The sequence below is a fragment of the Rutidosis leptorrhynchoides genome, chromosome 3 (assembly GCF_046630445.1).
Source record: "Rutidosis leptorrhynchoides isolate AG116_Rl617_1_P2 chromosome 3, CSIRO_AGI_Rlap_v1, whole genome shotgun sequence".
Lineage (NCBI taxonomy): Eukaryota > Viridiplantae > Streptophyta > Magnoliopsida > Asterales > Asteraceae > Rutidosis > Rutidosis leptorrhynchoides.
This window is the reverse complement of record NC_092335.1, coordinates 143,212,211-143,284,299: the sequence shown is the minus strand read 5'-3', so window position 1 is coordinate 143,284,299 and position 72,089 is coordinate 143,212,211. Positions and strand designations below refer to the sequence as shown.

The 72,089-nt window shown below is 35.5% G+C and overlaps 4 protein-coding genes across 4 annotated transcripts; all 4 read left to right on the top strand.

Annotated features, from left to right (window-relative positions):
• Positions 1 to 51,790: 51,790 nt before the first annotated feature.
• Positions 51,791 to 56,134, top strand: LOC139900449 (IQ domain-containing protein IQM6-like). Its single transcript, XM_071883220.1, has 8 exons — positions 51,791 to 51,846; positions 52,663 to 52,851; positions 53,561 to 53,672; positions 53,745 to 53,810; positions 53,907 to 53,995; positions 54,088 to 54,175; positions 54,672 to 54,902; positions 56,024 to 56,134. Exons 1-8 carry the CDS (start codon positions 51,791 to 51,793, stop codon positions 56,132 to 56,134), a joined length of 942 nt encoding a protein of 313 aa, XP_071739321.1.
• Positions 56,135 to 57,056: 922 nt separating this feature from the next.
• Positions 57,057 to 58,045, top strand: LOC139900447 (putative receptor-like protein kinase At5g39000). Its single transcript, XM_071883219.1, has 2 exons — positions 57,057 to 57,140; positions 57,251 to 58,045. Exons 1-2 carry the CDS (start codon positions 57,057 to 57,059, stop codon positions 58,043 to 58,045), a joined length of 879 nt encoding a protein of 292 aa, XP_071739320.1.
• Positions 58,046 to 58,075: 30 nt separating this feature from the next.
• Positions 58,076 to 59,015, top strand: LOC139900446 (uncharacterized). The gene is made up of 2 exons (XM_071883218.1): positions 58,076 to 58,213; positions 58,722 to 59,015. The coding sequence occupies exons 1-2, from the start codon at positions 58,094 to 58,096 to the stop codon at positions 59,013 to 59,015; spliced, it is 414 nt and encodes a 137-aa protein (XP_071739319.1). The 5' UTR covers positions 58,076 to 58,093.
• LOC139896877 (uncharacterized) lies at positions 58,976 to 63,696 on the top strand. Its single transcript, XM_071879524.1, has 8 exons — positions 58,976 to 59,263; positions 59,349 to 60,338; positions 60,648 to 61,571; positions 61,646 to 61,792; positions 61,934 to 62,046; positions 62,262 to 62,628; positions 62,757 to 62,914; positions 63,109 to 63,696. The coding sequence occupies exons 1-8, from the start codon at positions 59,027 to 59,029 to the stop codon at positions 63,521 to 63,523; spliced, it is 3,351 nt and encodes a 1,116-aa protein (XP_071735625.1). The 5' UTR covers positions 58,976 to 59,026; the 3' UTR covers positions 63,524 to 63,696.
• The last annotated feature ends 8,393 nt before the right edge of the window (positions 63,697 to 72,089 follow it).

Genomic DNA, 72,089 nt, shown 5'->3' with positions numbered 1-72,089 from the left:
AATCTGCAGATGAACACAGTCGGCCGAGTGTCTCCTGACACTCGACCGACCGAATCGACCCACGGCCGAGTGTGTGAGACCCACGGCCGAGTGTGTCTGTGAGAGACCATCGACCGAGTGAATAGACACTCGGCCGAGTAAGTGTGGACAGTCGGCCGACTATCTATGACAGTCAACCGAGTGTCTTTGGCAGTGAAATATTTTACCAAGAGTTGATTTTTAGCCGTTATGCTGCCCGTTTGTATTTTAATGATCTGATGTAAATTTTGAAAGTGCACAAGTGTTAAGCAAAATTTTTAGCGGACAATTTTTCTGACAAAAATTTCTGTATTGTGTTATTTGATGCTATCGGACAGTAACTAACTTGATTTGCCTTATGTTTAGGTGAAAAAGATAAGGAAGTCGCTCAGTAGTAGATTATCTGAGCTGGTTGCTGGTATTTGGTAAGTGGGACTAACAGGAGAATATAGTATATAGAAGCATGTTATATTATGATTGTCATGCTTGTTAGATATACTTATTGTTGTGGTTAGTTAGTACTTTGTGATGACTGCATGTTAGTTGATGCTTGTCTGCTGGAGCCCAGTGCGTCCCTATTGTGTGGTAGCCTCGGTAGGAGAGATCAACCTGCGGGTTGGGTTACTCTGTGGTAGCCTAGACAACCGTGGTGTATATATATGTGAATGACGCATCCGTCGCGTGTGGATTATGTATATACATACGGTGGTGGAGGAACTTCTGGTAAGCCCCAGTCCGATCAGCTGGTGGTTAATAGTTTGGCCGAGCCGCCAGAGTCTCTGTAGACGGCACTTGGGTGATGTTTGTGTGTTAGACTATTGTGACATGATTAGTATAACACTTATGTATGCTATGGCCTGTAGTTAGTTGTACTCACTTAGCTTCGTGCTAACTACCCTCCATCTCCTCCCTGCATGTTATTAGCTTTTGTAGATTGTGCTTTTTGGGAGAAGACGGGCATGGTGATGTTATGTTTGACAGGAGTCAACTCTGATGTTGTCTTGTTTTGTTTAAAAAGTGATACTTAGTAAATGTATTGTAAATACGTCTACTCCATATAAACAAGTATTTTGTAATGACACGTGACACTGGTTGTATTAACAATAGTTAATGTTTATTATGTAATTAATAAATAAATACTTTCGCCACGTATATATATAAAAAAAATTAGCGGTGTCACACGTCCACTAGCTAGAATTCTCTTACGTTCGATGTTAAACATCCATTGTCCAACAAAAGAACCACCTGACATTCTAATACCAACTACAAGCACTAGCATTAGATAAGCATAACAGAAATAACCAGAGACCTAAAATACATTCAATTCAAACATAAAACTGCACCATCGTTTCAATTAAGTGACCATCGGTCCGATGGTATATACCTACGTCAGTTGGTCTAAACAAACCACAAAAAATTTATCATCTGTTCAACTTAGGGACCTACGACTGAGGGTGAAGATCTACGGCCGAGTGTAAGACACCATCGGTCGAGGGTCAGAGACCTTCGGCTGAGGGTAGTTCATCAGATTTGTCCCCAATTCATATACCCTTTTTCATCAAATCGACATTATTTTGATTAAAAACTAGCGAATAGAGATCAGACAAAGCTGATTAACATGAATATATTAATCAATTCGAATAAAACAAGTTAAACATCAACAAATTAAGCAAAAACCCTATTCACCTTTTCAAACCTAAAATCAATCAAAACTAACAAATGAGATCGAGTTAAGATACCTTGTTTACGGCGCTGAGATCAAGATGGAAAGATGAGTAAAACAATCGATCGAAAACTCCTATCGCTTATACTTGGAAATCGAATGTAAAAATCTCACCAAATACACAAAGTGATTGACCCGATTGAGTCTGGGTCCTTTTATACCCTCTCAGTGACCATCGACTGATGGTCTTTTCCTACGGCCCGATGGTCTCGACAATCGGTCGAGAGTCAGAGACCTTCGGCCGAGGGTATGGACTGTCGACCGGTAGTATTAGCTTTGAAAATTACAAAACCTAAGGCTTTTCACTTTCAAACTTTACATTCTTTTTCACATCCACTCCCCCTGGGACTGATCTCTACAGTATAAAATCAAGCACACTTTGTTCCTTTAAGTTCCAAACAACTTATATTCAAATTTAAAGTAAAACACAGGATTCCTTTCACAGTGAACCTTTCCAAGAACTGAGTTGCCGAACTTAATAATTAAAACAAGAATGCACATGCATCTAACTTATGAATGCGAATATTTTTTAAATTTTCATATATGTATGCACATGCAAATTTACAAAGCGAACAATATTATAACAAGATCCAGCGTGTCATGATCAACAATATTATAACAGACATATTCAGTAATTTTTTTTGATCTTACCGGTCTGTAATAATTCAACCTCTAACATCAGATTCATTAGACAATAGCATAATCAGATATATGATGTTATCAACATAAGAACAAGTGACATTGTTATCATGAAGCACACTAAAAAGAACATAACACATGTTTTTGTGAGTTGACATATCAGATTGATTCTATCTTTTAATTCGGGGATAAGAACTGAACTATGTTGACATGTTATTCCACAATTCATTCCTTAACTTATTTAGTAAAGCATATACAGAATAACTTTCAAATAAATATCAATAAACATTTACCAACTTTCACCCTAGACTTCGATGATCACATTAAATTAATTACTTTAACATTTTGCAATGTTAGATTTTGATCACAAAGTCAGTCCTCATTTGAGATCGCACGATGTTTCAGGTAGAACAATTGAGCACAACATGTTGACGTTGTCCTCTTATCACATCAATGTACTTTTAATTTGATTGAACAGAACTATCTCACGATGTTTCTAGCAACCCTGTCAGCCATGAGCTTCTACCTTAAACTTACACTTTTCGTTTAAGATACCAATGTTAATCTCAAATTTATTGCATACTTTGAAAAGACGCATACCGATCGCTATAAACCCCATACTTAAACGGAAATCGTATGATGTATGATGTTGGATGGATGGAAGTGATATATATATTTGAGTGATGGAACGCTAAGATATCTTCCAGAAGATATTCCCTGCTATTCAGGCCAATAGGTACAATCCCATACCGCAGACAAAAGATGTAAAGTTCACTAAATTAGTGATGTGAACTGAATGATTTAAGTTCTCTATATCTGATGATCTGATAAATTTCTCCCCCTCGGATGTAGATAACTAAATCTTCCAAACAATTCTCTGATTGTAATATCTGTTGTCTTAAACTTAGATAATGTAAGAATCTCTGAAGCTTTGTTCAATTCTTGATCCATGATTCTCTTGCAGTAATGTGGTGCACCATGTTATTTACAACTTTAAATAAATAAACATAAACATAACTTGAAATTGAAATAAACATATTCTTTTTTTCTTTTTTTTGGATTTTCTGATGTTGCCTTTTCTCTATGCTATTTAACAGCACATAAATAAAACAAAAAAAATTAAATAAATAAATACAGCTTATACATGATGATGCACCACTGTCTTTGACTTTTGTTGTAACTGCACGGAAAACCAATCTTCTGATGTTGAAATCTATAACCCGATGACGTTGCATTGTACAAATCATTCTGTGTCTGCGATACAAGATTGCACTTCTCAACCCTTCAAGAGAAAACACCTCCTTTTGGGTACCCGACATGTATGTTGTTGATTTTCGGTCCAAGTAATAAAGGTAAATAGAAACAAGTATGCATTCTAGACAAAGTATGCTCACCTTGGAGACTCACAAAATTATCCTTTGCTACCGAGTATAAATCATAGTAGGGGAGACCTCAACCGTCTGTTGAGTTTCTGAACAATCATTTCTCAGTACATATTCAGTGATAAGTAGGTGACTACCTTCAACCGCTGTAAATCTTTCCATGATTTCCTCATCATGATATTTACTTGTTGTTAGTATGATCATCTCAATCTAGAATTAGGCCAATAAAGTTTACCATTACATTATCAATCATTCTGTATTACTTGTGTTTCACAACTTACATGTCAGTTCAGTATTGCAATCACTTCCCCACAAATATAATACGTAACTCATTTTCAGGTTTTTCTATTTTTATGTAGTTTCCGTTTTTCAATTTTTATTTGTTTTTCTGGTTTTTCTAATTTTTCTGTTTGTTTTTTTTTTTTTTTTTTGATTTTCTCTGTACAAAAGCATAAAACTATCTAAGAACATAAACGAGCATGCAAAAATATCAGAAAACACTAATCTACCATGCACACGACAAGAAATCATGCAAATGAACTACAAACTACCATGCAAAACTACACATACTATACACGCAGTTTCAAGGAATTCACAACTCAGTCTCTTGGTTAGGTTCCTCTGTGTTAGGAACCTCAGTTTCAGGAACTACGTCATTCAACAATTTAATACCTATCTCTTTAACAAGAAATCAAAGCGTGGTTTATCAAAAGCTTTAGTGAAGAGATCAGCCCTTCGGGTTGTAGTGTCTATCTGCACTACATCTATCAACTTTTTCTCATAGCAATCTCTAATGAAATGGTATTTAATCCCTATATGTTTCGTTTTAGAATGATTTAGGGGATTTTTAGTGACAACTATAGCAGCAGTATTATCAACATAAATAGGAGTGTTAGAAATTTGTAAACCGTAGTCACGTAGTTGCTGTTGAATCCAGATAACATGTGATGTAAAGCTGGTCGCGGCAATATTTTCTACTTCACAAGTGGACTGAGCCACTGCTGTCTGCTTCTTACACTGCCAGGTGACTAGCTTGCTACCAAGAAATTGGCAACCCCCTGATGTTGACTTAAAATCTTTCTTGCAACCGCCATAGTCAGAATCACTATAAGCTGCAAGATCAATACCATCCTCACACGGATACCATAACCCTAAGCTCGGTGTATCTTTCAAATACCTCAGAATCTTCTTAACCACGAACATATGATGAACATTAGGATTCGCCTGATAATGAGTACACAGGCAAACCGCAAACATAATATCTGGTCGAGAAGCAGTAAGATACATCAGAGAACCTATGATTGCCCTGTATAATGTAGGATCCACTTTAGCACCCTCACACTTAGGTGAGATCCCATGATTAACTGACAACGGAGTCTTTGCTGGTCTTTCTGTCTCCACTTGAAAGCGCTTCAGGATATAGCAACATATTTACTCTGATGCAAGAATATGCCTTTATCCGTCTGAGCTACCTGTAAACCTAAGAAAAACTTTATAGTTTCCATGGAACTCATTTTTAACTTCCGCTGCATAACCTTTTCAAATTCATCAACCATTCCCTGATCCGTTGACCCAAAGATGATGTCATCAACATAAACCTGCACTAACATGAGATGTTGTCCTTTCTTCTTGATGAAAAGTTTCTGATCAATGACACCTCTCCTAAAACCATTTTCAAGCATATAGTTGGACAACGTTGCATACCACGCTCTAGGAGCTTGGTGAAGACCATAAAGTGCCTTTTCAAGTCGATAAACCTTTTCTGGGAAATGAGGATCTTCGAAACCAGGTGGTTGTTCAACAAATACTCTTTCATTGATCTCTCCATACAAAAACGCGCTTTTCACATCCATCTGATATACTTTAAAACCAATGAAAGATGCAAAAGCCAAGAAAATCCTGATTGCCTCCAGTCTTGCTACCGGAGCAAATACCTCATCATAGTCAATTTCAGGGATCTGTTGATATCCCTTCACCACCAACCTAGCTTTATTTCTGATAACAATACCTTGTTCATCCTTCTTATTCTTCAAAACCTAACGAAGACCATAGGGCTCACAACCATGTAGTGGATTGATTAGTCTCCAAACCTTTAAATGTTTAAACTGTAACAGCTCTTCCTGCATTGCACTAACCCACTCATCATACTTCAGTGCCTCATAGGAATCTTTACGTTCAATTTGACACATGTAGCATGAGTGAGCATGCACAAATACTCTTCCTTTTTTATTCAATGATGAGTAGAAAGCTGTCACCACATTCGCACTCTCTGTCTGAACATCTTTTGCTGCTGTTGAACTTTCACTTACCACAGGAATCTCTGATGTTGTCAGAACTTCAGATGTAGATGCCTCATTCATCGTAGCTTGAGGAATACTAATATGTGGAATGCCCCTTGTATCCACGTAATAATCATCTAGGTGTTTAGGTGGCAGAATAACACGATTGGATCTCCGTACACCTTGTAACATCCCGCCTTTTTCCGTTTAATTATTTTAAAGTCCGTTATATAATTATAACATCCTCCGTTAATACGCGTTTTTAAAATATTTCGTGTAGGTAATTCACGCACCCGCTTTTAAACTCGAGGGACTAAACTTGCCAAGTGACCAAAGTTTTGACTAGGTCAAAGTGGTCAACATCTTCCTCATCCATTCATTCACCTCCTCCAATCTAATACTTTCACTTTTTACTCTCAAACACCCAATACAAAAGATTCATCATCAATTTCTGATCTAGCAAGTGTTTTACAAAACAAATTACATATTTGGAATCCTTGCAACTTCCTCTTTAATTCCATACCGATTTCATCTATTTTGGGTAACTTTCTAAAAACACTAGATTCTTTTTTTTGATGTTTTTAACTTATAAAAGTGTTAATTATTGTCTATGGCTCAAGTCTAACATGAATATATGATTTGTATGCTCGTTCTTGTCATTTTGATGTAACTAGCTTAAACTTGAAATGGGTGTGTTTGATCTTGAGATTTGGTTGCTTAAATGTTGTTAGATATTAAAAGTGCATGTATTAAATGTGTTACTAGCATCATTAGCTTCATTTTGATGTGTAGGTTGATTTAGAAAAGTTTCATTTACAAAATGGTTGAATTCATGATTTTGGGTTAGAGTTTGATGGAAGTAAAATGGAATTTTGATGACTTGAATGCTTAGAAATGTTAATTGTAAGTGTTTAATAGTATTGTATGCATAATTACCTACGAAATGGCGTATTATATGTGTGTATTAAGTTCCCGAATCATCTTATGCAATTTATGAACTTGGAGTAATTAATGTTGAGAATTAATGGTGGATTTTGATGTAAAATGTTTGGATTTGATTGATGATATGTGTTTAGTTGTATTCCACGTCAAAATACATTTCCAACGATGTATGATATGTGTTTTTAATGTTTGCAGATCATAAGTTGTGATATGGTGAAGTTTGGGTCGTGCATTTAGTGTTTGGTTCAGCAACTGCACCTGGAAACAAGGGCTTCACGATCGCGGAGCCCTGTGTGATAAAACCACGTGATCACGGAGTTACTCGAGATGCGCCCCATCAGGCCGCAACGCGGCTTAAGGCGTTAAAACAGGCTGTTCAACTTGGCACTTTTACGAAAAATGTTTGCTAAGCTACGCACCTTCGATTCACATGTAACTTGTTCTAACATGCTTATATATGATTAAAAACCTCAGAAAAATAGTTCGAGGCCCGACCCGAACGTGTTGACTTTTTCGTTGACTTTGACCCGACCAAAGTTGACTTTTAATCAAACTTAACCAATTACTTGTGCAATCATTCTAGCTTGCTCTTATACTTGTATCTTGCATGAAACTTGACAAATGTGATTCACATGTTTATTAATCGAGTCGTAATGAGCAATAGGACTAATTGAACATCTTTGACCAATCGTGTTTACCGTTATTGATACGACCTACTTGTTTAGGTCAAGACTAGCATTCGTTCTTGCACAAGTTATCTTGTGAAGTACCTTATTTTACTCGTGCACTCATGGTGAGATCATAGTCCCACTTTTACTCTTTTATATAAACTTTTGGGATGAGAAAACATAAACGTTTCGTTTTACAAAGTGAACACAAGCACAAAAACAACCATTCTACGTACGAGTTAGAACGAAAAGCCTCAATTCAATTATCATTAGTTACACTTGCAGGGTGTAAGCGAGAACTTATGTTATATGGCCATACGGGTTTGACAAACCCTCATTCGGACGGTTCGCTACCGTTAATCGGATGAAATGTATTTTCGAGGATAAGTGTATGTTCTGACACTATATTAATGGGGTAACGTGATAGTTAAGCCTTGATAATTGGGTGCTCTTGATATCAACTTTTAGAATGGATTACTATTATTTCAACGTTATAGAACTTGTGGTTCAACGTATTTACTTACTCACTTACTTACTTAAACCTATGATTTCACCAACGTTTTCGTTGACAGATTCTCTATGTTTTTCTCGGGTCCTTGAACGTTATGTGATACATGCTTCCTCTCACTATTTTTGATACTTGCTTGGATGTCGAGTATACTTGCATACATGGAGTGTCTTTTGGCTTTAAATTAAATTGTGTCGCATGGGTTTCATTTGTACTTTAAATGTTGTAATGTAACTAGTCGTTGAACTACTTTTGTAAACTTGAAACATCTTTACATTTGAAATGAATGCGACATATTTTTGGTCAAACGTCATTTTAAAGACTTATGACCACGTAATGGGACCTAAGTAGATGACGCCGTCAATGATGATTTTGTTGGGTTGCTACAGATGGTATCAGAGTGTTGGTTGTAGGGATTTAGAGTTCATTGGTGTCAACCCCTAGTTATAGGGTACATTAGTGAGTCTTGACTACAACTGGCATATATACTTGAAGTAGGAATTACTTGACTACTTGTGCATTTATACTCGAACTCTTCTATTCATATCTGACTCTTATTCCATCTTAATCTCACGTTGTCTAATTTGATTGACACGCCACCTAGACTATATGAAATAATGTCGAATGCACATATGAATCAGGGTAATATAATTTCCGGGATTATATTACGGTGACTCATATGAACGTTCCGACATTTTGACATAAAGAATTTAAGGCGAGTCAAGGAAAAATTTCTCTCTATCCTTATTCCATATCATGGTTAGTATTATTAAGAATACTAATCAACGATATTCTTGTGTTTTGAAGGAACAATGCCTCCTCGCAGTGTACCACGCCATGAAACACCCGAACAAGCTCTTCAACGAATGATAGCCACCGCCGTAGACACGGCCATGGCCGGTCACTCCTCCAACAACAACAATAACAACAACCACAACAACAACAATCAAGGGGCCGGTAATTTAAGCGAAGGGTGCTCCTACAAGAACTTCATGGGGTGCAAACCTCACACTTTCGATGGAACCGGGGGACCGGTTGTGCTCACCCGATGGTTTGAGCAAACGGAAGCCGTCTTTAGCATAAGCGGTTGCCGGGACCAAGACAAGGTCAAATACTCCACTCACACTTTCTCCGGTGTCGCTCTCACATGGTGTAACACCTATGTACAATCAGTGGGTACCGATGAAGCTCACACCCTCTCTTAGGCCGATTTAAGGGAAAAGATGATCATCGAATATGTTCCTCGTGAAGAAACCCGAAGGCTCGAACAAGAGCTAAGAACTTTAAAAGTGGTCGGAAACGATCTCAAGGCCTATAATCAACGATTTTCCGAACTAGCCTTGATGTGCCCAAACCTTGTGAACCCCGAGTCTCTAAGGGTTGAACTTTACATGGATGGTCTTCCAAAGAGCATCAAACACTGGGTAATGTCATCCAAACCTGCTAATCATCAAGAAGCTTTGAAGATGGCCCGCCAATTGATAGAAATGGTGGATGAAATCGTAGTATCAGCACCTAAAGCCAAAGATAAGTTGGGTGGAAACAAAAGAAAGTGGGAAGCCCCCCAATCAAGAAACTACAACAACAACCCCGCCAAGAAGCCTTTCACCTCTGACGGCAAGAAAAGTTATGTCGGAAATAAACCCTTTTGCAACAAATGCTACAAACATCACTATGGAGAATGTGGCAATCTATTTTGCCACCGGTGCCAAAGAAATGGTCATGTGGCCAACGATTGTAGAAGTGCCGCCCCCGTCGCTCAAAGGGGACCTAATGCACCAAAACCGAAAGTTTGCTTCGAATGTGGCCTACCAGGTCATTTTAAGAATGAGTGCCCAAAGAAGAAAGCCAACCCCAATACATGCGGCCGAGCTTTCAACATTAACGCCCAAGAGGCCCGAGATGACAATGAACTAGTCACGGGTACGTTTCTTCTCAACAACTCTTATGTTTCTTGCTTATTCGATTCGGGTGCCGATAAATGTTTTATATTCAAGACTTTGAATCATACTCTTTGCACTCCACCACTCCCCCTAGATACTACTTATGCCATTGAGGTGGCCAAAGGGAACCTATTAAGCGTCGACATATATTACCGGGGGTGTACGTTAAACATTTTGGGTAATTAGTTTGAAATTGACTTGATACCCATGGAATTAGGAAGCTTCGATGTAATAATCAGTTTGAATTGGTTAGTCAAAAAGAAATCTCACATCCTTTGTTGAAATGTCCCGTTCTTATTGATTAAAAACGTTCCATATTAATTGATTTCGTTGCGAGGTTTTGACCTCTATATGAGACGTTTTTCAAAGACTGCATTCATTTTTAAAACAAATCATAACCTTTATTTCATAAATAAAGGTTTAAAAAGCTTTACGTAGATTATCAAATAATGATAATCTAAAATATCCTGTTTACACACGACCATTACATAATGGTTTACAATACAAATATGTTACATCGAAATCAGTTTCTTGAATGCAGTTTTTACACAATATCATACAAACATGGACTCCAAATCTTGTCCTTATTTTAGTATGCAACAGCGGAAGCTCTTAATATTCACCTGAGAATAAACATGCTTTAAACGTCAACAAAAATGTTGGTGAGTTATAGGTTTAACCTATATATATCAAATCGTAACAATAGACCACAAGATTTCATATTTCAATACACATCCCATACATAGAGATAAAAATCATTCATATGGTGAACACCTGGTAACCGACAATAATAAGATGCATATATAAGAATATCCCCATCATTCCGGGACACCCTTCGGATATGATATAAATTTCGAAGTACTAAAGCATCCGGTACTTTGGATGGGGTTTGTTAGGCCCAATAGATCTATCTTTAGGATTCGCGTCAATTAGGGTGTCTGTTCCCTAATTCTTAGATTACCAGACTTAATAAAAAGGGGCATATTCGATTTCGATAATTCAACCATAGAATGTAGTTTCACGTACTTGTGTCTATTTTGTAAATCATTTATAAAACCTGCATGTATTCTCATCCCAAAAATATTAGATTTTAAAAGTGGGACTATAACTCACTTTCACAGATTTTTACTTCGTCGGGAAGTAAGACTTGGCCACTTTTGATTCACGAACCTATAACAATATATACATATATATTAAAGTATGTTCAAAATATATTTACAACACTTTTAATATATTTTGATGTTTTAAGTTTATTAAGTCAGCTGTCCTCGTTAGTAACCTATAACTAGTTGTCCACAGTTAGATGTACAGAAATAAATCGATAAATATTATCTTGAATCAATCCACGACCCAGTGTATACGTATCTCAGTATTGATCACAACTCAAACTATATATATTTTGGAATCAACCTCAATCATGTATAGCTAACTCCAACATTCACATATAGAGTGTCTATGGTTGTTCCGAAATATATATAGATGTGTCGACATGATAGGTCGAAACATTGTATACGTGTCTATGGTATCTCAAGATTACATAATATACAATACAAGTTGATTAAGTTATGGTTGGAATAGATTTGTTACCAATTTTCACGTAGCTAAAATGAGAAAAATTATCCAATCTTGTTTTACCCATAACTTCTTCATTTTAAATCCGTTTTGAGTGAATCAAATTGCTATGGTTTCATATTGAACTCTATTTTATGAATCTAAACAGAAAAAGTATAGGTTTATAGTCGGAAAAATAAGTTACAAGTCGTTTTTTTAAAGGTAGTCATTTCAGTCGAAAGAACGACGTCTAGATGACCATTTTAGAAAACATACTTCCACTTTGAGTTTAACCATAATTTTTGGATATAGTTTCATGTTCATAATAAAAATCATTTTCTCAGAATAACAACTTTTAAATCAAAGTTTATCATAGTTTTTAATTAACTAACCCAAAACAGCCCGCGGTGTTACTACGACGGCGTAAATCCGGTTTTACGGTGTTTTTCGTGTTTCCAGGTTTTAAATCATTAAGTTAGCATATCATATAGATATAGAACATGTGTTTAGTTGATTTTAAAAGTCAAGTTAGAAGGATTAACTTTTGTTTGCGAACAAGTTTAGAATTAACTAAACTATGTTCTAGTGATTACAAGTTTAAACCTTCGAATAAGATAGCTTTATATGTATGAATCGAATGATGTTATGAACATCATTACTACCTTAATTTCCTTGGATAAACCTACTGGAAAAGAGAAAAATGGATCTAGCTTCAATGGATCCTTGGATGGCTCGAAGTTCTTGAAGCAGAATCATGACACGAAAACAAGTTCAAGTAAGATCATCACTTGAAATAAGATTGTTATAGTTATAGAAATTGAACCAAAGTTTGAATATGATTATTACCTTGTATTAGAATGATAACCTACTGTAAGAAACAAAGATTTCTTGAGGTTGGATGATCACCTTACAAGATTGGAAGTGAGCTAGCAAACTTGAAAGTATTCTTGATTTTATGAAACTAGAACTTTTGGAATTTATGAAGAACACTTAGAACTTGAAGATAGAACTTGAGAGAGATCAATTAGATGAAGAAAATTGAAGAATGAAAGTGTTTGTAGGTGTTTTTGGTCGTTGGTGTATGGATTAGATATAAAGGATATGTAATTTTGTTTTCATGTAAATAAGTCATGAATGATTACTCATATTTTTGTAATTTTATGAGATATTTCATGCTAGTTGCCAAATGATGGTTCCCACATGTGTTAGGTGACTCACATGGGCTGCTAAGAGCTGATCATTGGAGTGTATATACCAATAGTATATACATCTAAAAGCTGTGTATTGTACGAGTACGAATACGGGTGCATACGAGTAGAATTGTTGATGAAACTGAACGAGGATGTAATTGTAAGCATTTTTGTTAAGTAGAAGTATTTTGATAAGTGTATTGAAGTCTTTCAAAAGTGTATAAATACATATTAAAACACTACATGTATATACATTTTAACTGAGTCGTTAAGTCATCGTTAATCGTTACATGTAAGTGTTGTTTTGAAACCTTTAGGTTAACGATCTTGTTAAATGTTGTTAACCCAATGTTTATAATATCAAATGAGATTTTAAATTATTATATTATCATGATATTATCATGTATGAATATCTCTTAATATGATATATATACATTAAATGTCTTTACAACGATAATCGTTACATATATGTCTCGTTTAAAAATCATTAAGTTAGTAGTCTTGTTTTTACATATGTAGTTCATTGTTAATATACTTTATGATATGTTTTATTATCATAGTATCATGTTAACTATATATATATATCCATATATATGTCATCATATAGTTTTTACAAGTTTTAACGTTCGTGAATCACCGATCAACTTGGGTGGTCAATTGTCTATATGAAACATATTTCAATTAATCAAGTCTTAACAAGTTTGATTGCTTAACATGTTGGAAACATTTAATCATGTAAATATCAATCTCAATTAATATATATAAACATGGAAAAGTTCGGGTCACTACAGTACCTACCCGTTAAATAAATTTCGTCCCGAAATTTTAAGCTGTTGAAGGTGTTGACGAATCTTCTGAAAATAGATGCGGGTATTTCTTCTTCATCTGATCTTCACGCTCCCAGGTGAACTCGGGTCCTCTACGAGCATTCCATCGAACCTTAACAATTGGTATCTTGTTTTGCTTAAGTCTTTTAACCTCACGATCCATTATTTCGACGGGTTCTTCGATGAATTGAAGTTTTTCGTTGATTTGGATTTCATCTAACGGAATAGTGAGATCTTCTTTAGCAAAACATTTCTTTAAATTCGAGACGTGGAAAGTGTTATGTACAGCCGCGAGTTGTTGAGGAAACTCTAGTCGGTAAGCTACTGGTCCGACACGATCAATAATCTTGAATGGTCCAATATACCTTGGATTTAATTTCCCTCGTTTACCAAATCGAACAACGCCTTTCCAAGGTGCAACTTTAAGCATGACCATCTCTCCAATTTCAAATTCTATATCTTTTCTTTTAATGTCAGCGTAGCTCTTTTGTCGACTTTGGGCGGTTTTCAACCGTTGTTGAATTTGGATGATCTTCTTGGTAGTTTCTTGTATAATCTCCGGACCCGTAATCTGTCTATCCCCCACTTCACTCCAACAAATCGGAGACCTGCACTTTCTACCATAAAGTGCTTCAAACGGCGCCATCTCAATGCTTGAATGGTAGCTGTTGTTGTAGGAAAATTCTGCTAACGGTAGATGTCGATCCCAACTGTTTCCGAAATCAATAACACATGCTCGTAGCATGTCTTCAAGCGTTTGTATCGTCCTTTCGCTCTGCCTATCAGTTTGTGGATGATAGGCAGTACTCATGTCTAGACGAGTTCCTAATGCTTGCTGTAATGTCTGCCAGAATCTTGAAATAAATCTGCCATCCCTATCAGAGATAATAGAGATTGGTATTCCATGTCTGGAGACAACTTCCTTCAAATACAGTCGTGCTAACTTCTCCATCTTGTCATCTTCTCTTATTGGTAGGAAGTGTGCTGATTTGGTGAGACGATCAACTATTACCCAAATAGTATCAAAACCACTTGCAGTCCTTGGCAATTTAGTGATGAAATCCATGGTAATGTTTTCCCATTTCCATTCCGGGATTTCGGGTTGTTGAAGTAGACCTGATGGTTTCTGATGCTCAGCTTTGACCTTAGAACACGTCAAACATTCTCCTACGTATTTAGCAACATCGGCTTTCATACCCGGCCACCAAAAATGTTTCTTGAGATCCTTGTACATCTTCCCCGTTCCAGGATGTATTGAGTATCTGGTTTTATGAGCTTCTCTAAGTACCATTTCTCTCATATCTCCAAATTTTGGTACCCAAATCCTTTCAGCCCTATACCGGGTTCCGTCTTCCCGAATATTAAGATGCTTCTCCGATCCTTTGGGTATTTCATCCTTTAAATTTCCCTCTTTTAAAACTCCTTGTTGCGCCTCCTTTATTTGAGTAGTAATGTTATTATGAATCATTATATTCATAGATTTTACTCGAATGGGTTCTCTGTCCTTCCTGCTCAAGGCATCGGCTACCACATTTGCCTTCCCCGGGTGGTAACGAATCTCAAAGTCGTAATCATTCAATAATTCAATCCACCTACGCTGCCTCATATTCAGTTGTTTCTGATTAAATATGTGTTGAAGACTTTTGTGGTCGGTATATATAATACTTTTGACCCCATATAAGTAGTGCCTCCAAGTCTTTAATGCAAAAACAACCGCGCCTAATTCCAAATCATGCGTCGTATAATTTTGTTCGTGAATCTTCAATTGTCTAGACGCATAAGCAATCACCTTCGTTCGTTACATTAATACACAACCGAGACCTTGCTTTGATGCATCACAATAAATCACAAAATCATCATTCCCTTCAGGCAATGACAATATAGGTGCCGTAGTTAGCTTTTTCTTCAATAACTGAAACGCTTTCTCTTGTTCATCAATCCATTCAAATTTCTTCCCTTTATGCGTTAATGCAGTCAAGGGTTTTGCTATTCTGGAAAAGTCTTGGATGAACCTTCTGTAGTAACCAGCTAGTCCTAGAAACTGGCGTATGTGTTTCGGAGTTTTCGGGGTTTCCCACTTTTCAACAGTTTCTATCTTTGCCGGATCCACCTTAATACCTTCTTTGTTCACTATGTGACCGAGGAATTGAACTTCTTCCAACCAAAATGCACACTTTGAAAACTTAGCGTACAATTCTTCCTTCCTCAATACTTCTAACACCTTTCTCAAATGTTCACCGTGTTCTTGGTCATTCTTTGAGTAAATAAGTATGTCATCAATGAAAACAATGACAAACTTGTCAAGGTATGGTCCACACACTCGGTTCATAAGGTCCATGAACACAGCTGGTGCATTAGTTAAACCAAACGGCATGACCATAAACTCGTAATGACCGTAACATGTTCTGAAAGCAGTCTTTGGAATATCATCTTCTTTCACCCGCATTTGATGATACCCGGAACGTAAGTCAATCTTTGAATAAACAGACGAGCCTTGTAGTTGATCAAATAAGTCGTCGATTCTCGGTAGTGGGTAGCGTTTCTTGATGGTAAGTTTGTTCAACTCTCGGTAGTCGATACACAACCTGAATGTACCATCTTTCTTCTTGACAAACAAAACAGGAGCTCCCCACGGTGATGTGCTTGGTCGAATGAAACCACGCTCTAAAAGTTCTTGTAATTGGCTTTGCAGTTCTTTCATCTCGCTGGGTGCGAGTCTGTAAGGAGCACGAGCTATTGGTGCAGCTCCTGGTACAAGATCTATTTGAAATTCAACGGATCGATGTGGGGGTAATCCCGGTAATTCTTTCGGAAATACATCGGGAAATTCTTTTGCAATGGGAACATCATTGATGCTCTTTTCTTCAGTTTGTACTTTCTCGACGTGTGCTAGAACAGCATAGCAACCTTTTCTTATTAGTTTTTGTGCCTTCAAATTACTAATAAGATGTAGCTTCGTGTTGCCCTTTTCTCCGTACACCATTAAGGGTTTTCCTTTTTCTCGTATAATGCGAATTGCATTTTTGTAACAAACGATCTCCGCTTTCACTTCTTTCAACCAGTCCATACCGATTATCACATCAAAACTCCCTAACTCTACTGGTACCAAATCAATCTTAAATGTTTCGCTAACCAGTTTAATTTCTCGATTCCGACATATATTATCTGCTGAAATTAATTTACCATTTGCTAATTCGAGTAAAAATTTACTATCCAAAGGCGTCAATGGACAACTTAATTTAGCACAAAAATCTCTACTCATATAGCTTCTATCCGCACCCGAATCAAATAAAACGTAAGCAGATTTATTGTCAATAAGAAACGTACCCGTAACAAGCTCCGGGTCTTCCTGTGCCTCTACCGCATTAATATTGAAAACTCTTCCACGGCCTTGTCCATTCATGTTCTCCTGGTTCGGGCAATTTCTAATAATGTGGCCTGGTTTTCCACATTTATAACAAACTACATTGGCATAACTTGCTCCGACACTACTTGCTCCGCCATTACTCGTTCCGACACCATTTGTTCCTTTCGTTCTATTAACCCCTGGTCCGTAGACCTCACACTTCGCCGCGCTATGACCATTTCTTTTACACTTGTTGCAAAATTTGGTGCAGAACCCCGAGTGATTCTTTTCACACCTTTGGCATAGCTGCTTCTGATTGTTGTTGTTGTTGCGGTTATTATTGTTGTTGGGATGATTGTTGTAGTTGCTGTTGTTGTTGTTGTTGTTGTTGTTGGGCCGTTTGTTGTAGTTGCGATTGATGTTGCGATTGTTGGGATAATTGTTGCGATTATTGTTGTAATTGCTGTTGTTGTTGTATTGGTGATTCTTATCACCATTTTCCTCCCACTTTCTTTTGACTTGCTTCACATTGGCCTCTTCAGCAGTCTGTTCTTTAATTCTTTCTTCAATCTGGTTCACTAGTTTGTGAGCCATTCTACATGCCTGTTGTATGGAGGCGGGCTCGTGTGAACTTATATCTTCTTGGATTCTTTCCGGTAATCCTTTCACAAACGCGTCGATCTTCTCTTCCTCATCTTCGAATGCTCCCGGACACAATAGGCACAATTCTGTGAATCGTCTTTCGTACGTGGTAATATCAAATCCTTGGGTTCGTAACCCTCTAAGTTCTGTCTTGAGCTTATTGACCTCAGTTCTGGGACGGTACTTCTCGTTCATCAAGTGCTTGAATGCTGACCACGGTAGTGCGTACGCATCATCTTGTCCCACTTGCTCTAGATAGGTATTCCACCATGTTAACGCAGAACCTGTGAAGGTATGCGTAGCGTACTTCACTTTGTCCTCTTCAGTACACTTACTTATGGCAAACACCGATTCAACCTTCTCGGTCCACCGTTTCAATCCGATCGGTCCTTCGGTTCCATCAAATTCCAAAGGTTTGCAGGCAGTGAATTCTTTGTAGGTGCATCCTACACGATTTCCTGTACTGCTAGATCCAAGGTTATTGTTGGTATGTAGCGCAGCCTGTACTGCGGCTATGTTTGAAGCTAGAAAAGTACGGAATTCCTCTTCATTCATATTCACGGTGTGTCGAGTAGTCGGTGCCATTTCCTTCAAAATAGTTAAATGGAACAAGTTAATCATACAGAATATTAAGAGTAGTTAATAGTATTTCGTAGCATAATATGAACTCATTTATAAAAGCTTTTTCTTCATATTAGCGTTTTATAAGTTTAAATTCGGGTAGTACCTACCCGTTAAGTTCATACTTAGTAGCTAATATACAATTCAACTACTACAATTCTATATGAAAAACTGATTATAATAATATTTCGCGTTCAAACTTTTATACAATATTTTACAAACTTACAATACCGCTTATTTTACATAAAGCATGAAATATAGCACACAATAACTTTGATACAAGATAGTTGTGAAGACAATTCTAGCTAGTACACAAGTCGTTCAGCAAAGGCAATAAAGACACGTAATTCATACGTCCAGAAACAAGTCATGCATTCTGGTTTTACTAGGACTACTTCCCATCCTTGGTCTTGTGCAACATAACCGTTATGGCCGTTGATAAGACAGCGTGTTGTAACGTCATCAAAGGGACGAGGGTTACGTAATGTCCAACAGTCCCGTAATAATCTAAAAACCTCATTTCTTACCCCAATTACCGACTCCGTCACTTGTGGAAACGTTTTGTTTAATAGTTGTAGCCCGATGTTCTTGTTCTCACTTTGGTGAGAAGCGAACATTACTAATCCGTAAGCATAACATGCTTCTTTATGTTGCATGTTAGCCGCTTTTTCTAAATCACGAAGTCCAATATTCGGATATATTGAGTCAAAATAATTTCTTAACCCGTTGCGTAAAATAGCATTTGGGTTCCCCGCAATATATGCGTCAAAGTAAACACATCGTAACTTATGGGTTTCCCAATGTGATATCCCCCATCTTTCAAACGAAAGTCTCTTATAAACCAAGACATTCTTGGAACGTTCTTCGAATGTCTTACAAACTGATCTCGCCTTAAATAGTTGTGCCGAAGAATTCTGGCCGACTCTAGACAAGATTTCATCAATCATGTCTCCGGGTAGGTCTCTTAAAATATTGGGTTGTCTATCCATTTTGTGTTTTTAAACTGTAAAATAGACAAGAGTTAGATTCATAAAAAAATACTTATTAATACAAGCAATTTTTACATATATCATAAAGCATAAGAACACTATATTACATATATTACACCACACGAATACAACTATCTTATTCCGACTCGCTCGTTTCTTCTTCTTCGGTTTTGGTTCGTTTTGCCAAGTTTCTAGGGATATATGATGTTCCCCTAATACGAGCCGTCGTTGTCCACATTGGTTTAGAAAAACCTGGTGGTTTAGAGGTTCCCGGGTCATTGTTACAACTTAAGGACTTCGGGGGTTGACGATACATATAAAGTTCATCGGGGTTGGAATTAGATTTCTCTATTTTTATGCCCTTTCCCTTATTATTTTCTTTTGCCTTTTTAAATTCAGTTGGGGTAATTTCTATAACATCATCGGAATTCTCGTCGGAATCCGATTCATCGGAGAATTGGTAATCCTCCCAATATTTTGCTTCCTTGGCGGAAACACCATTGACCATAATTAACTTTGGTCGGTTGGTTGAGGATTTTCTTTTACTTAACCGTTTTATTATTTCCCCCACCGGTTCTATTTCTTCATCCGGTTCCGATTCTTCTTCCGGTTCCGATTCTTCTTCCGGTTCCGACTCTTCTTCCGGTTCCTCTTCGGGAACTTGTGAATCAGTCCACAAATCATTCCAATTTACATTTGACTCTTCATTATTATTAGGTGAGTCAATGGGACTTGTTCTAGAGGTAGACATCTATCACATAATATCAAACACGTTAAGAGATTAATATATCACATAATATTCATATGTTAAAAATATATAGTTTCCAACAAAAATGTTAAGCAATCATTTTTAAAGAAAACACGGTCGAAGTCCAGACTCACTAATGCATCCTAACAAACTCGATAAGACACACTAATGCAAATTTTCTGGTTCTCTAAGACCAACGCTCGGATACCAACTGAAATGTCCCATTCTTATTGATTAAAAACGTTCCATATTAATTGATTTCGTTGCGAGGTTTTGACCTCTATATGAGACGTTTTTCAAAGACTGCATTCATTTTTAAAACAAATCATAACCTTTATTTCATAAATAAAGGTTTAAAAAGCTTTACGTAGATTATCAAATAATGATAATCTAAAATATCCTGTTTACACACGACCATTACATAATGGTTTACAATACAAATATGTTACATCGAAATCAGTTTCTTGAATGCAGTTTTTACACAATATCATACAAACATGGACTCCAAATCTTGTCCTTATTTTAGTATGCAACAGCGGAAGCTCTTAATATTCACCTGAGAATAAACATGCTTTAAACGTCAACAAAAATGTTGGTGAGTTATAGGTTTAACCTATATATATCAAATCGTAACAATAGACCACAAGATTTCATATTTCAATACACATCCCATACATAGAGATAAAAATCATTCATATGGTGAACACCTGGTAACCGACATTAACAAGATGCATATATAAGAATATCCCCATCATTCCGGGACACCCTTCGGATATGATATAAATTTCGAAGTACTAAAGCATCCGGTACTTTGGATGGGGTTTGTTAGGCCCAATAGATCTATCTTTAGGATTCGCGTCAATTAGGGTGTCTGTTCCCTAATTCTTAGATTACCAGACTTAATAAAAAGGGGCATATTCGATTTCGATAATTCAACCATAGAATGTAGTTTCACGTACTTGTGTCTATTTTGTAAATCATTTATAAAACCTGCATGTATTCTCATCCCAAAAATATTAGATTTTAAAAGTGGGACTATAACTCACTTTCACAGATTTTTACTTCGTCGGGAAGTAAGACTTGGCCACTTTTGATTCACGAACCTATAACAATATATACATATATATTAAAGTATGTTCAAAATATATTTACAACACTTTTAATATATTTTTATGTTTTAAGTTTATTAAGTCAGCTGTCCTCGTTAGTAACCTATAACTAGTTGTCCACAGTTAGATGTACAGAAATAAATCGATAAATATTATTTTGAATCAATCCACGACCCAGTGTATACGTATCTCAGTATTGATCACAACTCAAACTATATATATTTTGGAATCAACCTCAACCCTGTATAGCTAACTCCAACATTCACATATAGAGTGTCTATGGTTGTTCCGAAATATATATAGATGTGTCGACATGATAGGTCGAAACATTGTATACGTGTCTATGGTATCTCAAGATTACATAATATACAATACAAGTTGATTAAGTTATGGTTGGAATAGATTTGTTACCAATTTTCACGTAGCTAAAATGAGAAAAATTATCCAATCTTGTTTTACCCATAACTTCTTCATTTTAAATCCGTTTTGAGTGAATCAAATTGCTATGGTTTCATATTGAACTCTATTTTATGAATCTAAACAGAAAAAGTATAGGTTTATAGTCGGAAAAATAAGTTACAAGTTGTTTTTGTAAAGGTAGTCATTTCAGTCGAAAGAACGACGTCTAGATGACCATTTTAGAAAACATACTTCCACTTTGAGTTTAACCATAATTTTTGGATATAGTTTCATGTTCATAATAAAAATCATTTTCTCAGAATAACAACTTTTAAATCAAAGTTTATCATAGTTTTTAATTAACTAACCCAAAACAGCCCGCGGTGTTACTACGACGGCGTAAATCCGGTTTTACGGTGTTTTTCGTGTTTCCAGGTTTTAAATCATTAAGTTAGCATATCATATAGATATAGAACATGTGTTTAGTTGATTTTAAAAGTCAAGTTAGAAGGATTAACTTTTGTTTGCGAACAAGTTTAGAATTAACTAAACTATGTTCTAGTGATTACAAGTTTAAACCTTCGAATAAGATAGCTTTATATGTATGAATCGAATGATGTTATGAACATCATTACTACCTTAATTTCCTTGGATAAACCTACTGGAAAAGAGAAAAATGGATCTAGCTTCAATGGATCCTTGGATGGCTCGAAGTTCTTGAAGCAGAATCATGACACGAAAACAAGTTCAAGTAAGATCATCACTTGAAATAAGATTGTTATAGTTATAGAAATTGAACCAAAGTTTGAATATGATTATTACCTTGTATTAGAATGATAACCTACTGTAAGAAACAAAGATTTCTTGAGGTTGGATGATCACCTTACAAGATTGGAAGTGAGCTAGCAAACTTGAAAGTATTCTTGATTTTATGAAACTAGAACTTTTGGAATTTATGAAGAACACTTAGAACTTGAAGATAGAACTTGAGAGAGATCAATTAGATGAAGAAAATTGAAGAATGAAAGTGTTTGTAGGTGTTTTTTGTAACGACCCGACCAAAACCGTTATTGACGGCGCCGTTAACTTAGGTCCCGTTGCGTGGTCGTAGTCCCTATATGAGACTCGTTTGACCAAAATTATGTCGCATTCATTTGAAAGGCACAAGACTTGCAAGTTTAGTTTACAAAACCATTCGACAGCAAGTCTAAGTTTACAAAAGTCATAAAGTATAAATGAAATAACTTGCGACATAATATAAGTTGAAAAACACAGTTGCTATAAATAGCGTAAGTATGTAAACAAAAGTTTGAATCCAAAAGTGCTATCCCTAGCGTATGTATGTATGTATGCTTGACCCCAAGCAAGAAATCAGAGTGTATGCATGTATGCTTGACCCCAAGCAAGTATGAATGTACGCGGAAGCATGTATCAAATAGCCATGTATGAACCTGAGAAACATATAGAAAACTGTCAACGAAAAATGTTGGTGAAATCATAGGTGTTTGTAATAAATGTTATATTTTGAACCACAAGATTTAGTATTTCCATAAATTGATCATCCAAAAGTTGCATTCCAAAAGTTGGTTCGCGAGCACCCAATTATCAAAGCTTAACATTCCTCCCATTGTATACCCCATCACTTAGTGCTAGAACAAACACTGATTCTCGAAAATATATTTCATCCGTAGACGGTAGCGAACCGTCAAAGATGAGGGTTGTCAACCCATATGGCCATATAACATAAGTTCTCGCTTACACCCGGCAAGTGTAACTAATGATAATCGAATTGAGGATTTTCGTTCTAAACTCGCTGTAGAATGTTTGTTTTCCTTGTTCTTGTGTTCAAAGTATAAAAGCAAGTAGTACAAAATGTAACAAAGTATATGTTTCTCAGCCCACAATTTAAAAGTTTAAAAAGTTGTTGAAAAGGTGGGACTATGATCTCACCTCGAGTGCACGAGTATAAAAGTACTTCACAAAGTAACGTATGCATGAAAGTTGCTTAGCCTTGACCTAAACAAGTAAGTTGTATCAATTAACCGGTTACGACACAAGGTCGGGTGAAATGTGTTCAATTAGTCCTATGGCTCGTTACGACTCGAATAGTATAGCATGTGAATCACGTTGTCAAGTTTCATGCAAGAATCAAGTATAAAAGCATGTTAGAACGATTGTAATAAAGTTTGAGTTGACATTTCAAAACCTTACCATTAGAAAGGAAATCTTATTACGTTTCCAACGATATTTGATTCATCGAAAACGGAGTTACGGTCAAAAAGTTATGGCCAAAACAAGTTTGCTGAAGTTCGGATGAAACAGGCAATTGTCACGGCGCGACAAATTGCTCCGCGGCGCGACAAATGCCTATGTTGAAGGTCAGAAAGCTTGAAAAACATGTTCTAAAATCACCCTTTGGGCCACGGCGCGACAAATTGCTCCGCGGCGCGACAATGGCCGTGGCCTGGTCCCTGGCCTGTTTCACTTGTTCAAGGCTTGGTAAAATTTCAAACAAACGCAAAACTCAAACCGTAAACAATTAGAAAGCGTATCTTATACCGTTGGAAAGCTCTTTTGACAAGGAACACAACTAAACATGTTTCATCAAACAAAAACAACATTTTCCATAACCGATTTCTCGTCAAGTGATCATTTAAGTCCATTTTCAAAGTTTCAAGTTCGTAAAACGTATTTTATGCTTCGGGAATCCAATTTACACATACGATATGCCGTTTTGAAGGTAATGAAGCATACATTACTACTAAACACTAACAATTAACATTTAATGGCATTCAAGCATCAAAAGTTCATGTCAAGAACTATCAAACCCTAGTCAAACATCACAAAATCATTAATCGGGTTTTTGAAGTTTTCTTAATCAACCTACACATCCAAATGTGGCTAATGATACTAGTAACACAATTAAAACATGCACTTTAACAATCTAACAACATTAACTCATCCAAAATCAAGGATTAAGCACACCCATTTCAAGTTCATGCTAGTTACTCCAAAAACAACAAATCGAGCAAACCAAACATATATTCATGTTAGACTTGAGCCATAGACACTAACTAACACCATTTCAAATCAAAAACACGAATTTAGAGAAATCTAGAGTTTTAGAAATGTTACCCAAACGAGATGAAGTTGGTATCAAATTGTAGAGGATGAAGAGAGGATTCCAAATATGTAATTTGTTTTGAAGTTTGCTTCCAATCCCGAATTTAGATGATGATTCTATGAAGTTGGGGTTTGTGTGTGTTCTTGCTAGAGAGAAAGAGAGAGAGATGGAGGGATTGAATGGTGGTGAAATGGGTTGACTAGTTGACCTAGTCAACTAGTTTGCCCATTTGGCAACTCCGGTCCCTCGAGTTTCAAAGCGGGTACGGGATTTAACCGATCGAATATTTTTAAAACGCTCGAGTAAACGGGTGATGTCAAAATTAAATAGCGGAAATATAATGAACGTTACTCACGGAAACTATTAATTTAAATACGAAAGATTATGTTTAAAAAAAAAAGACGGTGTTAAAATTAAATTTAACGGAAAAACGCGGGATGTTACATTATCCACACCTCAAAAGAAATTTCGTCCCGAAATTTAGTTGGAAGTAGTAGTTGTTGTTTCTTCCTCGAGATCTTGCGTTGTTGGTTCTACGAATAAGTGAAGGTACTCCCTTGGGCATTTCAACGAACTTTGACAGTCGGGATTTCACGTCGTCTTAGAGTTTGGGTTCACGATTCATGGTTTCGACCGGCCCTCCTAGGAATGAAGTTTATCGTCGATAGTGAGTTCATCAAAGGAGATAGCAAGTTCTCGTTTCGCAAAACACGTCTTTGAGTTGATACATCGAATGTAGGATAAACGGAGATCCAAAATGAGTCGGAAAAGTCTAAACGGCTAGCGACGGGTCCAAAACACCCCAAGAATTTAAAGGATCAAAGTATCGCGGATTTAGCTTCCTACGTTTCCCGAAACGGATTAAACCTTTCCAAGGTGCGACTTTTAACGTGACGCGGTTTCCCACGTGGAATTTGAAATGTTTACGTCTAACATCGGCGTAGCTCTTGGTGATTACGAGTCGCGTAGGGTTTTACCCGAATATGAATAAATTTTTCTCGATTGCTCACGAATAACCTCGGCCCCGGTGAATTGATCATCGTTTACTTGGTTCGACAAAGGAGAATGACGTTTCCGGTCACATGTGGTTTCAAAAGGAGTGACGTTAAAACTCGAATGAAAATCATTGTAGTACGAGGATTCGATTAAAGGAAAATACTTTTCTCAAGTAAATTTGAAGTTGGTAATACAAATTCGTATTATGGTTTTCAAGACTTAAATCGTATGTTTGTTCGGTCCGTCGGGTTATGGTTGATGTGCGGTACTCATGTCTAAACGTGGTCCCGAGACTTCTTGTGAGGCACTCCAAAATCTAGAAGTGAAACGAGGATCTCGGTCCGAAACGGAGTACATTCCGTAAGGTATATTTGGACAAGTTTGTTAGGACAAGTTTCTCAAGAAAATTCGCGTCACGGAAGATTTATCGGTTTCCAAATACGTTCGTCGGGGCAAGTCCTCATCGGTTTCTGAAAGAAAAACGTTCATCGGAACTATTCACCCTCGAGGTGAATACTAGTATAACGTGGAGAGTCTCTCTCCATTGGGAATTTAGAATAAGGACCTCCTGAACCGGAAGTACGAGGGTGATGCAAAAGAAGTTTCCGCCTCGGTGCGAGCATAACGAGTAAATCGTAATTAGTCAATAAGACTGTGCGAGAACGAGATAGTATACACGTGTAACATACGGTTGAAGTCGAGAGGAATCGGTAATTCATTCGGAAGCATAAGTATAGTTCGACAAAAGTCGAAGGGGTGTCCCCGGTATGGTTGTTATCAATATTCTCGGAGTTTTCGGATGTCCAAACATGAAAGGATGAAGTCATGTACATGGCACATGGTGGTGTTTAGGTTGATCGAGTCTAACCACCATCACGCGTCACTAGAACTTTAGTATGTCTTACCGTAATATAACCACGTTGATCGAGTGTCGTTATATTACGCTAACTCATACCTCCATTCCCACATCACTCCATAGATACAAGTTCGTGTCATCGCGAAAATCTAAAATGAACAAAATGTAACGACGTTTCAAACGTGACTCGTATTAAATCGAAAGAGTTTCTACAACTCTAAAGAAGCGTTTCCCCCGTGGGAAGTGTATAAATGATTGTTCACGTCAAATCGGTTCGATTCAAACAATAATGTATTTAGGTATGAAAAGAGTAACGAGTCATGATAACAAGTAGTACGCAACCGTAGCGATAAATAGTGATGACGATACTCATCTAGAGTAGTGATGGTAGTAACACTAAAAAGTAGATAGTAAGAAACACCAGTGGGAAACCGATAGTAAGTTGAAACGGTGGCAAATAACAATCCGGGAGACAGAGTTCCCGAACGAGTGTGACTAACGAAGTCGTCGTCATCCATACGTGTATGAATCATGAATTTACGTGTGTTACCAAAAAGTGGCGGAATACGAGTTCGTATGATGAAGGTTGGGTACCATTAAAAAGTTTGCCTAAGAATGATTCAAATATAATGCACAAGTAGTCAAGTAAGTGCTATCTATAGCAAATGTATGTCAGAATGCAATGGCTAACTATCCGGTTGTAGTCTAGACTCACTAATGCGTCCTAACGACTCTGTTAGACACACTAATGCACGTCCTAGTTCCCTACAACCAACGCTCTGATACCATCTGTAACGACCCGACCAAAACCGTTATTGACGGCGCCGTTAACTTAGGTCCCGTTGCGTGGTCGTAGTCCCTATATGAGACTCGTTTGACCAAAATTATGTCGCATTCATTTGAAAGGCACAAGACTTGCAAGTTTAGTTTACAAAACCATTCGACAGCAAGTCTAAGTTTACAAAAGTCATAAAGTATAAATGAAATAACTTGCGACATAATATAAGTTGAAAAACACAGTTGCTATAAATAGCGTAAGTATGTAAACAAAAGTTTGAATCCAAAAGTGCTATCCCTAGCGTATGTATGTATGTATGCTTGACCCCAAGCAAGAAATCAGAGTGTATGCATGTATGCTTGACCCCAAGCAAGTATGAATGTACGCGGAAGCATGTATCAAATAGCCATGTATGAACCTGAGAAACATATAGAAAACTGTCAACGAAAAACGTTGGTGAAATCATAGGTGTTTGTAATAAACGTTATATTTTGAACCACAAGATTTAGTATTTCCATAAATTGATCATCCAAAAGTTGCATTCCAAAAGTTGGTTCGCGAGCACCCAATTATCAAAGCTTAACATTCCTCCCATTGTATACCCCATCACTTAGTGCTAGAACAAACACTGATTCTCGAAAATATATTTCATCCGTAGACGGTAGCGAACCGTCAAAGATGAGGGTTGTCAACCCATATGGCCATATAACATAAGTTCTCGCTTACACCCGGCAAGTGTAACTAATGATAATCGAATTGAGGATTTTCGTTCTAAACTCGCTGTAGAATGTTTGTTTTCCTTGTTCTTGTGTTCAAAGTATAAAAGCAAGTAGTACAAAATGTAACAAAGTATATGTTTCTCAGCCCACAATTTAAAAGTATAAAAAGTTGTTGAAAAGGTGGGACTATGATCTCACCTCGAGTGCACGAGTATAAAAGTACTTCACAAAGTAACGTATGCATGAAAGTTGCTTAGCCTTGACCTAAACAAGTAAGTTGTATCAATTAACCAGTTACGACACAAGGTCGGGTGAAATGTGTTCAATTAGTCCTATGGCTCGTTACGACTCGAATAGTATAGCATGTGAATCACGTTGTCAAGTTTCATGCAAGAATCAAGTATAAAAGCATGTTAGAACGATTGTAATAAAGTTTGAGTTGACATTTCAAAACCAAACCATTAGAAAGGAAATCTTATTACGTTTCCAACGATATTTGATTCATCGAAAACGGAGTTACGGTCAAAAAGTTATGGCCAAAACAAGTTTGCTGAAGTTCGGATGAAACAGGCAATTGTCACGGCGCGACAAATTGCTCCGCGGCGCGACAAATGCCTATGTTGAAGGTCAGAAAGCTTGAAAAACATGTTCTAAAATCACCCTTTGGGCCACGGCGCGACAAATTGCTCCGCGGCGCGACAATGGCCGTGGCCTGGTCCCTGGCCTGTTTCACTTGTTCAAGGCTTGGTAAAATTTCAAACAAACGCAAAACTCAAACCGTAAACAATTAGAAAGCGTATCTTATACCGTTGGAAAGCTCTTTTGACAAGGAACACAACTAAACATGTTTCATCAAACAAAAACAACATTTTCCATAACCGATTTCTCGTCAAGTGATCATTTAAGTCCATTTTCAAAGTTTCAAGTTCGTAAAACGTATTTTATGCTTCGGGAATCCAATTTACACATACGATATGCCGTTTTGAAGGTAATGAAGCATACATTACTACTAAACACTAACAATTAACATTTAATGGCATTCAAGCATCAAAAGTTCATGTCAAGAACTATCAAACCCTAGTCAAACATCACAAAATCATTAATCGGGTTTTTGAAGTTTTCTTAATCAACCTACACATCCAAATGTGGCTAATGATACTAGTAACACAATTAAAACATGCACTTTAACAATCTAACAACATTAACTCATCCAAAATCAAGGATTAAGCACACCCATTTCAAGTTCATGCTAGTTACTCCAAAAACAACAAATCGAGCAAACCAAACATATATTCATGTTAGACTTGAGCCATAGACACTAACTAACACCATTTCAAATCAAAAACACGAATTTAGAGAAATCTAGAGTTTTAGAAATGTTACCCAAACGAGATGAAGTTGGTATCAAATTGTAGAGGATGAAGAGAGGATTCCAAATATGTAATTTGTTTTGAAGTTTGCTTCCAATCCCGAATTTAGATGATGATTCTATGAAGTTGGGGTTTGTGTGTGTTCTTGCTAGAGAGAAAGAGAGAGAGATGGAGGGATTGAATGGTGGTGAAATGGGTTGACTAGTTGACCTAGTCAACTAGTTTGCCCATTTGGCAACTCCGGTCCCTCGAGTTTCAAAGCGGGTGCGGGATTTAACCGATCGAATATTTTTAAAACGCTCGAGTAAACGGGTGATGTCAAAATTAAATAGCGGAAATATAATGAACGTTACTCACGGAAACTATTAATTTAAATACGAAAGATTATGTTTAAAAAAAAAGACGGTGTTAAAATTAAATTTAACGGAAAAACGCGGGATGTTACATTTTTGGTCGTTGGTGTATGGATTAGATATAAAGGATATGTAATTTTGTTTTCATGTAAATAAGTCATGAATGATTACTCATATTTTTGTAATTTTATGAGATATTTCATGCTAGTTGCCAAATGATGGTTCCCACATGTGTTAGGTGACTCACATGGGCTGCTAAGAGCTGATCATTGGAGTGTATATACCAATAGTATATACATCTAAAAGCTGTGTATTGTACGAGTACGAATACGGGTGCATACGAGTAGAATTGTTGATGAAACTGAACGAGGATGTAATTGTAAGCATTTTTGTTAAGTAGAAGTATTTTGATAAGTGTATTGAAGTCTTTCAAAAGTGTATAAATACATATTAAAACACTACATGTATATACATTTTAACTGAGTCGTTAAGTCATCGTTAATCGTTACATGTAAGTGTTGTTTTGAAACCTTTAGGTTAACGATCTTGTTAAATGTTGTTAACCCAATGTTTATAATATCAAATGAGATTTTAAATTATTATATTATCATGATATTATCATGTATGAATATCTCTTAATATGATATATATACATTAAATGTCTTTACAACGATAATCGTTACATATATGTCTCGTTTAAAAATCATTAAGTTAGTAGTCTTGTTTTTACATATGTAGTTCATTATTAATATACTTTATGATATGTTTTCTTATCATAGTATCATGTTAACTATATATATATATATATATCCATATATATGTCATCATATAGTTTTTACAAGTTTTAACGTTCGTGAATCACCGATCAACTTGGGTGGTCAATTGTCTATATGAAACATATTTCAATTAATCAAGTCTTAACAAGTTTGATTGCTTAACATGTTGGAAACATTTAATCATGTAAATATCAATCTCAATTAATATATATAAACATGGAAAAGTTCGGGTCACTACATTTGTGATCTTAACGCAATCCGAATTCCTATCGAGAATGGTGAACCCTTAATTGTCTATGGCGATAAGAGTTGCACTGGACTCAACCTCGTCTCGTGCCTTAAAGTTAGGAAACTACTTCGTAAGGGTTGTTCGCGATTCTAGCTCACGTTAAGAAAGTCGAGACCGATGAAAAGCATATCAATGATGTGCCAATTGTTAGTGACTTCTCCGATGTATTTCCCGACGAACTGCCGGGTCTTCCACCTCATCGACCGGTTGAATTCCAAATCGATCTTATTCCGAGAGCCGCACCTGTAGCACGTGCACCGTATAGACTTGCTCCATCCGAGATGCAAGAATTACAAAGTCAAATCCAAGAACTATTTGACCATGGTTTTATCCAACCTAGCCATTCACTATGGGGTGCTCCGATTTTGTTCGTTAAGAAGAAAGATGGATCCCTACGAATGTGCATTGATTATCATGAACTAAATAAATTGACGGTTAAGAACCGATATCCTCTTCCACGCATCGATGACCTCTTTGATCAACTACAAGGGTCTTGTGTATATTCAAAAATCGATCTCCGCTCGGGTTATCATCAACTAAGGGTCAAGGGAGAAGATGTCTCCAAAACTGCTTTCCGGACTCGTTATGGTAGTTATGAATTTCTTGTAATGCCATTTGGTCTAACTAACGCACCGGTGGTGTTCATGGATCTTATGAACCGAGTGTGCAAACCATACCTCGACAAATTCGTCATCGTGTTCATCGATGATATTTTTGTCTATTCTAAAAGCGAAGAAGAACACGAACAATATCTCTGACTTGTGCTTGAACTCTTGAGACAAGAGCGACTCTATGCCAAATTCTCCAAGTGTGAATTTTGGTTGAAGGAAGTTCAATTTCTTGGTCATGTTGTAAGTGATCAAGGTATTAAAGTCGATCCCGCAAAAATTGAAGCCATTAGCAAATGGGAAACTCCTACTACTCCTACTCACATTCGTCAATTCTTGGGTCTTGCCGGATACTATCGTAGATTCATAAAAGATTTCTCCTTGGTTGCTCGTCCTCTAACCGCGTTAACTCACAAGGGAAAGAAATTCATTTGGGCAACCGAACAAGAGTCCGCGTTTCAAATCTTGAAGACAAAGCTAACCACCGCTCCTATCTTGTCACTTCCCGAAGGCAATGATGATTTTGTTGTATATTGCGATGCCTCGAAACATGGTTTTGGGTTGTATTAATGCAACGAAAGAAAGTCATTGCTTATGCCTCTCGACAACTAAAAGTTCATGAACGGAACTACACGACCCATGATCTCGAACTCAGAGCCGTTGTCTTTGCACTTAAAATGTGGAGACACTATCTTTATGGAACCAAGAGCACTATCTTCACCGATCACAAAAGCCTCCAACACATCTTTGACCAAAAATAACTAAACATGCGACAATGACGGTGGATTGAAACTTTGAATGATTACGATTGTGAACTTCGTTACCATCCAGGAAAAGCAAATGTAGTAGCCGATGCCTTAAGTCGAAAGGAAAGAACGGTGCCTCTTCGTGTTCAAGCTTTAAACATCACCATCTACACCAACCTTAATAGCCAAATTCGCGTAGCCCAAGATGAGGCTCTTAAGGATGAAAACATTTCACACGAACTCTTGAACATCCTCGTCTCTCGATTCGAAGTTAAAGAGACTGGATTCGATATTTCGCCGAAAGGATTTGGGTGCCTAGTTATGGGAATTTACGAAACCTTATTTTAGACAAAGCCCATAAGTCAAGGTATTTGATTCATCCGGGTGCAAATAAGATGTACCACGACCTTAAAGAACAATATTGGTGGCCGAAAATTAAGAGGGACGTTGCTACTTATGTTGCAAAGTGTTTGACTTGTTCCAAAGTCAAAGCCGAACATCAAAGACCGTCCGGGTTACTTCAACAACCAGAAATCCCGCAATGGAATTGGGAAAGAATAACGATGGATTTTATCACCAAACTACCAAGAACGGCGGGCGGTTATGATACCATTTGGGTTATTGTTGACCGTCTTATCAAATCCGCCCACTTCCTAGCCATGAAGGAAACCGACAAAATGGAAAAACTTACACAACTTTACATTAAAGAAATTGTAGCCCATTACGGTGTACCTTTATTGATTATTTTAGACCGAGATGGCCATTTTGTTTCTAGATTTTGGCGTACCTTACAAGAAGCGTTGGGAACGAGTTTAGATATGAGCACCGTATATCATCCACAAATCGATGGACAAAGCAAATGCACAATCCAAACTTTGGAGGACATGCTACGAGCTTGCGTTGTCGATTTTAGCAAAGCTTGGGACAAGCATTTGCCACTAGCCGAGTTCTCTTACAACCATAGTTATCACGCGAGTATTAAAGCTGCACCTTTTGAAGCATTAAATGGCCGAAAATGTCGTTCTCCTCTTTGTTGGGCCGAAGTAGGCGACACACAAATCACCGGACCCGAACTCATTCATGAAACAACCGAGAAGATCGTTCAAATCCGAGATAGGCTCCGGACGGCCCGTAGTCGTCAAAAGAGCTATACCGACAAAAGACGCAACGACCTTGAATTTCAAGTTGGCAACCGCGTAATGTTAAAAGTCGTACCTTGGAAAGGTGTAATCCGTTTCGGGAAACGCGGGAAGCTAAATCCACAGTATATTGGTCCTTTTGAAATCTTGGAGCGTGTTGGAATCGTTGCTTATCGTTTAGATCTTCCTCCTCAACTGAGCTCCGTTCATCCTACTTTACATGTATCAAATTTGAAGAAGTGTTTCGCCGAACCCGAACTCGTCATCACTCTCGAGGAGCTTACTATTGATGACAAACTTCATTTTGTGGAGGAACCGGTAAAAATTGTGGACACCTCCTTCAAGATGCTAAAACAAAGTAGAATCCCGATCGTTAAGGTCCGTTGGAATGCCAAAAGGGGACACAAGTTTACTTAGGAAAGACAAGATCAAATGCAAAAGAAATACCCTCATTTATTCGCGGATTCGGAAACGCAAGATCTCGAGAAAGAAACAACGACTACTACGCCTACTTAAATTTCGGAACGAAATTTCTTTTAAGGAGTAGCTAATGTAACATCCCGCCTTTTTTCGTTTAATTATTTTAAAGTCCGTTATATAATTATAATATCCTCCGTTAATACGCGTTTTTAAAATATTTCGGTTAGGTAATTCACGCACCCGCTTTTAAACTCGAGGGACTAAATTTGCCAAGTGACCAAAGTTTTTACTAGGTCAAAGTGGTCAACTTCTTCCTCATCCATTCATTCACCTCCTCCAATCTAATACTTTCACTTTTTACTCTCAAACACCCAATACAAAGATTCATCATCTATTTCCGATCTAGCAAGTGTTTTACAAAATAAATTACATATTTGGAATCCTTGCAACTTCCTCTTCAATTCCATACCGATTTCATCTATTTTGGGTAACTTTCTAAAAATACTAGATTCTTTGTTTTTGATGTTTTAAACTTTTAAAAGTGTTAATTAGTGTCTATGGCTCAAGTCTAACATGAATATATGATTTGTATGCTCGTTCTTGTAATTTTGATGTAACTAGCTTAAACTTGAAATAGGAGTGTTTGATCTTGAGATTTGGTTACTTAATGTTGTTAGATGTTAAAAGTGCATGTATTAAATGTGTTACTAGCATCATTAGCTTCATTTTGATGTGTAGGTTGATTTAGAAAAGCTTCATTTACAAAATGGTTGAATTCATGATTTTAGGTTAGGGTTTGATGGAAGTAAAATGAAATTTTGATGACTTGAATGCTTTGAAATGTTAATTGTAAGTGTTTAATAGTATTGTATGCATAATTACCTACGAAACGGCGTATTATATGTGTGTATTAAGTTCCCGAATCATCTTATGCAATTTATGAACTTGTAGTAATTAATGTTGAGCATTAATGGTGGATTTTGGTGTAAAATGTTTGAATTTGATTGATGATATGTGTTTAGTTGTATTCCTCGTCAAAATACCTTTCCAACGATGTATGATATATGTTTTTATTGTTTGCGGATCATAAGTTGTGATATGGTGAAGTTTGGGTCGTGCATTTAGTGTTTGGTTCAGCAACTGCACCTGGAAACAAGGGCTTCACGATCGCGGAGCCCTGTGTGATAAAACCACGTGATCGCAGAGTTACCCGCGGCGTGCCCCATCAGGTCGCGGCGCGGCTTAAGGCGTGAAAACTGTGACGACCCAGAAATTTCCGACCAAATTTAAACTTTAATCTTTATATTATTCCGACACGATAAGCAAAGTTTGTTAAGTTAAATCTCAAGAATTTTAAACTGTGTTCATACATTTATTATAACCTCGACCAAATTTCGACGATTCACGAACCGTTATATATAAATAGATATGTATATGTATATATATATTATAACTTGAGAATATTAATAAAGTATTAAACATATAATACTTTACACGAACGTATTTGTTTCAATATGATTTTCGACGAAATTAAAAAAAATATATTAAATGATTGAATTATCAGAAACATTGAATTATGATTACAAGTCTCTGTTGAGAGGTCAACTATGATTTGAGAAAATCTATTCCTCTTAACGATATTCAGAATAATTTGTAAAGCTATTTATAAATAAAAACAAAAAGTGTCATTTAAAAAAAAGTTAGACAAAAGTTAGTGGAGAATTGGTTTCCATAATATTCTATTAATCTATTTTCAAACGTACAAAGACGTTTTCAGTTTAAAAAGAACTTTATTATTAAAACGTATATAACTTTTATAAATATCTAGAATCACTTTTGATAATTCATTACTTAACCAGTATAATAAATATAACGATATTTATATTTTATTTCATTAAATATATATAACGATTTAAATTAATATTATATATATTTATACGCGTATCATACATACATAGTTTTTATACTTTTACTATACTTTAACTTTACCTTTACTTTACTTTTACTTTACTTTAACTTTAATAATTCACTTTAATAATTCATACTTTAATAATTCACTTTAATAATTCATACTTTAATAATTCACTTTAATAATTCCTACTTTAATAATTCACTTTAATAATTCATACTTTAATAATTTACTTTAATAATTCATACTTTAATAATTCACTTTAATAATTCAAAAATCTATTATAAATAGAATTCAATAGGTTTCATTATTTTCATAGAAACTTGAAAATATATTTCTCTAAACTCTCTCAATCGATATATATATATATATATATATATATATATATATATATATATATATATATATATATATATATATATATATATATATATATATATATATATATATATATATATATATATATATATATATATATATATATATATATATATATATAAATTTGCTCTGTATTATTTCAAGATATTATTAGTATACATAAAATATTACGACGGAGTACTGTCCGAGTGATTTCAAAATAGTTTTTTTGAATGAGTCGAAGCTAAGGAAATTATGGGTTATAGCTATGGATGTGATGGGTATGGTTCATGGGTATGCTTGTGAGGTCAATCTAGTGTTTATCATCTCCGTTGCGTCTACGTACTTTCCTGCAATATTGAATCTCAATATTGATACGTTCGTGAATCCGAGGCCAACCTTGCACTTGTTAAATGATGTTATATGTATTTTTACTATGAAATACAGTATTGTGAGTTTCATTACTCCCTTTTTATATATATTTTTGGGCTGAGAATACATGCACTGTTTTATAAATGTTTTACGAAATAGGCACAAGTACTAAAACTAATTCTATGTGGGTTTAAACCAGAAATATACCCTTAGCTTGGTAACATTAAACTACTTGTCTATGTACGGTAGGCGCGAATCCTAAAGATAGATCTATTGGGCCTGACAAACTCCATCCTGACTATGGGATGCTTTAGTACTTCGAGGTTATTTTAAACACACCTGATCTGGTGTACTTCAGAGGGTAAAACATGAACGTTAAAGCTTGTTACCGGGTGCCTACAACTTATAGAATACTTTTATACACTTGCGAGCGTACATATATTTATAAACAGAAATCTTGTGGTCTATTAATATATTGAAATGATTGTTATGATAAGCCTATGAACTCACCAACCTTTTGGTTGACACTTTAAAGCATGTATATTCTCAGGTATTAAAGAAATGTTCCGCTGTGCATTAGCTCATTTTAAGGATATTATTTGGAGTCATTTATGGCATATTTTGAAAGACGTTGCATTCGAGTCATTGAGTTCATCAAGATTATTATTAAGCCAATTATAGTTGGATGTATTATGAAATGGTGTGCATGCCATCAACTTTCGTTGTAAAGAAAGTTTGTCTTTTAAAAACGAATGCAATGTTTGTAAAATGTATCATATAGAGGTCAAATACCTCGCGATGTAATCAACTATTGTGAATCGTTTATAATGTATATGAACGAGTCCTTTCAGTTGGTATCAGAGCGGTGGTCTTAGCGAACTAGGTCTGCATTAGTGTGTCTAACTGATAGTCGTTAGGATGCATTAGTGAGTCTGGACTTTTACCGTGTCTACATGTCAAAAGTTTTGCTCATCATTTTTGTCGGAAATTACCTGCTTATCATTCTTAGTCTAGACACATCTTATTGCATTGATTGCATGAATAGTGTGTAGACAAAATTCATATCTTAGCGTATCTGCTAATTCTTATCTTAGCGTATCTGTTACTGTAAACTTTGCCTGACATATTTCGTAAATTTCTCCGTAATCTACGAAACCTTTTGCTCTATATAATTAGAATACCACCCGATAGCCGGAAAATCATTTCATATCGAAAAATTCTTTATTCAATCGTACGAAATGGAATTAGTCATTAGTTCAAGTCCCTCGGATTCCGAAATGGAATCTCACTCAAGTTTCGAAAGCAGTGTGACCGGAATGGATCAACCAATTAGTCATCATCTATTCTGGATGAATTGGGGATGGGTTCGTAGCCTCCTTAATCATTGGAGACAAGAAGAAGGTGATCCCTTCCATCCACCACATTGCCCTCTTGGCGAAGAACCTGAAGCACTTACCGGCGAACCTATCCGAAACACCATTTTCTCTCTTATTTCCAGAGTATCTCGTCACGATTACATACTACACAAAATTCTAGATTTTATTTATCCGCTCGTCTGAACCGACAATCACCCCGGTGTAATAGAAGAAGTCAACGAGCTTCGCGCTCGGGTAGTGGCTTTGGAGAATATGGTGCAAAGGTTACAAACACCAGCAGCAGCACCAGCAGCATAAACAGTACCACCATCAGCAACACCAACAGTACCATCACCACCACCAACAACAACATCCACATCCCACACCGCAACATCACAATCTGTATCTCAAGCATCAACGTCATATGCCCTGTAAATATCCAGGAATATCAACAACAACAAACGATGAAGTATTAATTCATAAACTTCATTGAAGAGATATCTCTGCGGCAGTTATGTAATCTCCAAAATCTTAGAGATTATTTAATTATGACCGTAAATCGGATGAGTGAATGGAGATGGTAGAGTAGAAACTTTGATCGAAAATGGTGTACGATTTACAAGCTAGAATTGTTTTACCAACAGCATCAACAGGACCGTAGCATCATCAACACAGTCAGTGCCGTCAGTATCGTCAGAATCAACAGCACCTGTAACATCACAAACTCTGTCAGTTCAAGAATCATTGTGGACATCATTACGAATCAACAACAAATATATTGTATCAACGAGTTATGAAGTATTAACTCATTTCCAATCGAAAGATTTATATGTATATTTTATATGTATAAATTTTTAAACCATAATAAATCTTCCCGTACTAAGCTATTATGTGTGAATCTTAACTACTCAGTTAATTCATATTACAAATATGCAATGATGTACGTCCTTCGTCCGCAACTTAACTATCATTAATTACAATCTCTGTCGCAATTCAATAAAAATCCAATTCATAATAAATCAAGTGTATTATTCGAATATATGTTTGATTTTACACTTTCATCATCGATGTACTCGAAACTTTTCAAATAACATCATTCGTACCTTGCGAAGTTCACAAGAATTTCAAGAAAACCAACAAATAACAAAGTAATGATTCATAATTTCAATATTATTAAAGAAATACTTATGCAATTTATAAAGTTTTAGGGATTACTCAATTCTAGTTCCATCCATAAAACAAATGAGTTTAATTTAATATTAACTCATTAAATCTATATTACATCTAAAGAAAATATACACATATACTTTCATAAAGACTGTAATAAACTTCTTTTGTACAAAATATTAATTGTGAAATTTTTTTTTAACGGGTAGGTAATACCCGAGAGATATATAAATTCACAATTAATGTATTACATTTTTCAAAACTGATTCAGCAATCATCAACTATACTCCCTACTTTCACAACAATATCCATTCTTTCATATAAATCAAAACAATCATACTCATTCAAATTCAATTACATATTCTGATTTTGAAATCGCATAATTCAATTCGAAATATAACCAGTATCATCACTCTTAGATTCCTATATCTTTCAAAGCTATACTTTGACTTCAAAACTGTGTTAGAACATCATATGTATTAACGATTACAATATGTGCTCAAACCTTTCGAAATTCCTGAAGACACTTCAACTAAGGAACAATCGAGATGATAATCCAACCACATGTTACCCACAGTTATACACCTGAAAAACTCTCAAAACCCAAGTCATAGTTCGACACGTATTCGTGTTAGACCCTTTGGCATTTACTAGCTAAAATAACTTTTCAATTCCGTTTCAAAATAGACAGTTTTGTCACAGCTCCAGCAAGTCAACTTCGACTTCTCAATCAAAACAGTCTTATTATAACCTCGATAGATACGTTGCCCTTTCGCCAACGTTATCGGGGAAACGTTTATATTCACCACATTAGCAATAAACATACCAACAACTTCACTGATCTTTGACTTTCCAAAAAAAAAAATCATTATAATTATCGAAACCCTATCATATACTCATTCGTACCTTATAACAAGAATTGCCATACCAATTATTGAGAATCAGCAATCAGTATTTTGAAACCTCGCAGCATGTCTACATCAACAATTACATATACACACAACGTCTACCTCAAAGACTTACATTCTTTGAATGAGAAATTTCTGAAAAACACCCTAAACTGTGAACCAGTTCTCGAAATTTTGAAAAATGCTGATGAAGCAGCAAAAACTGTAAACGACCTTAACAGTAAAAAGTTGGATGATAAAGGATAGTATATTGGCAAAGCTCAGAAAAAAAGAAGCTTTGGAACTGGAAAACGGATTGAGCAAAGTATGAAGGAGGCTGTGGACAAATCACAAAGGCTGAACCTGCCTTCAAAGAATCTAAATGATTCAGTACTTGCTGAAGTCATTAACGAATACCTTGCTCCTGACTCTAAACCCCTGCGGACAATATCCTTCATCATCCTCTGATATTTGACATTCTAAGATATCATCGTATCTTTCATTATAAATATCATCCATACTTCTGAAGATATTTTTATAATTATTCTTATCTGAAATTATTTACCTCTTCGCGCTATTTGTATTATATCATAAAAAAACTATTTTAGTTTCTAAATTCTGAAATATTCGAGTTTAAAATAGGAATATTCTTGAAGAAGTGTTGGGAGCTGAAGCATGAGTTAGTATAATATAATAACACTTGATCAACGTGATTATATTACAGTAATTCATGCTGAGTTTCTAAATGGAACATGATGATTCACAGATCATAACGTCATCATGTGCTATGTTACACGACTCTTGTATTCTCTTTGATCTCTAAATATCAAGAAAATATTTCTTGATGATTCGGCCTTTTCCGAGGTATTATGGTAATTTGACAAGTCAAGATCGTGCCATTACAATTTCCTTCCTAGAACATTAACAATGTTCATTCCGAAATTTATATCTGCGAATTCTGGACCATTACAAGCGGTGCTTAATCGCAAGAAAAAGAAACGAAAGGACAAAGCTCTGAACTAGAAATGGGAGTATAAATCATAGCAAATAGAAGAGAGCATTAACTGTGGATGACAATGATTATAGAAGAAGCAAGGACTTTGAAATATAAGGGAAGATATAAAACCCAACAACAACCCAGAAATCACAAACCGTATATATCAATGCATATAGCAATATAAAGACACGGGAGAACTAAAAACACTATAAAACCAAGAGTATAGTAGAAGTAAATAGATTCTTCCGGAGGCAGATGAAAAAGAAGAGCGACAGATATGAAAGTGAGGAGTATATCAAGAATCAGCACTGGATGAAGCATATTGACAAATACTTTAAAATATGAGTTGAGAAGGTGTGAGTTGTAAGAAAACAAATGAGGTGAATTTATAGTGAAATATCCGACAGAGAAATCAAAATGGATTATATCATTAATTCGTAGAGGATCATAATTTCCTTAATCGCCGAATAATCAAATCCAATATAGATTACGAAGATTTTCTTTTCGGAGATCAATCGTGATGACGTCAATAGATACGACGAATCACTATTATCTTATTTCATTCATTTACGATAACTTCACTCACACACTTCGAGTAATCGAATTATTTTATCCATTCTTCTTGAACATGATAAAACTCTATAATCGTTATAATAACATTCTCATTGTTAGTCATGACGACCTCTATCAAATTTCGGGGACGAAATTTCTTTAACGGGTAGGTACTGTGACGACCCAGAAATTTCCGACCAAATTTAAACTTTAATCTTTATATTATTCCGACACGATAAGCAAAGTTTGTTTAGTTAAATCTCAAGAATTTTAAACTGTGTTCATACATTTATTATAACCTCGACCAAATTTCGACGATTCACGAACCGTTATATATAAATAGATATGTATATGTATATATATATATTATAACTTGAGAATATTAATAAAGTATTAAACGTATAATACTTTACACGAACGTATTTGTTTCAATATGATTTTCGACGAAATTAAAAAAATATATATTAAATGATTGAATTATCAAAAACATTGAATTATGATTACAAGTCTCTGTTGAGAGGTCCACTATGATTTGAGAAAATCTATTCCTCTTAACGATATTCAGAATAATTTGTAAAGCTATTTATAAATAAAAACAAAAAGTGTCATTTAAAAAAAAGTTAGACAAAAGTTAGTGGAGAATTGGTTTCCATAATATTCTATTAATCTATTTTCAAACGTACAAAGACGTTTTCAGTTTAAAAAGAACTTTATTATTAAAACGTATATAACTTTTATAAATATCTAGAATCACTTTTGACAACTCATTACTTAACCAGTATAATAAATATAACGATATTTATATTTTATTTCATTAAATATATATAACGATTTAAATTAATATTATATATATTTATACGCGTATCATACATACATAGTTTTTATACTTTTACTATACTTTAACTTTACCTTTACTTTACTTTTACTTTACTTTAACTTTAATAATTCACTTTAATAATTCATACTTTAATAATTCACTTTAATAATTCATACTTTAATAATTCACTTTAATAATTCATACTTTAATAATTCACTTTAATAATTCCTACTTTAATAATTCACTTTAATAATTCATACTTTAATAATTCACTTTAATCATTCATACTTTAATAATTCACTTTAATAATTCAAAAATCTATTATAAATAGAATTCAATAGGTTTCATTTTTTTCATAGAAACTTGAAAATATATTTCTCTAAACTCTCTCAATCGATTTATATATATATATATATATATATATATATATATATATATATATATATATATATATATATATATATATATATATATAAATTTGCTCTGTATTATTTCAAGATATATTATTAGTATACATAAAATATTACGACGGAGTACTGTCCGAGTGATTTAAAAATAGTTTTTTTGAATGAGTCGAAGCTAAGGAAATTATGGGTTATAGCTATAGAGGTGATGGGTATGGTTCATGGGTATGCTCGTGAGGTCAATCTAGTGTTTATCATCTCCGTTACGTCTACGTACTTTCCTGCAATATTGAATCTCAATATTGATACGTTCGTGAATCCGAGGCCAACCTTGCACTTGTTAAATGATGTTATATGTATTTTTACTACGAAATACAGTATTGTGAGTTTCATTACTCCCTTTTTATATATATTTTTGGGCTGAGAATACATGCGCTGTTTTATAAATGTTTTACGAAATAGGCACAAGTACTAAAACTAATTCTATGTGGGTTTAAACCAGAAATATACCCTTAGCTTGGTAACATTAAACTACTTGTCTATGTATGGTAGGCGCGAATCCTAAAGATAGATCTATTGGGCCTGACAAACTCCATCCTGACTATGGGATGCTTTAGTACTTCGAGGTTATTTTAAACACACCTGATCTGGTGTACTTCAGAGGGTAAAACATGAACGTTAAGGCTTGTTACCGGGTGCCTACAACTTATAGAATACTTTTATACACTTGCGAGTGTACATATATTTATAAACAGAAATCTTGTGGTCTATTAATATATTGAAATGATTGTTATGATAAACCTATGAACTCACCAACCTTTTGGTTGACACTTTAAAGCATGTTTATTCTCAGGTATTAAAGAAATCTTCCGCTGTGCATTAGCTCATTTTAAGGATATTATTTGGAGTCATTCATGGCATATTTTGAAAGACGTTGCATTCGAGTCATTGAGTTCATCAAGATTATTATTAAGCCAATTATAGTTGGATGTATTATGAAATGGTGTGCATGCCATCAACTTTCGTTGTAAAGAAAGTTTGTATTTTAAAAACGAATGCAATGTTTGTAAAATGTATCATATAGAGGTCAAATACCTCGCGATGTAATCAACTATTGTGAATCGTTTATAATGTATATGAACGGGTCCTTTCAAAAGCAGGCTGTTCAACTTGGCACTTTTACGAAAAATGTTTGCTATGCTACGCACCTCCGATTCACATGTAACTTGTTCTAACATGCTTATATATGATTAAAAATCTCAGAAAAATAGTTCGAGGCCCGACCTGAACGTGTTGACTTTTTCGTTGACTTTGACCCGACCAAAGTTGACTTTTAATCAAACTTAACCAATTACTTGTGCAATCATTCTAGCTTGCTCTTATACTTGTATCTTGCATGAAACTTGACAAATGTGATTCACATGCTTATTAATCGAGTCGTAACGAGCTATACGACTAATTGAACATCTTTGACCAATCGTGTTTACCGTTATTGATACGACCTACTTGTTTAGGTCAAGACTAGCATTCGTTCTTGCACACGTTACCTTGTGAAGTACTTTATTTTACTCGTGCACTCAAGGTGAGATCATAGTCCCACTTTTACTCTTTTATATAAACTTTTAGGATGAGAAAACATAAACGTTTCGTTTTACAAAGTGAACACAAGTACGAAAACAACCATTCTACGTACGAGTTAGAACGAAAAGCCTCAATTCAATTATCATTAGTTACACTTGTAGGGTGTAAGCGAGAACTTATGTTGTATGGCCATACGGGTTTGAAAAACCCTCATTCGAACGGTTCGCTATCGTTAATCGGATGAAATGTATTTTCGGGGATAAGTGTGTGTTCTGACACTATATTAATGGGGTAACATGATAGTTAAGCCTTGATAATTGGGTACTCGTGATATCAACTTTTAGAATGGATTACTATTATTTCAACGTTATAGAACTTGTGGTTCAACGTACTTACTTACTCACTTACTTACTTAAACCTATGATTTCACCAACGTTTTCGTTGACAGATTCTCTATGTTTTTCTCAGGTCCTTGAACGTTATGTGATACATGCTTCCACTCACTATTTTTGATACTTTCTTGGATGTCGAGTATACTTGCATACATGGAGCGTCTTTTGGCTTTACATTAAATTGTGTCGCATGAGTTTCATTTGTACTTTAAACGTTGTAATGTAACTAGTCGTTGAACTACTTTTGTAAACTTGAAACATCTTTACATTTGAAATGAATGCGACATATTTTTGGTCAAACGTCATTTTAAAGACTTATGACCACGTAACGGGACCTAAGTAGACGGCGCCGTCAATGACAATTTTGTCGGGTCGCTACACACCTCCTGCTTCAGTTTGCTGTTCAGGCACTGTCACAGTTGGTTGTAGATTGTAAAGAGAAATAGCACATCCCTCTGGCAACTCTGACCAACCAATTTCCTCATCATCTTCTAACTCACTGTCTTCATCAGTGTCAACTACCCCGTCCACATATGAATCAGTATTACCTAGAACACTTTGCGGACTTGGTTGCAAGCTAGAAACCGGATTCTGAACCTGCGCTGGAATAGTGATGACATTTTCAGAAGAATTTTGTGAATCAAACAACATCTGAGTTAGAATTTCTTCATCTGTAACATCTGGTGGAAGATTGAAAGAATCAAATAACTTATCATATTCAAACTACCATGCGAACCCTTTACTAACACGAGGTGGAGCATTGCGCTGAATATCAACCTCATAACGTTCTTCCACACACTTTGATTCAGTGTTATACACTCTTTTGTTTGGATTCCCATAGCCCAAGAAGATACCAGAGATAACCTTTGAATTAAATTTCCCTCCAGTGTCTCGTACCAGAATAGTACAAGGAGCACCAAAGGGTTCAAAATGTTTAATGTTTAGCTTTCTCTTGTGTAACAGTTCATAACACGTTTTACCATGTATCTTCACCACTAGAACTCTATTCATCACATAACACGCTGTACTCACGGCTTCACCCCAGAAGATAATTGGTAGACATGAATCAGCTAGCATAGTTCTCGCGGTCTCAATTAACGTCCTATTCTTCCTTTCAGCAACTCCATTAGACTGTGGCGTATAAGCAGGACTGAACTGTTGTTGTATCCCCTTCTCATTACAAAACTGCAGCATTTGATTGTTCTTGAATTCTGTACCATTATCAGTACGAATCTTTCTAACCTTCAATTTATACAAACTTTCGAGCTTCAGAATCAAAACTTTAATATGCTCGAAAGTATCTGACTTATGTTTCAGCATCACAACCCAAGAGAAACGGGAATATTCATCTGTAACTACCAAACAATAAGACTCTCCAGTGATAGTTTTGCAATTAACTGGACCAAAGAGATCCATATGCAACAACTCCAAAGGAATATTGACTGAATGATGTTTCTTGGTAGTATGTGACTTCTTAGTCTGTTTCCTTTGTTTACACGGAAGATAGCCTTCAGGAATATGAAAACTCTTAACATTCACACCATCAACTAATCCATTGTGGACTAGGTTATTCATCTTCCTTAGACTCAGATGACCCATACGCTTATGCCAAATTATCGACTCCTGTTCAGTAGCCTTGGAAACAAAAGCCTGATGGCCTGTTGCTGCTTTAACATGAGCCTTACGCATATCAAGAATATAAAGATCTTTGCACCTTGGAGCGGTCATCAGAATCATGTCTTCCGGAATTACAAACTCTTTTCTTAAGATATAACAAAAATTTTCATCAAAAGCAACTGTATACTTTTTGTCAGCAACTTGTGAAACTGAAAGCAGATTGTTCGACATCTGCTCCACATAATTGACTTTATCAAAACTGACGTTCTCATTTGCTATAACTCCCTGTGCAGTAATAAATCCTCCTTCACTACCTGCAAAAGAAATTGGTCCTCCATTCACTGTTTTTACATTTGAAAGCAAGGACAAGTTCCCAGTCATGTGCCTGGACGCCCCACTATCAACAATCCAAGTACTGCAGCGTGGATTGTAGGCGACCTGTACATTAAAATAAAAGGATTAGTTAGAAAGGGCCACCTATTCCCTAATGGCAGTAGGTTTCCCATCAACGCCAACAACTGGCAACTCCACCCATTATTCTTTAGATCTAGAAGGACCTTCAGGATTTTGGACACCCTTCACATCTGATTTACAGTTCCAAACAACGTTTTTCGGTAATGGTTTCCTGCAATAATCATTTGTTTGAAAAAATTTTGGTTCATTTGAACTCGCAGAAGTGGGTTTAAACATTGGTGAAGGTGATCTTCTATTAAAAGAACGATTCGGACTAAGATCAATCTTCCTACGGGGTGTTTGTCGAAAGGGTCTACAATTCACAGCCCTGTGTCCCAACATCCCACAATTGAAACAGTGAACATCATCAAAATTATGAGTATTAAAAAATTTACGTCTAATAGGTGAAAACTGTCTCCTAGGTGGTGTAGAATGTTGTCTAGTCGTAGGGGGTGACAGAACTTGTTGATTAACAGTCTGTCGACGACTAGGCGGGACATATATCGTCACATTATGAGAATTTGAACTCTCACCCTTAGGTAGAGATTCAACTTTGTCACCTGTTCCTTCTAACATTCCCCCACTAACAAACTTAGATGACAACCCCAAAGTATTCTTCTTCTTATTCTGTTTGGTTGTCACAATGCTCTTAGACGGAGCCTTTTGACTCTCCATCATCTTACGAGCATTTGCAGGATTTTTCATAATAGTAATGGGTTTAGTCACAGGTCTAAAAGGTTTACTGTCTTTCTCAGTGTCGATATCCGTATCGGACTCTGTCTCATAGACAACCTCTAAAGGTTTCTTACTCTCAAAAACCTTACTAGAACTCTTAACTGGTGTCTCCTCAGACTTACCATAAGCAGGTTCTACAAACGGATCCTTACTTTTCTCAACGGGCTTATTAACATACTCATTCATCAGTGGTGGGGCTACCTGATCATAACCTAAACCCTGCTTCTTAGGATGATTAAAGGTCTGAGTCACATATGACATTCTTTGCCAATTATCAATCCTAGCTTTTTCAGACTCATATTTCAACTTACATGAATCCTTTTCTGCCTTAAGGGTTTCTATCTGACCCAAATACATAGTAATCACTTTTTCATCATCTATAATAGTTGATTTTAAGTGACCTACATGATTTTCTAAAGACTTAATAACATCAACATAGTCTTTCTGTTTATTAAGGTAGAAAAGTGCATCATCATAGTTCTTCTTATTAGTCCGATTCTCTAAACTTAGGTTCTTAAGTTCAATTCTAAGCTTAGGGCAGGTTTCACACGTAACAGGTATCTCATTAAGCTTAGAAATAACACATTTAAGTCTCTCAATCTCCTGTTTAAAATCAATGCATTTAGAACAATTAGAAACTGAGTCATTACATACCTTATCATTACCGGACGTGTTAGCCATGAATGCATAGTAATTTCTTCCAACCTGAGAGTCTGCATCTGATTCTGACTCAGACTCTGAGCTCGTACTATCCGAGTAATCAGCCTCATAACCTCCTTTTCCCTCACCTTTATCGGAACTATCTGAATTCTGAACTGTAACTATCTTCTCATCGTCACTCTTAAGATCACTGTTGAGCAAGTACTCCAGCTCTTTTCTAAACCAAGTACCCACATGACAACTCATTCCTGAAGATTCATCTTCATCAGAAGAATCAGTAGTAAACTCAAGATCTGATAAGTCCTTAGATTTGCGAAACTTATCATACAGCTGATCTTTAATTCTCTTCCTAAAACACATCTTCATAACCTCTTCTGCCCTTTTCAACCTAGCATCACATTTGCACACATAGCACGTGCAATTCGGATTATTCTTGCCTGTACAACCCGCATTTCTCTTGACAATTCTTTCTTCTTCAATTTCAGCTTCACTTTTACCTACAAACACAACATTTGCTTTCTCTGCATCTACCGAGATGGACCAATCACATATCTCATATGCATAAGTGGTAGTCAATGCCTTAGATTAACCAGAAGCAGAAGTTTCTTTCTCTACAATCACATGTTGTGGAGTAACTGCAATGGTTGTATTGTGAAAAGGATTATGAAAACCAGGCTTGGTTGGTCTTGTACATGTTCTTTTAAAGTGACCATATTCATCACAATTGTGACACCTGACCTTTGACATATCAAAACCAAACTTCGAATCACGATTTAAGCTCAATGTCCTTTGCCCTGTTCTCTTCAAATACTTTCTAGCACGTCTCACGATACTGCCCATACCATAAAGTATATTCATCATCTCAAGCTCGTCCTCATCAATTTGATCGTAGTCTTCATTTTCAAGATGACCATTAATTACTTGACCAATAATCATATCGTTGTACGAGTTGACAACGATAGCTGCCAGTGCCATATCTTCCTGAATTGATTCTATAGACCTCTTATTGATATTCTTAGTTTGAAACACTGGTGTCTGAGTCTGTTGAATCGGGGAAGACTCAATCATCTTAACTGCTGAATTCTGAGCTTGTGATTTAGCATTGAAGTAACCGGACTTTGACGGTGGTGCAGACATTTGTGAAGCATTGGCTGTGATGTATGATGTCTGTAATGGAGCATGAGTTCCAGAAGATGACCCAATGGTGGATGCAGCAGCTACAGAACCTAGTCTCTTTCTCTTAGCCTCAACCTGAATATCCTTCTCCATCAACTTAGAAGTAAAAGCTGTCAAGGTTAGAGTACGACCGGATGCAATGTACCTATTCTGAATCTTTTCTATCTCATGGTCCCATTTTTCTGGAAGACCGTCTTTCAACACCCTGACCGCCTTATCATCAGGCACCTCAATTCCATAATTTGTCATTTCTGCAACCAATAAATGATATCTCTCCAAAGTTTGTCCAAGAGATTCTGATGGAAGAGCTGCAAACACCCTCCATTCATCTTTCAAGACCTTACCCTTAGTGGCACGATAAGTTGTTGTACCCTCTGTTGCAGATTGAAGAGCCAACCAAATAGTGTATGAAGTCTTGTTCCTGTTTTTGAACTGTTGAAAAATCTCTTTAGATAAAGCTTGTGTGAGCTGAGAATAACATCTACACTCTAGATTATACTGTTCACGCTCTGTAGGACTGAACTGTGTAGTTTCTTTAGGTTCACCATCTCCTCCGTTCGGCCATACATATTCATTCTCAATACATTCCCAAAGTCTAGAATCAATACCATTTAGGTAGATTACAAACCTAGTTTTCCAGTCCAAAAAGTCTTTAAGATTTTCAAGTTTAGGGACTTTATTTGTGGATCCAGACTCGCTTTCATTAAGTAACAGTTTTTGTAGTCCTGGAGCAATTACTAATGCACTGTATTCGTTTGTTACTTGTTCATTAGTGTCTGACATTTTAGTTAATTAAGATTAATTGAATGCAGTCTTAGGATTCTGTCACAAAAGAGTATCGGCCGAAGGTAAGACAATCGGTCAGAGGTCGTTGACAATCGGTCGGAAGTCTGGGACTAACAGCCGATGGTGTAAACTTTGTAACTGAGTCTAAGTATTAAGTCCTTCGGTCGATGGAAGTTACTATTAGTCGATGGTAGGAGACGATCGGTCGATTGCCTAGAGACAAACTGTCGATGGTAAAGACAAACGGTTATAGGATACGACAGACTGTCCTCCGGTTCTATATGAGACGATCGGTCGATTGAGTTTGACGAACGGTCGAGTGTCAAGACGAACGGTCGATGGTCAATGACGATCGGCCGAGGGTAGTTCTTACGTAAACTAGGCAGAAAAAGCTAGGGTTTTCACTAAAAACTTTGATTTTGATAGATTTTGACGTTCAAAACCAAAAATAAACCGGTAGAAACTTAGTAAACTCACCCAAAAACACCAATAAACACAAAAACACAAGATTAACACGTAAAAATCACAACTTTGAATCAAAAACCTGTTTTGACCAAAACCCTAATATCAAAAATTATGAATTCGACTCAAAAACGTTTAGATCAACAAACCTCAGCCCTGATACCACTTTGTAGACGTACTTAGGATCTTAGATCAAACGTTATTACTAGATTAGAGGCAAAATACACTAAACTAGGATGAATCGAATACTTAGTTCACCTTAGGATCAATCTAACCAACAATATGTTGATATAATCGATGCCTCAATGATTGTATTCGGTTGGGGTATGGTCTAGGACGATAGTAACAGCGAAATATGACGGCAATAGGGTGTAGGGTGTGTAACCTAACAATGAAACCCGACATCCCTATATATATATATACAATTACAGTGACTATCGGTCGGTGGTCTCTGACCTACGGCCGGTGGTGTTCGTCCCTCGACCGATGGTCTCTACCATCGGTCGATGGTCTGAGCTGCCAACCAAACAGCTCTAACCATTTCATGTCATTACCTTAATCAATCCAATCACAATGTATTAATGACAATATTCTTACACGACTGAAATAACAAAGACAATACAAATAGAACATATTACAATTATAGAACTTGGGATTATGCACCAACAATGTGTTTTTTGTCCGGGACTATTCGAGACGGAGTAGTATGTATAAAAGATAAAGTGTGTTTGTTGATGTTACATTAAAGATTTGTGATAGATGCATTGGAAGATTGTAATCAGTTAGTATTTATTTATTCATAACTCTTGTAAGCAGTTATTATTCATAATCCTTTTATCTTTTATACAGAGTTAGTTAATTAATAATTAATTAATTAATTAATTAATTAATACATTTATCCACTAGATCATAACGCGGGATGATTCTAACACACACTTTTTTGATCCTCACACACCAATTTAAAGAAATGAGGTATTATTAGAAGAGTAAAAGGTTAAAATAGGTGTGTGAGGATAAAAAAGGGTGTGTTAAAATCATCCGCAGATCATTATATGTTTGAAAATATCTAAATGTAAAGTTATAATAATTTTAATACATTTATCCATTATCCATTTAGATGTTTGAAAATATTTAAACTCCTGATATTCGTGATTCTTATTCAGTCGTCTCTTTGAAATAAGCTACAAACATAAAAGAATCGTCTCATATAACTTTCTGCTGGGATTAGGTAGGAACTGGGAACTTACTTGGTTGAGGTAATAATCATTCATGTTTGTTATGTTTATATGTGTATGTATTTACCTTCATGGGTTTTAAGTATTTATTTATATATATATATGCCATTAATCGGTTAGGTTATTGTTTTTGCCCAAATTTTAAAATGGGTTTTATTGCTTTTGATTATATTTGTTTATGGGTGCCATAAAGTTTGATGCTTTCTACAAGTATGCTGCTTATTATGTGACCAAGTATGTGTGTGTCTGTTCATTCTTGTGCTGAAGTGATTTAAAGCTCACAGGTAAACAAGAATTGAACGGGTTATGTTTCTTCTGATATATTTTCTTGATAACTGGCCTCAAATTTAATGCTTTTATGTGGTATGTTTAGGGTTTATGGATTAATTGTTTGAGTGGTTCACATTGATTTTGGCAAAATATAAAGAAACTAAAGATCGGGTTTCGGAATTTCGCCTTTATCCATATGGGCAGTATTAATTTCTTGATTGATATGATCTGTTTCACGATTCTGATTGTATTATAGTATAATTCAATACATATATTACAAGTTTATAACTTTAGCTTTCTAATATGTGTGTGATTATTGATTTTTGATTATTATCTTATTTTATTGGCTTATGAGTTGATTAGAATTTGAAAAGATGGAGATTTAGTACTACCAACTTGAGCTTATGGACTTGAATAAGCAAAAAGTCAAGGCTTATAAGCCGTTCAAACGAAGATGATTGGCCCATTCAAAATTTCAATAAGCTCATAAGCCAGGAAATAAGCTTAACCAAACACCCCCTAAATATTTTGATTCTAATTCAAGATTATAAAAGTTGGACTAATCATTTTGAAAAGTAACTTCCAGACATGTTTTTGCTATTTATTGTTAAGATTTATTCTCTAATGTCTATTTCTTTAATTTGCCAGGTTGAAGAAAAGATCAAGCTTTAGAAACGTCCCTAAACATCGTTATATGAAAATATGAATGACCTTGATGATCGCATCGAATCTGTACTATCCAAATCATTAGTTATCACACAAAGTGTGTACTCTGTGTAGTACATACGTGGTCAGTTTCAGTCGCATAGAATTGTTGGTATCCGAGCTGAAAACACAGGGGCCCGAGTCACTGTCGGCTAAGCCAGTCATGAACCGTGATCTGGCTGCAGTGAAACTGCAGAAAATGTATAAAGGTTTTAGAACTAGAAGACAGCTGGCTGATTCTGCTGTCTCAGTTGAACAGACGTGGTTAGTATTCAATGTTTCATTAATTTGGTTATATTCTAGAGATGGCAATTTAAACCCATATACTAATGAATGGGTTGAATTGTTTTGTGTTATATCAAATCAAACTGGGCCATTAAATAGATTGCTAAATAGTGAACATGTTGTGTGGGCTGAACAGTTCAATATGTTAGAAGTTTTCCAAAGTCGACTTCCATACATACCGGTAAACGGAAGAGGTTTTCCCTGTTTAGGTTACGTCGACACGGGGCGAGTATTTTTACTCGTATGTACGCGGCTAAGCAGCTTATCCCGTATACTTGTTGTTAATAGATGTGTAAGAGTATTATATATTCCGATAGATAATTGTTCCATAGATTTCATTAATACCCGGGGCACTAGTTTATCCTCAGGACGATAACCATTGCGCGATTTTGTGATGGTTTCTACTTTCATACACACTACCTTTCTAATTGCTTTATTTGAAAAGTTGTAGTAATATTTGTAGTGATAATGCTTATCTTATTACAACTGGCATCAGTTATTTATAAAAAAAATTATTTAACACACACACAAAAAAAAAAAAAAGCTTTTTGCAACTCCACCTAAACCTGTTTAATCCTGTTATTCAACCGCCCATCTTGCCACCTCCACCGTTTAAGGATTTATTGCATAGTCCTTGCAACACTAGTTTTATTTGCATTTTCCTAAATTTCCACCACCTATTATGTAGGTGGAAGGCTTTAGATTATGCCCAGCTAAAAAGCAGCTCGGTCTCATCTGAAGTCGAGAAACCAGAAACTGCTGTTTCACGTTGGTCAAGAGCACGAACCTTAGCTGCTAAGGTACATTTTTCATCATAACAAACCTGGTTTTCTGTATGTCTGAACTTTTGTGTTTATTTTGTCACGTTGCAGGTGGGGAAAGGCGTGTCAAAAAATGAAAAGGCTCAAAAACTTGCCTTACAACATTGGCTTGAAGCAGTAAATCCTTCACTATACTGACATAATTTACTTATAGAATGATGCTTTAATTTGTAATTGATTATCAAGTGACTAATTTTTTTAACACTGTAACAGATTGATCCTCGACATCGATATGGTCGTAATCTTCAATATTATTATGACAAATGGCTTCTGAGTGAAAATAGCCAACCTTTTTTCTATTGGTAAAGTTAAACGCACCTTGATAATGGATAAAAAAGTTAACTTTATTCATACCCAGATGAGTAGTAAATTCATACCAATGATGTCATCTCAGGCTCGACATAGGAGAAGGAAAAGATGTGGATCTTAAAATATGCCCACGAACAAAGCTTTTTAAGCAATGCATCAAGTATCTTGGGCCTGTAAGTTCTTGAAATTTTGTTATGTGATTATATATTAGAGGCAGAAATTTCAACACATTTACTTATAGATGAGTCTTATTTGGTTGCTTTTATCTTCATCTTAAACATATTGAAATTTTTTGGGTGGACCTATATGGTCCTCACTGAGTCACCGGTACGCGATCTAGTGGAAATTTTTTTGGGTTTTTATTGACACCAGCGGATAGTGTAAATTTTTTTTTTGAGTGAAACCATTAAAATAAGCCAACTAGTAGAAAAAAATTTGGGTTTTCATCCAGTGACTACCATTTCTAGATCCTTCACTGATTTGAAAGTCACCCAAATTTCTAAGGCATAACGCATCCCGCATGATTCATAAAAAGATTCTGATTTTGGTTGTAATAAAACTTTGATTCTATACATTCATCAGTTATTTGTATTATTTTTTAAATATAAAAAAGTAAAGTATTTGACTTGCATGAAAGTAATACTCAAGGATACGTCTTTCTACTTACAGTCAGAAAGGGAGGAGTATGAAGTTATAGTGGAAGACGGGAAATTCATGTACAAACTAAGCAAGACGATGGTTGATACAACGGAGGACACTAAGTGGATATTTGTGCTTAGCCCTTCAATGGTTTTGTATGTCGGGAAAAAACAGAAAGGCAAATTTGAACATTCGAGTTTTCTAGCTGGCGGAGCTACATTATCTGCAGGCCGATTGGTGATTATCGATGGTATACTGAAGGTATGCATTCGTAAAGTAACTATTATAACTGGCTCGATGAATCTAAAAGTATCTATAACTTCTATTAAATCTCTAAAATGATGATGTCATTTCACAATTTAACTCTTCATTTTGCTAAAACTTGCCATACTTAAAAATATGGATGATGTCATTAATCTTAACTAATTTAGAACTAAAATATAATTATTTACTAAAAATCTATCTATAGTATCTAATAATAAATCTCTATAATGATAATGGCATATATAAGGATTATTCAAGCTTTAATAAAATTCAAAAAAAAAAAAAAAAAAAAAAAAAAAAAAAAATTCTAAGACTCATATGATCATGAAGCATTATGTACATCATTATGATAAAACACCTCCATAATCATATGTACAATATTTGAAACATTATGTACACTCTTATAATAAAACACCTCATGACCATATGTATTTGAAGCATTATGTACAATCTTATAATAATACACTTATGATCATATGTACAAACTTTGTAACAAATTGTACAATCTTTTACAAAACAGTTTATAAACATATGTACAAACTTTGAAGCATATTGTACAACCTTTATATAATAATTATATTTTAATTTTTTAAATAATTTCAAGAGACATTTGTTATTTATAATAATTATTATTAAAAATATAAGATACTACGTTTTTAAGCAAATTTTATTATTATAATTATAACTATAATTATTATATTATTATTATTCAAATACAGGTTCCTTTACGGGATTAATTACGTTACATATTTATGCGAAATACATTTCTCAATAAAAGGTTGTAATGTAAGCTTTTATGACAAAGAAAATAGTAATTGTAATGAAAATTGGAAGAGAATGGTGGGAGAATAAATGTAGTTCATTTATCCTGACTAAATTAAGTACATCAATATGTTTGTAAAAACAACGAGAAGTTTCTTAGTCGAAATCCGTAGTTCCACGGGTCATTAAAGTAAATAACTTTAACATCTACATTCACTTAATACCTAAAATATATCATTAAACTGTTTCGTTTAAACAACCTCGTTTAAACAACCTCGTGACTCCACGGGTCATTTCACTAGTTATTATATAATGCATTCTTTGTAGTGAGTGATATTTATCTAAAATTTTGGCAGGCTGTTTGGCCTTATAGTGGACATTATCTCCCAACCGAAGAAAATTTTCATGCTTTCATATCGTTCCTTAAGCAACACCGTGTTGATCTCCATGCTGTCAAGGTAAGATAATCAAGGATTATGAAGGATAATGTAAATTATCTCATAGTAGGTATAACTGTGTAACAACCCGCCCCACATCGGCTTGAGATATAAAGTTGGAGTCCCTTATAAATTTAAAGTTTTGGTTAACCAATATCTTCCACCATGGTTTCTAGTTGAAAACTAAATATATCTGGTTTGTCCATTGATTCTGAGTTCCGGTTATTGATTATGTTTCGGCCTAACGTAGTGTTGCAAAAGTCGTTACACACGGAGTACTCAATTAGGACTTTTTAGGGAGTAATAGACAACTCGGGGAGTAATAGGATGTTGACCGATTTTTGACCAATTTTGACCGAAATTTGACCAATTGTGACCGAGTTTTGATTGATTTTGACCGATGCCGAGTAATCACGAGTTTTAGCCGAGTAATCCCTAGTAATCCACGTTGACCGAGGGTTGACCGAGTTTTAACCGAGTACTTAGCGAGTTTCTTGGGATTACCTGATGAGACGTGTAATCTATATTACCTTAGTGGCTTATCAATAATGCTTTTGTAGTAAAAAAATAGTCACATAGTTATCGTGATTAGGTTAGTGGAAAAAACTTGCCCTCCTCGAGTAATTTGATCGGAAAAAATGTCATCCATATACCTTTATAAACTGTGTGTTACTTCTAAATGCAACACACGTCCTCTTTTGTGTCCATATGTGTGCCTTTTATACTTGAGTATATTTTGAATTATTATATTCATGGATGAATATTTGTAAGTATAAACAACATTTTGTTAATGAATTTTGCATGCATCACTCCAAAGCTTATGCGCTTTTGGGATCTTTTCTGATATGTAACATTACAATTGATTACTTAATTGTAGATAAAGACATTGTGAACACTTTAATGTTTTTGTTAGCTTTAACTCAAGTTAGTATAATGGATTAATAAGTTAATTATGAGGTTTTCCCTTTTCGGGTTTTACTCTAATGTATATTTTCTAAACCCTTCCTTAGTCGCTAGGCTATCTTGTTATGGTCCAGTATAATGGATTAATGAATTTCATTTGTAACACTATACATAGCCTTTAATAAGTTGTCTTTCACATTCATTTGTAACCCCCAATTTTTGCTTCTAATTGTTTTCACCTAGATCCGTTCAGTTGATGACCTAGAGATCACACTTCAAGTGATTGTCTCCGCAACCAACAACTTTTCTGATGAAAATCTCATTCAAAAAGATGAATTGGGAAAATATTACAAGGGGCAAATGTTTATATCCGGACACTTGACTGATATTGTTGCACGAAGGGTAGGCGATACATATGTGCAAATAGCTGGGTTTTGGGCAGAAATTTCCATGCTTGATAGTCTCAAGCATAAAAATATTGTCTCTATTGCTGGCTTTTGTGACGAATATGACGAGAAGATCATCATTTATGAGTGTACAGTTCATGGACATCTCGACCGGCATCTTTTTGATGCAACTAATTTAACATGGATCCGAAGGCTTAAAATATGTTTAGGTGTTGCACAAGCGTTGGATTACCTTCATTATGACGTCGTACATTGTGACATTAACAACTCTAAAATTCTATTAGATGAAGATTGGGAACCCAAGATATTTGGTTTTGAATATTCCACGAAATTTCCAGGTAGTTGGAATAGTTGGAGGCACCGCCTTCTCTCGTCTAACCACTTTATTACCTCGAAATATAGAGACCCGTCGTATATAGATACCGCAATTGTGACACCCAAATATGACGTTTATTCATTTGGGGTGATGTTATTTAAAGTCCTTTGTGGAAGAAAAGCATCAGTCAAAGATGGTGTAGACCAGTCTCTACTTGAAATGGCAAAACGCCATTTTGCAGATAAAACGTTGGATGACATCATTGATAAGGGTCTAAGGAAACAAATGGACTTACAGTCACTAAATATCTTCTAAGGCATAGCATATCGTTGCTGCTCAGAGGAACAATTACGACGTCCTACCATGAATGAAGTTGTCAAAGAACTGGATGAGGCGATAGAACATCAATGGAAACATGAAAATACGGTTTTAAGGGAAAACACAGCAGATGCAGATGAGACTACATCATCCAACTTATTGAAGGTAAACTATCACTTTTCAGACAGGTGTTTGTGGATATTTAAAACTAATTTCCTGCATAATTGTGAATTTTGTGTTTAAATCATGACTGAAAAATACTAAATACATTATATTTTTTTTTCCAAATCGAAAAGGTTTTATGTTTCAAGCTAGTTGATTGCTTTTGATTGTCACTGTTTGTATGCAATTTTATCTATATAAAGCTACCACGCAAAGTCCATACAACTTGTTTGTCAAAATGATACAAAAATATATAATAATCTTACCGCACACAATATAAGTTTAATAGATACAATAGATTTTCAGTCATAATTTGTTGCATTTCATGACGAGTAACCTTATATTATAATTCTAGCCATTTTTGTTGAGCGGAGTTTTTCTTTGATTGGTACTACATGTATACATTTATTGAAAATCCAGAATGGATGAACAAGGTATGAAGGACATTGGTTGCTTATTATTTTGTATAATCTACAACACTTATCTTCTCACTTAGTCTATTATCTTGTAGAGAAAAAACTTGGAACACATGAGGATTCAACTAGCTGATATAATGTCCGCCACCAATAATTTTGACGAGAGCTATTGTATCGGGTCAGGAGGTTACGGTAAGGTGTATAAAGCTGATCTTGAACACTTTGATGTACAAAGTTTGTCATTAAAGGAAGAGAACAAAAAAGATGCACGAACCAAAAGACGCAGCACGGTAGCAATAAAAAGAATAATCAATAGACAAGATGATCAAGGCAAACAAGGGTTTTTGAAATCTTATCCGGGAGGTTGGCCTATGATTGGACTTTCGTGAAGGAAAACAAGATGGGGCTTGGACCTATTGCACGACGACGATTCAACGAGAAAACTTTAAAGGAATTGATAGATCCTAAGATGATAGAAGAAGATGATGAACAGGCGTTCACTCTAAATAAAGGACCCAATCAAGATTCTTTCGACACATTTTCGAAAGTCGCATACCAATGCTTGGCAGAAACGCAAGCCAGGCGTCCAACAATGGAAACTGTCATCGAAGAACTTCATAAAGCATTAACCTTCCAAGTAAGTACATTTTATATGAATTTTTTTTTTTTTCATAATACATAATATATTTACTACTAACAAACTATATTACACAATGTTGCAGGGAGAAACGACGGTACTCTCAAGGTTTCAACACGCTGATATAGTACGGGCCACTGCGAATTTTGCAGAAAAGTATTGTGTTGGATTAGACACATATAATGCAGTATACAAAGCAGAACTTGATCAATTTGAAAGTAAAAGTTCCTCTTCAATAAGTAAACGCATAAGTGTAGCAATAAAACTCATCTCTGGTAGAAAACATGGGCAAGAAAAACAAAATTTCGTTGATGAAATTGAACTGCGTACTCGTTATAAGCATCCCAACGTAGCCTCTCTTATTGGCTTTTGTGACAAGGGTACCGAGATGATCCTTGTATATGAGCATGGTTCTAATGGAAGCCTAAATGACTATTTGATAAGCAATCATGATACAAGGAGTAAACTTACATGGAAGATGCGTCTACAAATTTGCCTCGAGATTGCACGTGGACTAGATCATCTTCACACCAAGATGGACAACAAACAAAAGATAATACACGGTGATATAAAGAGTGCCAACATTTTGTTGGTTAAAAAGTTGGAGGCGGAGTTAGAGGCAAAGATTGCCTACTTTGGACTCTTCAAATTACACCTAGAGAATCAAGATACTAGCACTCATCTTACAAATGATAGCATTGATACAAAAGTGTATCGGGATCCTGAATATGAAAGGACGGGTAAACTTGAAATAGAATCGGATATTTACGCCTTTGGAGTGGTTCTATTTGAGATATTTTGTGGGAGGTTGGCATATGATTCTTATTACATAGTTGAAAATGACAAAGGGCTTGCACCCATTGCATGTCGCCGCTTCAATGAAGGGACGATTAAGGAAATGATGGATCCTATGCTATCTGAAGAAACTGACGTGTTTTCTACAAATAAAGGACCCAATCAAGATTCTTTAGATACATTTTTAGATATTGCATATGAATGTTTGGGAGAAACTCAAGCTATGCGTCCGAAAATGGAAACTGTTATCAAGGAACTGGAGAAAGCGTTGGACTTTCAGGTAAGTCAATATTTGAAAATTTAACTTTCTTTCTTCACTTTTCATGAACACTACCATCAAATGTTGAATTTAACATATCAGCTTTACTCATTTTTATTGGTTGATTCTCTAAAAGATTTTTTGATTGGCTTTATTAGTCCTTAAAGTTCAGTTGTATTATTCTATTGGTAACTAAAGACTCGCGCGTGTGTTAGATTAGATATTTTCCCCAATTCAGATGTCCACTCCATCATTATGCTCTTTGTAGTTCGACAATGTAAATATTATCATTTTAGTTATGAAGTTGACTAAAACTCTCATGGTTCATAGGAAAACCTCATGAATAACCTCCAAATTTCACTCGAAGACATCAAATTTGCAACACAAAACTTCAGTCAAGAAAATTGTATTAAAAAGGGAAGAGACTGGAAGGCATACAAAGGAGAACTTCTGCATGCTAATGCTAACGCTAATGCTAATGCTATTGTTAATGTACGCACACCCATTGTTGCAAAGCGGTGGAATAGCAAGTCTGGTCGAGGAGATCGTCAGTTTAGGACGGAACTTGATATTCTTCTCAAGCGTAAGCATGAGAATATCATTGGTCTTGTAGGCTACTGTAACAAAATGAACGAAACCATTATCGTTTACCAAGATGTGCCTAATAGTAGTCTTGATAAGTATTTGAGTGATGCCAGTCTTAACTGGATGAAACGGCTTGAAATATGCATTGCCGTTGCAACCGGATCAGAGTTCTTTCACAAACGTGATGTAACACTAAAGAAGGTTGCACTTAAGGACATCAAAAGCAGTAGCATTCTAATAAATGTAGAAACAAAAAATGATTGGAAGGCAAAAATTTCTATTTTGGAGATGTCCTTATTAGATTCTTTAGATTTGGAGACGGAACATGTCAGCGATGATGCGTACGGCTACCTTGACCGAGAGTATGCCAAGCGGGAAAAATCTGTTGTATATTCATTAGGCGTGATTTTATTCGAGATATTATGTGGGAGACTGGCGTGGGTAGAGGGATATATCGAAAAAAGTGAATCATTAGTCCCTTTTGCTAAAAGGCATTATGAAGAAGGAAAACTTGATGAGATGGTGTTTGAGGGTTTAAAGAAACAAATTGTGTCAACTTCACTCGCTACATTTGCAGATATTGCGTATCAATGTTTGCGCGACAATGGTGATGACCGACCAGAGGCAACTGAGATTGTAAAACAACTCAAGAGAGCATTAGAATTTCAGGTAAATTTTCATCATTCTTTGTTTGTAATTTGGTCAACTTTAACTAATTATTGAATTGATTGATTGATTTATAGGAGTATGAAATTTGGGAACCCAAACTGCCCGGAAACTATAAAGAAATAATCGGAATGTCAGAAACTCCCGAAATCTTCACGTCAAAACGGAAAGAGGAACTCTACAAATTGCTATCCGAAGGAATCTTTATTCAAAAGGAGAAAGTGGTAATCCCTTCTTTAATTTATTTTGCCTAATTTTCATGGGCAAATGAATTAATATAACCTTTTTCTGGTGTACAAAATGTTCTCCATAATATCATAAATAAATGAACTTACAACTATGTTTTGTTATGTTATGTGTAACAGTGGCTTTCACTTAGCAGTACTGGAAAAGTTAATACATTCGTATCAGCAACAACGTTTTCATATGGAGACCGTAGATCACATAAGTGCAAATCTATTCACAAGTCAATTACAAGGTTCCTCTGCCTCCATGTATTAAGCTACAGTATATCTATACCTGGCAAATGGGTCGGTTTGGGTAACGGGTCAAAACGGTTTTGGGTTAAAATGGGTCGTGGGTCAAACGGGTCAGGTTGGGTTGGTTTGGGCAACAGGTCGAAACAGGTAATGAGTCAAATGGGTCAAATAGGTTCAAACGGGTCATATTTTAAAAGTTTGTAACGTCATGCAGGTTTCCAAGAGTGGTGAAGATGACAGATTTATCAAATTTGAAGATCCAAATCAAGATAAATACCGACGTTTTATCTTCAGATGTTGCTTATGGGGTTCGTTTGGTCTTCAAGTTCTGCGATCCAATAACAGATTCAAGAAAACTGACGTATGTGAACCTCAAATACAAAATGGGGGATGAAAAATTAAATGCATATTTTGCAACACACAGAGACGATGAAAGTGGGTGGATGATGATTGAATTGTTCCAGTTTTTGAAGCAGAAACAAGATACCGTTTTTGAGGTTTCATTAGAGAGCTTAGCACAATGCTATTGTAATAGCCGTTTTATTTATGTTCAAGGCATCGAGTTTAAAGCAATCGACAAGGTACACATGATAATATATACTCTTTTGCTTCCATTATAAGTTCCTTTATTTCTAAATGGTCTTCGATGGAGTTTGCACTAGCGCCTTTTAATACCTTCTATTATGATCATTTTAAATTTTATTGACAGGTGGATCCGAAAGAAAATGAGAAATTAAAGGTGGTCCAAAAGTTATCATCGCTTAACGTGGAGAACGTAAAGAAACATATTATGCTTTCTGCAAAGGAGTTTTTGTACAACCCTCCTGGAATGACGTCTTTTCATTTTGAACCCTCAAATGATTCAAGGTTTGTTTCTAATTCAACTAACTTTGTTAACTTCAAATCTCATTCTCATAAGTTGCCTAATAAATATCAATGCTGCATTCATAAGTGTACGACGGAATTTTCACCTCTCATATTCACCATCTTAGCTATTAAATAAATTTTTATTCGTCCATATATAAAAGGTTAAGTTATCTCATGAAATACCGAACGTACAGATTTGAAGATGTGGCGAAGCTTCTACGAGAGCAAGTGTTTAGGATCAAGTGCAAGATTGAAATTGAAAAACTCTCTCCATTTACAGAATATGCATGTTACCTTGTGTTCAAGCTTTCAGATAAATGCCGGGGGCTGTATGGTCCAGTGAAAGTACGGGATATACTACATAAGAAAAACAAGCCGACTAAATTTATATATTTTAGATTCCCGGCTCCATATAGTCAACATGATTATGCTAATTGGGTTCCAGAAGAGAGGAAAGATGGATGGATGGAAGTTATGGTGTGGAACTTCAACTCAAATTATAATAACAAGTGTGGAAAAAATAAAATTCCTATGAACTTGCAACTGATAGCTTATGAGGGAACAATGTCTGGGCTTATAGTATGCGGCTTAGAGTATCGGCCAAAGTAGAATAAATATCGGCATGTTTCAACTGTATTACGTTGTAATGAACAACATGCCGTTTTGAAACGAATCACTCGAAAGGTACTGTATATTGGATGTACATGAACATCGTTCCATCTGTACATATAAACAGTTGTTGAAAGAATATCCGAGTCTTTTTTTACTTTTCTACAAGACTACATATATGAGAGGGTAAAACAATGTTTATGCTTGAACTCTTTAGAAATGAATAGGGACTAGCATATTTATAGTTTACAAAACCAAACTTTTATAAATGTAACTATAACTATCATAATAATAATTAGTCAATAAGATTATTAGCAATTTTTGCAGTCAATTAAAACTCTAATCAATCAAACAGATTATTAATTGAACCCACCTTAGTGGTCCAGTAGTTCACCCCTTTACACTTGTGTATTGGGATGAGGGTGAGGAGGTCTCAAGTTCGAGTTCCTTCCCTTAGAAATATCTGTGGGATTTATTTTATTTCCTGAAAGCCGGATTGCCCCGAGGAGGTTTTGCCGACCCGCATTCAGGACACAGGTTCGACCCGTCTGCCCCTCGGGATAGTTTAAGGTTCGGATTCTTGTAATGCGGTTCGGGTTTCCATCCGAAAGCAGTTGCGTACGTTACAAATGAGAGTATTCAATGCTAACACATTATTAATTATCAATTTTTAGTTTTAAGATTGATATCACTTTTAGATATTTAAACAAGGGAAGAGCTATATGTACTACTTTAAGGACACATGTTAAGGACTATTAATAATGCATAATTGAATTTGTAATTAATCATTCTGTCTCAAAATATTGTTCTTGGAATGACATCGATAGTTGTTAAAACAAAAAATCTTTTGATGAAGTTACAGTGAATAGAGTTGGTATAGGCTAATAAACATAAGACATTTTTTTTTTTTTAATTTTTTTTTTCTTTTTTGGTAAGCGAGGAAACCCTCCTATGAACGAGCACATTGGCTCCCTCATAGAAGGTAAAACCTCGGGTAATCAAGCCACCCGAGCGCGAGACCTGGTACCGGGTGAATTGCGCATTATGCGCACCCTCTAGTCACACTCCCTTTTTTTGAACAAGTTGGCATAGCCAGGAATTGAACCCGGGTGGTGTGTTTCATTGGGCAACTCAGTGGCCACTCAGACAAGCCTTGATGGTTTACTCAAAAACACACGGATAGTCCAAACTTGATTTTTTTCAACTAAATAGTTCAGAAGTATGAACTTATTCCACGGATAGTCCAATTTTCCTTCAACCGTTAACTTTCTCTGTTAAGTCATGACGTGTGCCAAGCATGTGAGGGTATTTTTGTCATTTTACACAAGTTTGGACTATGCTTGCAATTTAACTTCTTCATCTCCATTTCTTCATCTTCATCCTTATCTTTTTCCACCAAATAAATATTAAATGCCGTGTTTTGTATATTCAATGCCAAATCATAATACATCGACCATAATAAATAGACTAGCAAGCTATAACCTAATGGGCTAAATAACATAAATGGGCCCTTATAGAACACGAGTCAATAATAACAATATGAGCTAATAGAATAGTCTAGCATCCCCCGCAGTTGTAACTGGATCTAAACTCATCAAACAGTGTCGTAGGTTAGCCTTGGGCGAAGATGTCTGCAAACTGATAGCGAAAGGGAACATGAAGTACGCGCACATGACCTTTCAAAACAAGGTCGCGAACAAAGTGTATGTCGATCTCAATGTGTTTGGTTCTCTGATGCTGAACCAGGTTCCTAGACATGTAAACAGCACTCACATTATCACAATAAACAAGTGTAGCGGATGTAAGCGGGCAATGAAGCTCACGAAGAAGGTTTCGGATCCAACGGGTCTCTGCAACGGCGTTGGCGACACCTTGATACTCAGCTACAGCACTGGAGCGAGATGGAGTATGATGCCTCTTGGAAGACCAAGATAAAAGGTTATTACCCAAGAATACACAACCCGAAAGTGGATCGTCTAGTAGATGGACAACCAGCCCAATCTGCATCAGAATATGCAACTAAAGTTGTGGTGGAAGAAGCAAAGAGCTGGAGGCCATGATCTAAGGTGCCCTGTATGTAACGAATGATCCTTCGGAGAGCAGCCATGTGAGGCTCCCTAGGATCATGCATGAAGAGACATATCTGTTGTACCACATAAGAAATATATGGTCGTGTAAAAGTAAGATATTGAAGTGCGCCTGCAAGACTGGGATATAGAGTGGGGTCCTTGACCGGATGTTCACTCGCAGTGAGTTTGGCACACGTATCAATAGGGGTCCGAGTAGAGTGACAACCAAACATATATGCGCGTTCTATGATCTCAGACGTGTACTTCTGCTGAGAAAGAAACATCCCTGTAGAATTACGAGTGACAGAGATACCTAAAAAAATAATTCAGCGGACCAAGGTCTGTCATGGAGAACTCCTGATGTAAGGAGCTGATAACCCGTTGAAGAAAAATGGTCGATGATGCATTCAAAATGATGCTGCCCACATATAGTAATAAGTAGGCTGTGTCCGCACCCTGTCTGTAGGTAAACAGAGATGTGTCACATCGACTATGCTAAAAACCAACGCGCTGAGCTTACCTAACAAACCTGTGAAACTAGGCACGAGGTGCCTACTTCAGACCAAACAGAGATTTATGCAAAAGGCAAACATGGTCTGGATGTGCAGGGTCACGAAACCCTGGAAGCTGATGCATGTAAACAGTCTCAGATAGATGGTCGTGGAGAAAAGTATTCTTGACATCTATTTGATGAATGTGCCAGTGTTGAGAAGCAGCAACACTAAGAACAGTCATGATAGTGGCTGGTTTAACAATCGGGTTGAAGATCTCGTCACAATCGATACCAATTTGCTGACTGCGACCATTAGCAAAAAGACGAGCCTTGTACCTGCTTAGGGTGCCATCTGCATTAAACTTGTGCTTAAAGAACCACATGGAGCGAACTATGTTCGTGTCGGAGGGCTTAGGCACAAGAGTCCAAGTACCATTTTTAATTAAAGAATTATATTCCTCGGTCATAGCGTTATGCCAGTTAGGTTCAAAACAGCAAATCAGGTAGCCATACAGCCTGCCACATCACAAACGGCCTGCCAAGCAAACGGGCCAAGAAAAGACTTGCCTAGTCAAACGGCCTAGCCATACTGCCTGCCAGCCGTATGCCAGCAAAATTTTCACTATTTAAAGGCACTTGTCATCCATTTTCCACACACCTCTTTACACTCTCACTACAATACACTTTCTCTCACTAGAAGCTTTCAAGGCCTTCTCACCTCCGAGTGGGAAATTAAGTACCCGGAGGCGAACGCCGAAGATTGTACTAGGAGCGGTCTAGAGGATGTCAGCACTTGTAATGGTCCAGATCTCATCTATAAACGGTGAACGCCTTCCTTAATCTAATAAAGTTATTTTATTACTTTAAGTTGCTTTCATCTTGCATGTTTGTCTATCCGTTGCAAATATTTATTATATGATTGAATATCTTATCTGAAACTTATGCTATTGTTATGCTGAAACCTTGACGGTTTAGAAGTCTAATTTACGGACCACCCTTTCCATTTACTCACGTGGCTATAATCTAGTATTAGGACCTGATCCACCCTAGGATACAAGGTAAGTAGTTATGTGTGCTTAATGTCATAATAGGGATATAGTACCTACGTACGGTTAATCAATTATCCATCAAAGAAGAGCTGCCCACTTAGGTTGTGATTAGAGTAGGCAATATAGAGTTCAGTGAACACTTGCTTACTCAAATACATGATTCGCGTCAGAAACAACATTCTTGAGATGTTGTAAGATGATCCGGGGTTGAGTAAGTAGTCGCAAAGGAGAGACCTTTAACCCAATTAGCAGTACCTTATGATATCTAAGATTGCACATCTGTTAATGTTGAGGCACAGCTTAGTATTAAGTGGAGAAATGTTACTATAGTTAAACCAACTAGGATTAAGAAAAGCTGGGACTTTCCTTTTAGGATATACCACTTTATTCATATACCTCGGATTCTTTCCTCAAGGTCATTTAAACCCTTTAAGGTTAACGTTGGGAGTAGGTATATCCGTCTTAGCAAAATCTTCAAAGCCTAAACTCTTAGTGACAAATCGATTAGGTTCATAGCCCAATTGATTGAGGTTTAATGTTCATTCTAGGAAGTTAAACTCTTTTAACAACTCTCCATCAGTATCTTATTCTTCATACCTATCCCTTTTTTATCTTTATATTTTATATTACCTTAGTTAAGTTTAATCTATCACCACTTGTCGCTAGGGTTAACTATTTATGCACTTTTATCCCACATTACTGAGCAAACATACAAAAATACGAACATAAGTTATACTTACCACTTACTCGTTAAAAGAAAGACAAGTAGGTGAAATATAGCTAGGAAAACCCAGCTAAATATAAATAATAAAACCATTACTCCCTTTTGGTAACTGATTCTGACGTTTTGCGACCTAACGACACCGCATAAATACAACCGTCTATTTTGGTCATATCACTGTGCTTTTGAGATTCTTTCAAACAGATGACGCCATATGATTATACCTATTTCCAGCCATCGGCTTATAAGTTATAAGTATCAGTGCAAACCTATTACTCCTTAGCGTGATAGGTAGATTGCCGATTCACTATTACTCTTGGGAAAAGTCGCTGCAGACCCGAGACACAATCTAAAACCGCGGGGTGGCTTAAGTCAACCTTGCGCGGCCAAACTATGAGTTGGTCCGTCAAATGCTATACGGCTAAGTCTTCAAGTTCTAGAGTGAGAAAATACCGTGTGAGAGAGAAAGTGTGTTCTCAGTCACTAGTTCAAGTGTCTGAAAAGTGATGGCCCAAGTTGTAGTGACCCGAACTTTTCCATGATTATATATTATGAGATTAATATTTACATGAATAAATGTTTCCAACATGTTAAGCAATCAAACTTGTTAAGACTTGATTAATTGAAATAGGTTTCATGTAGACAATTGACCACCCAAATTGACCGGCGATTCACGAACGTTAAAACTTGTAAAAACTATATGATGATATATATATATATATATATATATATATATATATATATATATATATATATATATATATAGTTAACATGATATTATGATAAGTAAGTATCTCATTAGGTATATTCACAATGAGTTATATACATAATAATGAGACTACTAAGTTAAGAAACTCGAAACGATATATATAAAGATTATCGTTATAACAACGTCTTACTAAATACATATGTATCATATTAAGATATTGTTACACTATATTTAACATGATAAAATGATAATTATATATATCATTAAGTATATTAACAATGAACTACATATGTAAAACAAGACTACTAACTTAAGAATTTCGAAACGAGACATATATGTTACGATTATCGTTGTAACGACATTTTAATGTATATATATCACATTAATATATATTAATATATCATAATATCATGATAATGTAATAATTTAACATCTCATTAGATATAATAAACATTGGGTTAACAACATTAAATGAGATCGTTAACTTAAAGGTTTCAAAACAACACTTACATGTAACGACTAACGATGACTTAATGACTCAGTTAAAATGTATATACATGTAGTATATTAAGATGTATTAGTACACTTTTGAAAGACTTCATGACACATACCAAAGTACTTCTACTTAAAAAAATTGCTTACAATTACATTCTCATTCATTTTCATCAACAATTCGACTCGTATGCACCCGTATTCATACTCGTACAATACACAGCTCCTATATGTATATACTATTGGTATATACACTTCAATTATCAGCTCTTAGTAGCCCTCATTTAGTCAACAAACATGTGGAACCATCATTTGACAACTAGCATGAATTATTACACTAAAAATCAAATTACAAATTGCATATAATGACACCATGGTTCACGTTTTTGATCACACTCTCATACACTTTCATTTTTCAATTTTATTTCATCCATTTGATCTCTCTCTAGTTCTATGATGATTTTCTAAGTGTTCTTCATCATATTCATCAAAATCTACATCAATCTAGCTCATAAATCCTAATCTATATCAACATATAAAGCAACTACTCAAGAAAACTTCAAGAACACTTCAAGAACACTTTCAAGTTTGCAAGTCTACTTCCAAGCTTTCTAATCCATTCCAAGTAATCATCCAAGATCAAGATACCTTTGTTATTTATAGTAGGTTATCTTTCTTATTCAAGGTAATACTCATATTCAAACTTTGATTCAATTTCTATAACTATAAACTATCTTAATTCGAGTAAAAATCTTACTTGAACTTGTTTTCGTGTCATGATTCTACTTCAAGAACTTTCAAGCCATCCAAGATCCTCTGAAGCTAGATCATTTCTTGTCACTTCCAGTAGGTTTACCTACTATAATTTAGGTAGTAATGATGTTCATAACATCATTCAATTCATATATATATAACTATCTTATTCGAAGATTTAAACTTGTAATCACTAGAATATAGTTTAGTTAATTCTAAACTTGTTCGCAAACAAAATTAATCCTTCTAACTTAACTTTTAAAATCAACTAAACACATGTTCTATATCTATACGATATGCTAACTTAATGATTTAAAACCTGGAAACACGAAGAACACCGTAAAACCGGACATACGCCGTCGTAGTGAAACCGGGGGCTGTTTTGGGTTAGATAATTAAAAACTATGATAAACTTTGATTTAAAAGTTGTCCTTCTGGGAAAATGATTTTTCTTATGAACATGAAACTATATCCAAAAATCATGGTTAAACTCAAAGTGGAAGTATGTTTTTTAAAATGGTCATCAAGACGTCGTTCTTTCGACTGAAATAACTACCTCTTACAAAAATGACTTGTAACTTGTATTTCCTGTGACAACCCGGAAATTTCCAACCAAATTTAAACTTTAATCTTTATATGTTTCCGACACGATAAGCAATATTTGTTAAGTTAAATTTCAAGAATTTTAAACTATGTTCATACATTCATTCAACCTCGACCAAGTTCCAACGATTCACGAACCATTAAACGAATATGATTATATATGTATATGTGTATATATATTATAACTTGAAACGTAAACAAAATATTAGATTAAATACTTTATATGATTGTATCTGTTTCAAAATGTTTATCAATGGAATTAGAAGATAAGATCAAATGATTGAATTATCAGATATATTGAATTATGATTACAAGTCTCTGTTGAAAGGCCTACGTTGATTTGAGAAATCTTTTCATTTTAACAATATTCGAAAAATGGTAAAGTGATTTATAAATATGAACAAATTGTCAATCATTGAGAACTAGACAAAGGATAGTGGAAGATTGAATCTCATAAAGACTCGATTGATCTATTTAGTTTCAAACGTACAAAAACGTTTTCAGTTTAAAAAGAACTTTATTATTAAAACGTATATAACTTTTATAAATATCTAGAACCACTTTTGACAACTCATTACTTAACTAGTATGATAAAGATAACGATATTTATATTTTATTTTATTAAATATATATAACGATTTAAATTAATATTATATATATTTATACGCGTATTATACGTACATAGTTTTATACTTTTACTATACTTAAACTTTACCTTTACTTTATTTTTACTTTACTTTAACTTTAATAATTCATACTTTAATAATTCACTTTAATAATTCATACTTTAATAATTCACTTTAATAATTCATACTTTAATAATTCACTTTAATAATTAATACATTAATAATTCACTTTAATAATTCAAAAATCTATTATAAATAGAATTCAATAGGTTTCATTATTTCATAGAAACTTGAAAATAGTTTTCTCTAAACTCTCTCAATCGATTTACATATATATATTTACTCCGTATTATCTCAAGATATTATTAGTATACATAAAATATTACGACGGAGTGCTGTCCGAGTGATTTCGAAGTTGTTTTTTCGAGTGGGATAAGATTAAGGAAATTATGGGTTATAGCTATGGAGGTGATTGAGTATGGTTCATGGGTATGCTCGTGAGGTCAATATAGTGTTTATCATCTCCGATGCGTTTACGTACCTTTCCTGCAATATTGAATCTCAATATTGATATGTGAGTACTCATAATTTAATTTTTACATACTAATAGTGTATCCCTGACTAGTGCTCGAGTATATAGGATTATGCATGCTTGTACTTTTGATATTGCCATTAGATAGGTTATGTTGATTCCTGAATTAGTTACATATACGATTGAGATAAGGTATAAGATATGCATGTCGTTGGAAAGCTAGCGAAAAATAGTTGAATTTTGGTTTAAGAATCACTTGAATCCAAGTAATGGTTAGAAAGTTATGAAATAAACAAATTGCATAATTAATTTCGTAATTAAAATTGCTGATGATAATTAGTGAACTAATTTTATGGGTTATAAAAAGTGATTATTTGGATTCTACTCGTCGAGTAGATGAATTTTCATATAAAGCACGTCTCGTTTTGTTGAACAGTTGTCAAGTTATGGACAAAAGAAGTTTTGCAAATTTTGATGAAATGTCGAAACGGGAACTGAAATTCTCGCTGATCTGCGTTG

Bases quoted from the DNA above. Each gene is read 5' to 3' on its own strand.
- LOC139900449 (XM_071883220.1), top strand. From the start codon at position 51,791: ATGGGTGCCATAAAGTTTGATGCTTTCTACAAGTATGCTGCTTATTAT. The intron at 53,811-53,906 runs GTAAATCCTTCA...ACACTGTAACAG, and splicing joins TACAACATTGGCTTGAAGCA to ATTGATCCTCGACATCGATA. The intron at 54,176-54,671 runs GTAAGTTCTTGA...TTCTACTTACAG, and splicing joins GCATCAAGTATCTTGGGCCT to TCAGAAAGGGAGGAGTATGA.
- LOC139900447 (XM_071883219.1), top strand. From the start codon at position 57,057: ATGAGGTTTTCCCTTTTCGGGTTTTACTCTAATGTATATTTTCTAAAC. The intron at 57,141-57,250 runs GTATAATGGATT...GTTTTCACCTAG, and splicing joins GGCTATCTTGTTATGGTCCA to ATCCGTTCAGTTGATGACCT.
- LOC139900446 (XM_071883218.1), top strand. From the start codon at position 58,094: ATGAATGAAGTTGTCAAAGAACTGGATGAGGCGATAGAACATCAATGG. The intron at 58,214-58,721 runs GTAAACTATCAC...ATTATCTTGTAG, and splicing joins CATCATCCAACTTATTGAAG to AGAAAAAACTTGGAACACAT.
- LOC139896877 (XM_071879524.1), top strand. From the start codon at position 59,027: ATGGGGCTTGGACCTATTGCACGACGACGATTCAACGAGAAAACTTTA. The intron at 62,047-62,261 runs GTTCCTCTGCCT...AACGTCATGCAG, and splicing joins ATTCACAAGTCAATTACAAG to GTTTCCAAGAGTGGTGAAGA. The intron at 62,629-62,756 runs GTACACATGATA...TTTTATTGACAG, and splicing joins AGTTTAAAGCAATCGACAAG to GTGGATCCGAAAGAAAATGA.